The sequence below is a fragment of the Amblyomma mixtum genome, chromosome 5, assembly GCF_055824585.1.
Source record: "Amblyomma mixtum isolate Tamu chromosome 5, ASM5582458v1, whole genome shotgun sequence".
NCBI classification, from domain to species: domain Eukaryota; kingdom Metazoa; phylum Arthropoda; class Arachnida; order Ixodida; family Ixodidae; genus Amblyomma; species Amblyomma mixtum.
In genome coordinates this window covers 49,097,101-49,168,411 of record NC_143016.1, presented here as the reverse complement: position 1 = coordinate 49,168,411, position 71,311 = coordinate 49,097,101, and the positions used below count along the sequence as shown (strand labels likewise).

Below are 71,311 nucleotides of genomic sequence, written 5' to 3'. Positions count from 1 at the left end.
AAAGGAGGTCGAAGGGTATAGCCTTCTATCGCGCTTAAAAAAAAAGATAAGCCTGTGTTTAGATCAAAGTGGAGTTTTATAGCGATTAGATATTCATTATTCAGCGAAACCAGATGTACACCGGATGATATTTGTGTGATTTTGATCTCGATCCCATGCCTTCTGGGCCAAATCAATGTTTCGTTACATCATCGAAAGCCAAGAAGCAGTTAATCAATTTTTGTTACTATGTTGCAGGAGAAGGACCTCAGATGATCGCTAACTTCGTCTATACGGACTACGAATCGTGCTGCGTTATTAAGATGCCGTACGGAAGCGGGCAAGGTAAGCAGTTTGCGCGGGTGACAGAATAACCACTCCGCAGCCTCATCGCTCGAACTCAAGTAAATATGCAAGCACTACGTCCAGCGAAGATAAATTTTTGAGTGTGCACAAAGAACTTTTCACATATATATTACTCAATATGTTGTGGTATATGTTAGGCCAGATTAGTGACGTGCGAATCATTAACATTAGAAACTGCGGTGTGGCACCTTTACGGGTATTGTTGTGCTCGCTTCGACGGTTTGACATACAGTATACTAGCCTTGTGCCCTAGATAATTACTCTACATTTCGGGATGACGAACAGAATAGGTCAAGCAATTGCCAGTTATTAAGGCTTGGATTGGTGAAAGACATTTTATGAGAAAAACACACACAAACTCATGGCACTCTCGGCGAGAAGCCAGATCAGGCAAACTGAGGGAATGTTTCAGAGAAGAGAGTGTGTAATGCACCGTCTTGAGTACGAATGTTAGGCGTTAACAGGAAATTGGCGGCAAGTGCACGGTATCAGATTTCTAACAAGACTAATGCAATATATATGCACATATGTGAAAGGAAAAACGTGACATAACGACAGAACAAAACTACCTTAAAAAACAAAAACCTCCTCCATGTTTCAGTAAGTTATATATTTCATAAAGAAAGAAATGGTAGGACATTTATAAAAATCAGTGCTTGCGAGACTTTCTCAACATTTATCTTATCCCAACCATAGGTTATCATGTATTAAGCAGAATGTCAATTTTTCGTAGTAAGAATAAGGCCGTAATGAAAGCTTTTTTGGCGCGTCTAAAAATGATTACGGATTGCCGTCTGAAATTAGTTAACTTGTCCTTTTATTCCTGTGCGACTTCAGATGAAAAAGTTGACGTTTTCCTAGGTCATAATAACGCACGTTTGATCAGGGATGCGGAGGCCGCGTTTCGGTGGAGGTGAAACGCAGTTGCGCGCATGTACAGTGCGATGCCAGTACACGTTATAAACGTCAGGTGGTTGAAGCTAATGTTGACTCTCCAACTATAGGTTCCCTCAAACACCATGTCGCTTTGGGTTGTTAACCTCGCATACCATATCATCATAATTTTTACAGCGTCTGTCAAGTTTGACTTGATATGAAACTCTTCTCTTTTTGCCCATTGCAGAGTGCATGCTGTGGGTTACTGACGACGCAAAAGGGAATGTTCCGCAGCACTGTGCCGACCAGTATGAACGAAATTGCGACGTCAAAACAATAGCATACGACCCAGAGACCTGCAGCCAGCTGATAGGCAACATCTGAAGCCATGGTATGGACTCACCGGCACAGAGATGGACAGAAACCAAAGTTGTCTCGTTTCAAAAATGAAAGAGGAAATAAAATTTCCACTCTGACAGAAACCTTGTTACCAAGGATTACATTTTCGAGGACACTTGTATGAGTGCCGTCGAACGGCGGTGGACTGTAGGTGACCTCATTATGCCAGCACAACAATAGCCATTGCTTCAAATAGGACACGCACAGACGTAAAGTGATTTTTCAATAACTGTGGTGCTAAAATGAATATTGCAGTATTAGTGCAATAGACACTACGAATTTATATGAAATCGTAGGTGACCTCGCAATGTCAGCTCAAGAACAGCCATTCCTTCAAATGGGGCACGTGCAGACGTAAAGTGCTTTTCAATAACTTTGGTGCTAAAATGAATATTACAATATAAGTGCAATAAACACTGCGAATTTATATGAAATCAAACTTAGGGGACCTCGTTATATGAGCTTAACAGCCATTGCTTGAAACAGGACACTTACCGATGTGAAGTGCCTTTTTGATTACATGAGTGCTGAAATGAATATTACAGTATTAATGCAACAAACACTGCGAATTTGTATGAAATAGCAGGGACCTCGTTATATCAGCTGAACAGCCATTGCTTCAAACAAGACACGTGTCAATGTAAAGTGCCTTTTCAATAACTTCGGTGCTAAAATGAATATTACAATAATAGTGCAATAAACATTACGAATTTATATGAAATTTTTAGAAAACATTTTCATATCTGTTTGTTTGCATTAAGAGTGGTAGTAAGTTCTACACGTAATAAACGTTGTTCTAGATGTTTGGGGCTATGTTCACCACTTTTTTTCTTTCTTTCCCCCTTTTAGAGATGCCTACTTGGTAGGAGGACAGAGCCTAAAATAATAGACACCGCATTGTCTTTTCTTTAAAAAAAAAGAAACAGGCGCGCACAGAAGCAGTGCATACGTCCACTATGGACCACTAATAACGGTAGTCCCACCAGAAATTGGTTACTACATTCAAACGTTCGAGGGACCAGCATTTTAGAACTACCGCTGTGCAGGTCTCCATAAACATATTAAGTCTTACAAATTTTACATAGCAGTACGTGGGCACATCTAATCACCCGCGATTCACTACGTGATCAGTGCGCGCCTGAATACTGGAGAGTGGGCCTGCTGATTACGAAGTGGTAGAATAGTCGACGTAATAAACCATGAAGACGAAGCCAAGCATATTTCGACAAAAATTGGAAACAGTCGGTGAGAAAAAGCACTACCTTACGACTAGTTGGTTAGACCTGCATCAGGATGCCATATAAAACACATGCGTACCGATGATGGCACACACTAACAAAATGCTTTTGAGAGGAAATACCCTGGAAACGCTACGGGGCGAAAGTGTATTAGTAAATTACTACAGAATAACTATATAGATGGTGCTTCTTTAAAGGTTATAAAAGTTGATGTTTTCTTGAATGGTATGTATGTTATCAGGTTCAAGGAAAAAAAAAGCAAATTTAGATAAAAGTGCAAACTATATAAGAAATATCGGCTAAAAATAGAAGTCAGACGGCGCCGACAGATGCCGTTAGCAGTGCTGTTGAGTGCGTTTTTCCCGATGCCTCAATAAAAAAAAAACACGAGCCAGTTCCTGATCGTCGAGCCGGTTGCTAATTGTGCAGCCAGTTTTGACAGTCGATCACGCAGTCCGCAGTGCATTAGACGTCATCATAAACACAACGAGATTCAATAAAGTGGAGAAAAATACCCTCTCCAGCTCCCAATTTCATCTTTATAGAACCCTTTGACCACTACTTCTTAGTAATTTCATATGTCTTTTCAACGCTCAAATTGCACGCGTCACTACGCATCATTATTTATTACATCATAATTATTATATCTACGACACTTTCGTTTGTTCGGAAGAATTAATTTATACTGTACCCATTTCCTTTCGTGCTTTAAGTATCTTTCTCGGCGCTTTAGGCTCCCTAGCACTCGCCTCTGTTGACCTTTGTCAATGCTCTACATGCCACAACAACCCTAAGCTTGCAAAAACGAAATCCGATCAGCTTTTTTGCCCTTATTTCTTCTAGCAGTTAAACTGTCACCTACGTGTTATAGAATTTGATCGAAAATTAAAAGGTGCCATATTCGAATTTTAATCGCGACCAGTCTGAATGCAGAAATTATTATTATTTTTGACTCTGTCACACATATGGCTCCGGTCCTATGGCTCAGGTTCTTAACATCAGAAAACACTTAGCTTAACCCTTTACCACTGAGGGTGTCCAATGTGATACGTTAGATTGTCCTTCTCCTGACTAATCGTGTACAGCAAAAAAAAAAACGGATTTCTTATATAGCCGTGAAAACACGCTGCACTTCTGAAGCCACGGCAGCAGTAACTGAACCTTCGGTAGGATTCCTTTAGTCGTTTATTTTGCAAATCTACGTGAAGGCAGCGTTGTACATTTCTTGGAGAAATCCAATTGGTAGAGAAATTGATTTCTGCATTCTAACTCGCTCTAGCGCTTTAGAACAATTACTCGTATTATCAGATCAAGTACCTTTGTGTCGTTCTCTTATAGCACCTGCAACGCTTTAACACTTCAGACTGCATCGCGAGTCTGAAGTGCTATCTACTTGCATATAACATATGGTAGAGCATCCAATTATGGGCTAGGGTTTAGGGAGGTTTAATGCCCCAATGCGGATCAGACTATGAGGGCAGCCGTTGTGAAGGGCTCCGGACATATCGACCATCTGGGGATAAGGGTAATTTTCTCGTTATGTGGCGTTTCATATTTTCATCTACAGAAAACAAATTCCATACAATCGAGTGATTTTACATGCTTTCTCGCATTCAGTAGATTACGTGCCGTTCTTAATTAGTTACGCCTTCAAATTAAGGCAGTGTTAAGGCAGGAGTCCATATTATAATGGAACGTAGAATGAGGCTCTATGTCCATTCCGCAGGGAACGTCAGTAGCGGCGATTGTATGCTCAGTGAGGACAACGAAAGAGACGATTTCCTGTTGATGGAGGCAGAAAGAGTCTGGCAGACTTGAGAGACGTAGACAGGAATGTTATATAACGGAAGAAAGAAAGCAATAATGAAACTTGCTGGTCTTGAAATTCAAAGTACTAAAGTCCTGAAAGCAGTTAGCTTATAAAAGGCGAGGACGCATTGAAAGAAATGGAGAAGAAATTGGATTGGTCTAAAACAGCAAGGTATCCTATGGTCGTTGCACGGCCTATGGTCGTTGTGTGGTCGTTGTACGGCAAGGACGAAAACGATCGAAGATCAAAGATTAACAAATTTCGTGAGGAAAAAAACGTGCCAAAAAAACAAACCATTTGTGTGAACCTACTTCTAAATAATACGGAACAGGATTGCGCGATGATATAAAGAGGCCCGCACGACTGAACTGTGAAATAAAAGCGCTCATCAAGGCAACCAACCGCAAGGCTTCCTTGGCGCCGCTGCTGTCTTTCGATTGCTGCTTAGATAGAGAGACCATTTGCCCTTTTGCCTGGCGAAACGGATGTGCTGCACGCTGCCTTTCAGTAGTCGCGCTATTAGTATTGAGTTGAACGAGCAATGGTATTCGGCTTCAAGACAGCGCATCATCCTCCAGGTGTTGCGTTGAAAGCGTATTGCACCAAATGCCAGAGATGTAGGGGCATCCCAATTGTTGCAGTCATGCGTTTTAAGGGGCTGGTTTGGTTTGGTTTGGTTTATTGGGGTTTAACGTCCCGAAGCAACTCAGGCTATGAGGGACGCCGTGCTTGCGTGCTTTCCCTAGTGCTTGCGTTTCCAAGATAAGCCTTTTAGTGTCTTCCCATAGGTATATATATGATTGTCGCATGACGGGCATTTCATTTCACAACTCAAGTTCTGTCTGCCGCCTCCGAAGGCAGGCATGCTTGCCACACAGCACGCGCGTCAGTAGATCATACGCCCATCATCATGTGCACCCTGCGTAAGTAATGTATAAACATCTTTCCCTGGTAGAGGTATTGCGGTAAAACAGTAAGCTAAGGCTGTTCTCGGTATATTGCCTTATCGTAGGAAAAGACAGTATTGTTACGAGGCGGCCAGCCGAAGAATGAGGCGTGATGAACGATGGACAAGAGATTATTGAATGGCCGCTGGCCTAGCGTGAGCGCTCCGTGCCGCGCCACTGCCAGCTTCGTCTTCTTCGCAACATTACCCGGGGCTACCTAGCGATCGTCCCGATCGTAAATAGAAGACATTGACGAAGGGATGAGCGATACGGTGATGGGCTTCGAGGGCAGAAAATAAGTGGCAAGGTGGTGAAGTGCTGGCCGCCACGGTGGATGAGACGATAGGAGAATGAGTCCCGGTCCACGAAGCATTCTGGCCGTAGGGTGCCAGGAGCTGACGGCCGTGGTCCTTGGACGCACCGAACGGCAGGGGCAAGGGGGCGGTGTCCCCACGTGTGGGCAGGGTCTTGGGTCTGTCGGGTCATTCTGGTCGCGGCAACGTTGTCAGTTCGTCGTGTCTTGTGTTCCGGGCGGGGAACGGGGCTGGGGTGAGCGGCGAGGTCGGTTCAGGTAGGGCGGGTTGGGGCACGGCCGGGCGGGGCGGACCAGGTACTCACGGCCGATGTCCACGGCAGGCGCGGGAAACCGAAGCTCCGGGACCAGGATGGCGATGAAAAGACCTCGGCACCTCACAACAAATGTTACTTGGCGGCCAGCCGAAGAATGAGGCGTAATGAACAATGGACAAGAGATGATTTAATGGCCGCTGGCCTAGCTATTGTTGTTGTTGTTGTCCTCTAGAAAATGGCGCATACCCACTGCGGGGGATTGGCCAAGACACAGGCGGCAACTGATAGGTGTACAAAATGTTAAACAAGAAAATAATGGTGGGGAAAAATAAAATTATCATGATAATAATAGCAATTAGGAAATAAATGAAAGGATCTCAGATGTGTGATTGAAATAGGTTAAACAAATGCTGTGAGATCGGTGACTGAAATAGAGAACGGGGCTAAATATTCCACGTTTCAGAAAGCTTTCATTCCAGAGAAATATTGATCATGAGAAAGAGCAGAGCTTAAGACGGCAGCCGTTTAGTGTCTGTAAGGAAGTTTTGCATGGCGGAGAGCACATTCCAGTTGCTGTGCCCAAGGGAGGAAGCCCCAAGAGACAGAGCAACCCCAGCTGACAGACTTAGACCAAGCTGTCGTAACGGAAGCTCCAGCAGGCGGCTCCGTAAAGAGGAGAAACGGCGGCAGGTCAACAAGAAATGATCTATCGTTTCGGGTTCTCCGCAGAACGGGCACAATGGGGAGACCGCCAGACCAGATCTATAAAGGTAGAAGTTTAAAAGAGGCACGCGACAACGTAGACGAGTGAAGGAAACCTCAAGCTTGCGTGATCGCCATCCTTTACTGCACCACGGGTAAAGGAGATGCCGGAATTCGGGAGAGGAGGTCAGAGCTGATGCTGCGAATTCTTTCAAGAGCAGATACCTGCGAAACCTGGCCGCGGTAATATATGCGCTGGGTGGAAGCACAGATACGACTGGGCCTTGAAGAGATGCCTTCGCCAGGGTATCAGCAACCTCATTCAAATGGATTCCTCTGTGCCCAGGCACCCAGACCAACCGTAATGAACACACGTGGGGTGGAACCAAGCATTTGAGTAACCGAAGTGCCTGAGATGTTGTAGGCGCGGTGAGAGAGGAACACAACGATAATGAATCTGTCATAGTTATGACAGAAGACAAGTAGCTGTTTAATTTGCGCAACGCTAAGACTACTGCTAGAAATTCGGCCAAATAAGTAGGGGTGTAATCGGGAAGGCGGAGTGAGAATGACCAGTCAAGGGAGATGGAGAAAATGCCAACACCGGCCTTTTCTTCACACTGTGAGGCGTCTGTCGCTATGAGCACATGAGATTTAAAGCACAGCAGGTAATCCTTCAATAGACCGCTGAGCAAATGAAAAGGCATTAACTTTGCATGTTTTGGAAAGATGTCATCGAAGACAATCTGAATAGATGAGTTGGCGCATACCGGACGGATGTCCGAAATGCGGACGTTTAAGGGGTCCAGGAGGGATTGCACCAAACATATCTGAGGGGTACGGAAACGAGACCAGGTTTCGTTGAAAAATAGCCTAGGCTGACGAAGGAAGATCAAATTGGAGGCATGGAGCGAAGAATCGCACATTCTTACGAACGTTTTCACCGTTAAGAGCCGAAATCTAGAAGTCAATGATGGAGTACGCGCTTCCAGGTACAAAACGGAATTCGCCAAAAATTTTGGAAGGCCCAAACAAAGGCGCAACGCCTCCCGCTCCAAGAGAATCAAGGGGCGAAGTTTATACGCTGGTGCACCAGAGAATAAAACACAGCCGAACTCTAAGACTGGACGGACGTACATTCTATAAATCATAAGAAGTGAGTGCCTTCTCATGCCAGAACGAACACTGCTCAGCCTGCGCAGCATACCGACTGCTCGGACTCCTTTCACAGTGATCTGCTCGATATGGGCCGCCCAGGAAAGAGAAGGATCATAAATTACTCCGAGGTATTTGACATTTTGCACTTGAGGAATTACATGGTTCCGGTAAACAATAGAGATATTAACTGGACGAGAGAGCGGAAAAACCAATAAAGCATATTTATTGACATTAAGGGACAGATTAATGTCTCCTAACCATTGGTCTAGGACATTGAGGTAGGACTGTAAAGACTGGTACAAAGAGGAAATGTCGTTCTCTGAAGCAAAAAAGGCGATGTCATCAGCATACACATAGGTGGACACCTGAGGACTGCAGGGAATACTGCTGAGTAAGATGTTAAAAAGTACAGGGGATAGGACCGCCCCTTGGGGCACTCCTCTCGATTGTCGAAATTTGCTTGATGAAACACCGTTCTGAAAGCAGTAAAATTCCCTGTCAGCAAGGAATTCAGCAACCCAAGCCACAAAGTATCTCGGAAGTCCTACTGCCTGCAGTCTTTGCAAGAGCGTCCTGTGCTCAACGCTGTCAACGCTGTCATTCTTACGAACGTTTTCACCGTTAAGAGCCGAAATACATCTAAAGTAACAAGCGCTGCCTATTGATTTTGGCGCCGAGCTAACTGTATGCGGCTCTCCAGATCGGTATGGGCACACCATATAGAGCATCCTGGTCTGAAACCAATCTGGCAAGGGTTCAACAACCCAGCCTCTGAAATAACAGACATTATCCTACCATACAACACCCTCTCAATTAACTTAACGAGATTCGAAGTTAAAGAAATTGGCCTTATATTGTCTAACACATAACCATCTCCCTGCTTTTTAAGCAACGGGATAATCTTTGCTAAACGCCACTCATTTGGAATCCATGGCCCCTTAAGAGAGTAATTTATAAGAGCCAGTAAGTCGGTGGGAGATTCCTCGAACAAAATTTTAATCATAGAAGAAGTCACACCATCAGGGCCAGGGGCCGCGGGTGGAAGGCGGGATACAGTGTTCGAGAGCTCAGTGAGGGTGACCTCCTCGAAATCGTCCAAAGTGGCAAGAAATCTCTGAGGAGAAGGAAGAAGAGCCGTAAACCGGCGCTCAAGACCTCTGCCTATCTCTTCCAGGGACTGTGCAAGTTCAGCCGGTGACTGAACTAGGGAGACAGCGTTCATGGTGGACGAGATTAGTTTCCTGGATTTTAGGTAATTGAATAGAGCACGCCTATTACCAGATTTTGAAAGGAATTCGTAGCGTTCAGTATCGTGCAACTCCTTTGCACGAGATACGGTGCGCTTAAACGTAGCTGCAACGAACTTATAATCGATCCAGTTTTTGGGACACTGATTATGGAGAAGTTTCTTCCAAGCAGCCTTTCGGCGCCTATAATCGCGAGCGCACTCTGCGTTCCACCAAAGGCGCGGCGATGTTCCCTTATGTGCCTGAACCAAGAACTCCGATTTTTTACGAGCTCCATCCAAAATTGAACAAATGCGGATGGCATTATCTCCACTGTTGGAATGAGATAATTCCTGAAGGTCTGCTTTGAGGGCATTTTTAAAACTGTCGTAATTTATGAATGTGCGCCGTGTGCTGTTAGGAGAGGTCAACTGGCACATAACTTGGAAGCTGATCGGAAGGTGATCACTATTGGAGGCACAGTCAACTGGCGCCCAAGAGGACACAGTTATTCCGGGGGAAGAAAATGACAAGTCTAACGCTGAGCGAGACTGACCACGGACAAATGTGGGGAGACCCGAATTTAAACATATGAGGTTATTCACACAAGCCCAGTCCCATAAGAGCGTACCGCAGCGATCTGTACGAAACCCCTACGAAACATGATGCGAGTTGAAGTCTCCAACAATTAAAACCTGTTTCCTGCAACTAGACAAAAACGAGTCAAGAGGCCGAACGTCATGCACACCTGTTGGAAAATATACATTAGCCAGAGTGAGTGGCTGATATCCAGGAATATTGAGATCAAGTGCCTGAATTTCCCACTGCCTGTCCATATATTGAAATGACACAGATGCCCTGTGGCAAAATTTTGTGGATACGAACAATAGCAACCCACCACCTCTTGAGGGCCGGTCAAGCCTGAAAGAACGATAATTTTGTAAATTGTACCTAGAATCATTAGAGAGCCACGTTTCCTGAAGAGCAATTAAATCTGGACTTAATTTACTGATTAAACAAACTAAATCTGTTGAAGCAGAAAGAATAGACCGGCAGTTCCACTACAACACCTTCAACGACCCTATGCCGCCGAAAGGGCCGCAGCGGAGACCGCCTGATCCAAAATGCTACCTTTGGGTGTAGATCTAGGGTGATTCTTTTTATTCTTCGACTGAGAGCAAGACGGACTAGCACCACCTATCGGAGACGCACTGCGCTTTTGTGCACGCATCTCAGTCTCCATATCAACGCACTCTTCAGATGAGAGTTCTGTCTCACTGTGATGTGAATAACTGGTTGTAGGGATAGACGAAGGCTGTGATTGAGTCTGACTCAGTGGATTGGAAGTCACGGGCACAGAAGGTTGGGGAGGTGCAACCAATGGAGAAGTGATTGTGCCACAAAGGGGGGCAATAGAAGCTTGCAATAAAGTGGACATTTGGGATGCCATGACCTGCGAAATGCTCGCGGACAGATTTTCAACTATGCGATCCATGGCACTTGCCATTGCTTTCTCCACCGCCGCCGCAATCGCTTGCGACAAGGAGGAATCCACAACGGTTGCATGCCGCGCTGCCACACTTGCATAGCCAGATGTCCTATCTTTGATGACTGCAACTGCCTCACGTCTTCAGCACCTGCGCTTGTCAATCAACTCTAGTACTTGCACTTCCTCAGCCCGCGCTGGGCATTCGGAATGGCTTGCTGAGTGTCCACCGCCACACAAACAGCATTTCTCTTGTTGAGCAGAACACCCAGCGGGGTCGTGGCTCTCTCCGCACCCACAGCAGCGAAAACTCGATTTACAGGCCTTGGCGCTATGGCCGAACCTCCAGCAATTACGGCACTGAAGGGGCCGAGATGTAAATTGATCCACAAGGAAAATCAAAGGCCACACCTTAACTTCAGATGGACAGGACAGCCCCGCAAATGTAGCAATAACAGTCTCCGTCGGTATCTTTGTTCCATCCACCACACGACTGCATCGGTGAATGGCGATCACGCCAGCCGAAGTGAGCTTTTCTAATGTCTCGGACGCGCTTAGCCGTGGGTCTACGCCACGGACTAGCCCTTTCGAACACGCCAGATGAGGAGGTATGAACGCGCTCACCGGGTGATTGGCAAACGACGAACACTTCAGCAGGTCGGCTACGCATGCCTGGTCTGGCGATCTGCATACGATCCCTCCACGGCCGAACTGCCGGACGTCAGTAATCTTCATGTTATGGGGGGTGGTAGATTTAAGCGCAGCCTGAACAGCCTCGGGGTTATTCAGCTTGATGGAGCCCTCATCCGCGGGGACGAGAGCAACCGGTATGCTGCTAACTCCGCCACGGAGGAAACAATCAAGAGGCAGCTCATCTGGGGCGAGACAAGCTGACCAGGGGGTGTTCCCCTGGCCGGGAGAGTTTGTGGACATCAGTCCACGTTCCCGCGTTCAGTCACCCTGGAAAATGGGAAGAAAACACAAGAAATCAAGCAGAAATTCGAGGAATAACTCAGCACCGCCTGGTACTTAGCCGCAACCCAACCTCGTCTCCATGACCTCCTCGACGAGAAGCCATATCAGATAAATTGAGGGAATGTTTCTGAGAAGAAGTTGTGGAATGTGCTGTATTGAGTACTAACATTAGCCATTAACAGTAAATTTTTAGGTGTCCACGCAGAAGTAAGTATATTGCACGGTATTTTCCTGGTATAGGTGCGGCCAGCTTTGTGACCTGTGAATGCATTAACATGGCAGTGTTGAGGCGCTTTCACTTATATTGCTTTGCTGGCTTCGATTGTTATGCATAAAATACCTTAGCCTTGTGCCCACGCCACTGCCAGCTTCGTCTTCTTCGCAACCATATAAAATCCCATAATTTAAATAAAGGTTCTTGAAATAATTTCTCAAACGATCATGTGAGAAAAAAAGAAACTTTATTAGATTGAAAACAATTTCAAACCACAAGCTGTTGTCATCTAACCAACATACTTCGAAGAGCCGAAATAAAAACTAAGTAAAAATAATCAATAAAAAATAATGAACTACAACGAGCGAAGAAAAATTTTTAGGTGTCCACGCAGAAGTAAGTATATTGCACGGTATTTTTCTGGTATAGGTGCGGCCAGCTTTGTGACCTGTGAATGCATTAACATGGCAGTGTTGAGGCGCTTTCACTTATATTGCTTTGCTGGCTTCGATTGTTATGCATACAATACCTTAGCCTTGTGCTCTGGACAAGAATTTCTCAATTCATGATAAAAAGCACTATATATGAAGCAAATACCGACTTTTAAAGCTAGGATTAACATGAGAAATTTTATGAAAGACAAACACTCCATGACCTCCTCGACGAGAAGCCAGATCAGATAAATTGAGGGAATGTTTCTGAGAAGAAGTTGTGGAATGTGCTGTATTGAGTACTAACATTAGCCATTAACAGTAACAGGCGCGGCAAATGCACGGGATAAGTTTTGTAACAACAGCAATATATATGCACTTCAGTGAAAGGAGAAACATCTCAAACAGAACAACACCCTCTCCATTGTTCAATATGACACATTTCAGAAAAAAAATGAGGTGTGATATTTACTGAAATCATTGTGTGCGAGTCATTTTCAACATTCATGTTATTGCAAACTTAGGTTGTCATGTATATAGCAAAACATTCATTATTTTTCATAAGAACCCGCCGCTGCGGAGGACCAGTGCTTATTGCGCTTGGCTGCTGACCCAGTGCTGAAGGCAGTGTGATGAACTAACCTGCGTAGCGAAAATCAGTGGATGAGGAGGCTGTGACATGGCATAGCTACCGTGCCCACAAAGCGCGGGCGGAAGGTGGTGCTCTTTATACGTTGACAGGGTCGATGTTGTCGCTGGCGCTTGCGCTTGCCATCCGGCGTCAAGGGTACAGGAAGGAAGCGCTGCTTAAACCGAATGGTCCGTTGTTTCCGGCGTAGAACGGTCGCTCTGGGCCTGGTAGAAAAACCATGAAGTGTCGAAGATGGCTAGCAAGATATAGGCAAAGGCAGGCGAGAGCACCTGCGTAGCGGAAATCACTGGATGAGGGGGTTGCGACATGGCAGAGCAACCGAGACCACCAAACGGGCTCTGCTCGTAGTTCCACCGGTTCATCGAGAGTATTGCGGAAATTGCTCAGCCTCCTACCACGCCCCACTAGAAGGACGTCCTGTTCTCTTGGGAGCCCGACCAAGGAGCAACCTTCAGAACACTTATCAGTACCCTCACCGCTCCACCTATCTTGCCTCATTTCGATCCTCCAGCACCCACGGAACTTCGGACTGATGCGCGTGGCACGGTATTGGTGCCATACTTGCTCAGCGGCAACGCGATCAGATTGCGCATGCTAGCAGTCCCCTTTCTCAGCCGCAGCCTGAATATTCTATAACCGAGCGGGAAAGCCTCGCCCTCATTTGGGCAACTACCAAATTCCGCCCTTACTTTCCCGGCCACCCATCTCTGTAATAACGGATCATCACGCCTTGTGCTGGCAATCTTCGCTCAAAGACCACACTGGACGGCTTGGGCGCTGGGCTCTTCCCCTTCAAGAATACATATTTTCTATAGTCCATAAGTTGGGCTAGTTGACCTAGGACGCAGATTACTAAGACGCCTTCCTCAAGCCGATGTGAGACTGGCACCTGCGTTTTCTCTATATCAGATTTCCGGAACAATGCTCAAGAACAGCGTTTCGATTCCTCGCGATGGTCCCTCACCGACCGCCTCGCCGCCAACCGCTCTGATGCTTGTCTCGCCACATGCATGCTCCACGAGGATATCCTCTACAGGCACAATATGCGGCCTGACGATGCTGAGCTCTTGCACGTGGCTCTTAAACACCTGCGTTCCACCGTCCTTGAACAGCTCCATGATGTTCCCATGGCAGATTATCTTGGCGTCGCCCGCATGTACGACAGTGTGCGCCGCCGCTTCTTCTGGCCAGCTGTCTATACCGTTCTGTCCGGCGCTATGTAGCCCCTTCCGGGCTCTGCCAGCGCCGAAATAAGCCCTTGCTTCTCCCTGCCGGCCGTCTTCAGCCGATTTCCATCCCGGTAGACCCGTTTTCTAGTGCCGGCTTCCATCTGCTCGGCTTTTTTCCGGTGTCTGCTAGGGGGAACAAATGGATCGCCGTCGCGACGGACTACTCGACACGCTACACTATCAAACCAGCGATCTGCACCAACTGCGCCACTGATGTCGCTGACTTCTTCCTGCACGACGCCATCCACCATCACGGTGCCTCCGTCGCCGCTCACAGATCGCGGGCTAGAGGGACGTCTCGCGAAGAGACGCCGCCAAGCTGCTGAACGACAACAACGGTGTGTCGCTACCGAAAGGTCAGTAGACGAAATTGCTTTCGCTACGTATATCCTGGCCTAGCTGAGCTAAGCCACTGCCAATTTTTGTCTCTGTTTGGCCGTGATCCTCTGCTGCGCTTCGGCAGCGTACTGGCCGGCACCGCCTTGACGGGTTCTTATGCTCTGGACGCCATCGCCCGAAACAACGCCGCGCATAATGTAGCTCATCAAAAGTTGTCCGCCTCCCAAGACTCGGAGAAACGCCGTCATGATTGTCGCCATCGGGGCGCCACCTATCCTCCAGGCTCCCTTGTCCTGCTCTGGGTCCAGTCCCGCCGTGTGGGCCTCTGTGGAAAGCTAGCTTCTGCCCGCTATACGGGCCCTCACCGTGTCGTACAACGTGGCGTCCTCACACAGCTGTGATTTCATACCATATCGTACGAGGTCACACCGTTGCACCAACAGTCCCCGGCCGCTCTACCCCGCACCGACGGTGTCCGTATCTCCCGCCTCAAGCCTTACTACTCGAACTCGGCCTTGCCCGTCTAGTACGCACCGGGACTGCGCTTTTTCCATGGGGGAAGGGGCGAGGTCGTTTGGAGGACATACGAAGTGTTTTAGAACGACGACGACGCTGATGCGCGCTCTTGTGATATTTTGTGAGCGGTTCGGCTGGGTGAAGTCTTCGTCCTTTGGCCTTGCTGAATACCTTTGCCATCACGTAACAATATCAAATTATTTCCCCATTTTTCCATTGCGGAGTGCACGTTGTGAGTCACCAACGATGACAAAAAGAATGCTCCCCACCACATTATCGACAAGTATTAAGGATATTGCGACGTCAAAACATTAGCGCTTGACAACGACACTTGTAGCCAGCTGCTATGCGACTTCTAAAGTCGTGGTATGCACTCATCTGTACAGTCATAGATGCAAGTTAAGTTGTGAACTTGTAAAAATTGAAGAGGAGATTAAATGTTCGCTCTGATAGAAACATGGTACCATGCATTGAATTTTCCGGCACGCCTGTATGCGTGCCGTCCAATGCGCATGGCTGTAGGCGGTCTGATTAAATGAGCCGCATAACAGCGATTGCTTCATATACGACACGTGATGAAGTAAAGTGCTTTCTCAATATACTGCAGCATAAAATGAATATTACAAGCCGTAGCATGCAGTGAAAAAAAATTTATTTCGATTATGAAGCACGTCAAAAACGTTCATGTTATTGGAGGACACCGACGGGCATCGAACTGGACGTCAAAAATATAATTGCCTGGAACTGACTGAGTTGCCAGTCGAGCTTATGAACGTTTCACGAAAGTGCACATGTGGCTTTACCAAAAGAGGAAAGTTAAAAGTCAAACGATATAAACGGTCTTCTGGCATCATGGCGAGAATTTATTGCTTACAGAGGTCGGATGCGAAGTCTTTTGTACGCTACCGGAGGCACGAACATTAATAAAGAGAACACTGCGGCAGAAAAAATGCTATGTGTTTCATCAAAAACAGTATGTCTGACACTGCAGGACACCGATCTGGATAACAGTGGATTGCGGGTATGAAATCACCTGTAGTTTTCTCATATATGAGTTAAGCATTGTATTACTTGATATAAGAACACCTGTGGGGTTTCGAAAACGACAGAAGTTGTGAGGCCCACAACAGTAAGAGCTCTGCCGGCATCAAGATGAGATCACTCTTTTCGATAGCTGTGTTCGGAGTTTCTTTACTTCTACTAACACTTCCCAGAGCTCAGTGCAAGGCGAAGAATCAGCTTAAGCATGACATTGTAGATGCATTCAAGGCACGTAAGAGAATTTTTTGTCTTCTTCGTCAAGTCACTGCCAGATCTAGCTTTAGGGTCTGAGAACATTTAGCCCTGTTTGCATCAGTCAAGCTGTTATGGAATATGATGCCTTTATTTGTTCAGTATTTAATACAAGCTCCACAGGAGCGAGCTGCCTAGTGCAGGGATGCGCAAGATTCCAAGCTTATGGAACGTAAATGCAAGAAAATAATTGATAGATGATGAAAATTATTGATTTTCTTCAATCCGTGCGTTTAAACTGCACTTAAGGTGAAATTCAGGGTTTGTAGTGCGATATAGGACTCAAAGCATGCTTTTTATCTTATTTAATTCACACACGAGCTCAGACAGCACTGTAGCTGTCTTACCTATGTTCAGTGCGCTGTGAGACTTTGCAGTTCCTTGCTGCAACCTGAACAGCTGCTGTGACGTGAGATTAAAATGTTACTTTCGTGGCAGATCTTCCATGACTACGACTATGGTGTTGCAATGTTCGACATTGACCTGGACGGAGACCTGGACTGCCTGACCGCCAGACGGACGGAATTCGATGCAAACGTCCCAAGCGCCACTTATGTGTTGATCTGGCCTGGTCACAACAGCGAAGAAACGTAAGTTTGAAGGTTCTGTGGTTTGTGCAACTTAGAAGCGTTAAATTATTTCTTTCTTAGAGAACACTTCAGCAAGCTGCACGGTCACATTTCTTATTCCAGTTCTCTGAAATGTGGAAATTTCTTCTGCTTACCTACGGTCATATCAGTAATCATGTACGAGACACTTGGACGTGGCACTAAAACACCGATTACGCGAGGTCATGAGGTGCAGCCGACCCTTCATACAGTAACCAAATCCTTTAAAGATGGGAAATGGAGTTCACGATTTAACCGAAAAAACGATCAACGTGCCCATAATCTATTTTTGCTGAAAGAAGTCACAATTACTCTATCTTTATTTGCGACAAAGCCTGCTGGCCAGTGAAGTACGCGTTAAAATCTCTCTCTAGAGGTAAATCACGAAGTTCTGAAGCGAAGAGCGCAAGGAGAAACCGTGTGTTTAAAATAAGTCGCGCACTTTTACGTTCGAGGGCATTCGTCTGCTTTGTGAGAGAAATGCCGGGAGAAAACGGCGAGGCTCCTCTATTTCGTGAGGCTTCGTCTACCAGCACAATCCTTCTGACCGCCGACTTCAAAAAATTTAGCAGATCTGTTACTTGGCGAAGGAGTTTTCACATGGCATGTGGGGACAGTCACAATGTTTCTAATCGTGAGAAGCCATCGTCAACTGGAAACCATGCGCAAGCCTAACGAGACAGTTTGGTTTCCTAACTACTGCGATGGTTCAGAGGCCGTTCCATCGCTGTTTGGAGGGCCATTGTCTGTTTCTGCTTTTTCACCGCGACTACTTTTCCATCATTCAAAGTCGAAACCATGCTACTGTGACTTGCTCGGTGGTTTCAAAGTTCATTCTGTGACATAGGCAGAGCGGAGCGTGTCGCCAAATACAAGTGCACTTCCATTTATCACAACCAGGTAACAGCTATTCCCACATGAACGCGATTAGACAGAAAAAAATTGTTCTACTTGCTTAAGAGAAAGTGGGCCTATATGTGCAATGCTCACGTTTTCCTTTTGTACGAAATTGTCGTTGTTTATTTTGGTTTTTGCGCAACTGATACTTTAGAAATAAACCTCTATTTGTATTTTTTCTTTAAGGCCAAATGATTAAGCTTCCACACCTAATTTATTAATGTGAGAGTATTTATTATTTTAACCACTACACGAAACAGAACAGTCTGTGAATTAGTGATTACTGCATAAACTGCTCTTTTATTGAAGAAATCAAGATAAGCTCTCTGTAAATATGCAGGCGCTCCCATATATCACGCCAGAAAAGAAAAACCGTCATTCCTCCATGCTAAATATTATACTAAAAAAAATCCAAAAATTGTGTTCTCAAATGAGGAATCAAAAAAGTGCAAAAAAGTTTTAAAAACTAAAACCAAAAAGTCCAGCGCCTGCTAATACCACATTTCATTTAAAAAGACTTATGCCGCCTATGCCAGTCTCGGTTTATCAAAATAAGCTCTGACGGAGGGATTTCGATAAGTGCACAAGGGAGCCGAAGTGGTCCAGAATCTACAACAGATTTAGGCCATCTTTCTTCTCTTTGGCAAGTGCTTCTCTATCTATGCCGCAATCTCTTTCTTCGGGAGACGAGCTTTCGGTGACCTGTGTAATAAGTTGATCAACTTAATTTTCTGCTTCAATGCCGATGCCTACGCTGCAAATGATTATATTCCACTACGCCTACAGCCGATCGAGCGAATGAAAAAGCGGCAACTAATCACTCATCCGCAATATGGTGCCCTATTACGCAGGAGAAAACACTAAAAAAAATTAATGCTACATGTGTAAGCTCCGGGGATAAAATTCTCTTTCAAATGTCTTAGGACAGATCTCATAACAAGTTTGTCTACACCGACCTAACATATGTCAATGCTTTGTCACCTGTTTTTCAGAAGAAACGCAACCTTCCATCTTAGACACGGTTCGTCGCCTAACAAGCCCGTGTTTACGGTCGACGACGGTAATTATGAATATCCTTCAAAGAAAAATCCACCGGAACAACACCGCATTATAAAGCTCTAGCCTCTTAACTTGCTTTTTTTTTTGACCTCCCATTCAGCCCCTACGAAAATGCAATGAGCGGTGATTTCCGTGAAGAGCCACCTACATTGACTAATTTCATTTCGAATGCTGCAGGGACTTCTAAATTAATCCCAAGATGGATATGCATCCATTAGTTTAACGGAAAAAACTTGCAGTTAATCGATGTATACCTTCATTGTAACAGATGCTGCGGCCTTTTATGACGAGCCTTCTATTTGCATATATATATGCACATTAGGAATGGAAGCGATGCTTCAAGCGAAAACTGTAAACATTAAACGTATTTAGCTGTAGGTGCGACTCGGGTGTCCTTGGCGCCAGGATGGAGGGAGCACACTCACTGAACCGAGACAAACTTTTGGGAAACTCTCAGTTCACCGCCCCTTGTGCCTATGTGCTGCGCTGCGCCTGAACAGCGCATGCGTCAATAGGATATTTATAATGCCGCGGTGATAAAACCCAGCGTGCTGCTCGAAGGAGTCTCAGTTCTGCCATGCAGCCCGAGAGACCCATCGCGCAGCTCTGCTGAAATTTGGTAAGCGAGGCGACAGGGCCGCGTGGGTTGTCATCATTACCTAATGCGCGCACACTCTAGAACAAATCCTGTGACGCCATCCATCAGCCTTGCCAGTAACCAGCTATAATTTGCTGTTCATCCAGGTTGTGGTCGGCGGACGCGGAGACGGCGGCCTCCGGCTCAAGCAAAAGTCTCAGCATTGTGTGTAGCCTACGCTGGCAGCGACCCCTCTTCGTTGTCACGTGTCGCGCGCTAGTCGCGCGGGTTGCCATATATAAAAAGCGACAAAGAAAGCAGGGCACGCCGTCCCCCACACAGAAAAGCTAAGGAAAAGAGACGCCTGATAAATGGCGCTCCCTACGACTCGTGTGCAGTTGTCAGTATCGTTTGAGGTATACTATAGGTCAAATGTTTAGGGGAATCCCCCAAGGTGAAGTAGATTTATAATAAGGGAGTAATTACTCATTGACATCCACTCGGAGTGACTACTCCGGTGAAGCGTTGGTCCCGGGTTCGATCCCCGGACAAGGACGATTTTTTCTTTAACTGCGAAGTTTCTGAGAAAGCTGTATAGCTTTCCTTTGTAGCCGTATGGCTGCGCTTGGGTGGATGTCAATCAGTAATTACTCCATTATTATGAGGTATACTATAATACGTAATGCCTGTCCTGTTGCAGAGCATTTATTTGCTTACACATACTGTCGTCGAGGAAGTAGTCGCAGAATTTTTATCCTACCATTTAAAGTCCGCACGTTCCTCATTTTTATGCACGCTGTACAGTATTAAATAAAATGTGTAGTACATAATTAGTAAGTACAGCAGTTACTAAGTCTAATTTCATTTTACTTCTTTGTTACTAAGTTTCTGTTGTCCTCTTCAATCTAGTCAGCAAAAGTCTGCCCTTCTAACCTTTTTGTCTACCTGCGGTCGTTAGTTTGTGTCCGGTTAGTACTACTCGATCCTTTAACAATAAAAGGAAGTCGTCGAAAATAAATGACGCAGTCTATTGTGTGAATAAATTGGTAACTAAAACTTCTGCAGCGCCGTGTTGCTAGGTAGACTAGCCTATTTTTACTATCGCTACTTCATTTTTAAGGTTGTTATCTATGTTCAACGACATAAAGCCACTAGCCCTGAGAGGAACATAAACGGAGTATATAAAAGAGCGAAAGGTTTACACATGCATCACGCAGTGCGCATGTCACGTTTGTGTTACTCACTCTAATCTGTGTTTTTTTTTGCATTCTAACATCGGTGTGTTCCCAGTAGAGTTCCTTGACGCCTTCGCCTCGCCTGATTTATGCTCCTAATGCCCCAATATGTCTAAGCCAGAGCTTGTGATTTACGACCAGCACACTCTGTAGCTCTGACTGGTGTTGGGCATTTGTCGCATTGAAGATATAGATTTTTAGTTTCCCGGGGTGTGAAGAAATTTAACAAGCCAATCAAACGCACCATTTTAAAACCTGGTAACATAAGCAAAACAGCTTCTACCCATACTCTGTTAGCAAATACTGATAACTTTTTGTTTTGTACACTGTAGTGCTCTTCGCTAGCGTGTTGGAATAGTAACATTCACTAGTCCTACTTTTAGTACTTCTAGTCAGTAAGAAGGCAGTGGTCTCTAGGACAAGTATATCTGCTTATTAATTAGTGAATTCTCCAATCTTTTTCTTTCGTGTGCAGAATGTTTCATCTAAAGAGAAAAATTGTACGAGCTGTAATTTCGCACAGCAATTGCATTTTATCGGCAGCATCGTTTCATACGGCATTTGTTTTGGACGATTCGATCAGAAGTCGGATATTCACACCGACTGCGGCGACGGCGAAGCAAAAGAACCCGCCGTCCCAGCGACTGCGCCGGTAGCGCGAACTTGCCCCCCCCCTCCCCCCCCCATCCGTTCTCTTTACTGAATATACATGGCAAAGTTGATGCAAACGAAACGAGATGGCGCCACCGATGTCAGGACTGCGATACCTGCATGTTTTGCTCAGCCGTCGCTACAGACGATGCAAATATACAACTTCATTTATTTCAATCAGTCATGTAAACTAAAGATATGTGGTATAAAACACTACTGCTGTCCAAATGACATTGCTGTATGAAATTTGAACTCGAAGAATTACATCTATTTAGGTGACAGAAGCATTCTATGGCAGGGGAGGGGGTCAAATTTGTGAAGTTTTCGTGAAGCTTGAAGTAAATTTATTTTTCAAATATATACGTCTCAGCGGGTAACCTCGGGCCAATATCTTTTTTCGAACATCAATTAGTGCAGCTTTTTCCCTAGTATAGAGCCATCAGGTGGCTTAAAAACCTAGATAACATAACACCCCCTATCAAGTACCCTTGTGAAGAGGGCCTTTAAGGGTATCTTGAAAAAAAATAAATAAATAACATTGTAACAGAGTTCATTATGGGTAAAACAAAAGAAAGAAGGGTGTTGTATTGCAACATGCACCGCCAAAAACGCACAAGGTGAAGCATAGCGAAACACGTCATTATTTCTTGGAACCTATAGATTTACATAGATTTTTCGTGTCATTTCTGCGTTGTTTTTAGGTTTTCTGCGTGTAGAAAAATGCGACGTCAGTTCCAAATTAAAAAAGGAATTGTTCTGGTCCTGCCGTTGCGACAGATTTTTTATAGCACTGCGAAGTTCTTTATTGCTCAATACTACATAAAATCCCGCTGTTGGAGAAAAAATTTCTGTTGTCAGGTCCCAAAATACTACAGCCTAATGTTTGGGGACCGCAGAAAAGGTTCTGTTGTGTTTTTCGTTAGGGGAATGTACACCATGAAATACCAAGAGGGCTCTAACCTATTTTTCTATTTATATTCCAGATGGCCTTGAGCAGACTTTCAACGCCATCTACACAGACTACAAGACGTGCGCTCTTTATGACTTTCCATTCGAAGGCGTGCAAGGTAAAAAGATATAACCTTAATTAAGAGTGGTTAATCACCCCACCCGTGTCAGTTTTCTTTACATGTCCAACAATTTCGGACAAAAATTCAGGAAATTTAACAGTTGTAAGATACGATTTCGGAAACATCCAAGGCAATGATCCATTCTTATCTGTAACGAAATATTCTTTTAAAGCGTTCCATCGTTCACATCGCACAGTTAAGACTCCCAAAGAAAACTCCGAAAGAAAAAAGTCAAGACTGCCGTCGGATGACCTCCGAATATATTGATTGTTATACCGAAATCTTACGTTATAAGAAAAAATTGAATTCATAAAAGGATTACCGTGCAAAATTTCTTGTGTCCACAATAGCTGGGTATGCACCTTGAAAGGTGTATCGCGCAATGGTGAGCAGTTATTTAGGTCGACCCAACACATGATTCGTTCTCGTATTCCATACGCAGCTGTTCCGTAGCTGTGACCATAACATTAGCCAGCTCTAACAGTGGTAACGTGGTGGCCTTTGTATAAAGGTCCCTCAGTTATGAACAGGCTGAATTGTGGTTTTGATTGCTATTCGCAGGAGAAATCAACCCAACAAACTATTAATAAAAGGTTTAATGCTTTTCTGGTGGGCAACACTTTGAAAACGCAAAAGACGAGGAACTGTAAAATTCAAGCTTCTTATAAATATCACAGAAACTCACCCGTGCAGTTTGAAACTGCGTACATATAGCAACAAGCGGATAATATAGGCTTAGTAATTATTAGACTATATAATACTGGAACGATTTATTGCTCCACAAATCCAGCATAACAAAAGGATGCATTCCTGACTTCGTAATTAAACCTAGAAGTGACTCTGCGGCTTCTTCTCGTTTCTTTTATCATATTGTTTCACTTACGTGTGTTAAGCAGGGTGTTCGTATATTTTGGAATGTATGTTGTTTAAAACAGGCTTGCGTATGCAATGAAGAAAAAATTACAGATCGCTGCGGCGACCCGCAATCGCAGAACGCGAAAGCATTGACGCCTCCTCAGCACTCATCGCTTTTCTTTGCCTCACTTTATCATTTCCCTTTTGTTCGTTAATTTAACTACAGAATTAACGTAATTACCTTACGACTTCATTAAAGATCGATTTATTTAAGCAGATTATAACTTCTTTGGTCTCAATGAACCATTTTGGTTCGTCAAAAGTGGCGCCGTGGTTGCTTTCCCGTCCACTTACTATATCCCTGTCCAGCCTATTCAAACGTCCATTGGTTTTTGATGATAATTAATGATCTAATTTGTCTACGTAAATGAAACTTTTTGTTCGATTAATTATCACTCATCAAATACATTTCAACTGATTTCAAACTTCTTTTTCACTCTTTGTCTATTTTTGCACTATTTTGCCGTCCACGGCTGTTTCTACGTCGACTCACTATATCGACGTCCGCGCTATCTCAACGTTACTTTCGTAATTTTTTCTGTAATTAACTAATCAACCGACCGTCATATTTTTTTTTTTTTTGCGCAGCATCCTCACATCATCCCCTTTCGATTACAACCATGTGTTTGATGGTACCCCTTCTGAGAACGTCACAACTGATGCGGACACGTTTTCCGGATGCGTTTTGGTGACACGACCCCGCGGACATAGCATAAAAATGTTTCCGCATTAAAATAGGCGTCAAAAATTCCGGACCGCTTCTAAATTTTATAACCGTTCACAATACACTTAGTTCTCCTGTTCAGCTTGTGCCCATTAAATTGGCTTGATTAATACGGGCCCAGCAACTTGGAGATTTAGCTATGGCTATCAATTCTTACGCTGGGGTTCGCTAAACTAATGGTAAATGCACGAGGATGACAGCCTCCGCTTCGAATCCCGACGTGGTCTGACTACAGGGAAGAAATTTAGCGAAACAGATACAAACAGTACTTTGATTTTATTTGCCCTCCTAGCACTTTTCCTCTTAACTTTGTGCTGCTTTCTCTAGAGCTAAGCTGCAATATCAGTATGGGTTTTCCTTGGTACCGTTCCAGAGTGCATGCTGTGGGTGACGAAGGATGTCGTAGACAACGTCCCTCAGCACTGCGTCGACCAGTTTGAAGACAACTGCGACACGAAGCATGTAGCATACGACAAAGACACCTGCAGTCAGTTTGTCGCCTAAGTGCATGCTTAAAAAAAAACATTGCGTAATAAAAATATTAAATGCAAAGCATTAGTGTTGTGAACGCCTTGGAAGAAATAAAATATCGCTTCCATCTAAACCCTGCCCCCGTTTCTAGCGTATTCAGGAAAGACATTTATTTAGTGTCTACCGGTAGACATACGCCTGCGCACGGACATCCAATAAACTCAGTTATATGGACAGCCGCACATATAGCACTTCAGTGCAAGAAGACGGGTGTTTGCCATCTCCGCAAGGTTGTCACACAAAGACACACACGCGCAATCCCCACAAATAATTTATAAAAATGATTCCTTTATATAGCTAATTGCCATAATACAGTTCGTTAAGCTAGTTCACTAAGAGGTGAAATTGTATTAGAATAACGCAATATTAGACGCATAATTTAAAAATGTTTCTTGAATTAATTGGTGCTACGACAGTATGAGAACAAAAAGAGCTAATAAGAGAGAACACGGTTTCAATTTAGACGCTGTTGTCATCTCGCCTTCATACCCTGAGAGCCCATCGTCTATTCATGTTCGCTTAATGTACAGTCTCCGTCAAAAGTATACAGCCCAAGGGGTTTGCTTCTTAACTGCTTAACGCGGCTCCCTGGCACCTCTAGCAGTCCAAACCTTCGCAGGACTGAGGACTCAAAGCCGTTTCTGGTTCGAGAGATTGCGGTCGCTTAGGATGCATAACTGGGCACGCTGAAGGCCCCGTAAGCAAACCCCTTGGGCTGTATACTTTTGACGGGGGCTGTACCTCTCACCGGAGCACCAGCAGGCCAGACGCCAGTGTTGGCTTAAGTGGCCAAGCGTGGTATTCAAGTGAAACGATTCAGGAGTATTGAGAACAAACTACATCAAGGTGCTCTGACACTTGATTTGCTTTGCGGCTCTCTTCATCTTGCTGCAGCGCACTAGTGTAGTGCGCATAGAAGGAGTACGTAATATTACCATATCGAATGTTTACTGAAACATGCGCACAGTTTAAAAAACAGACACAGACGGAGGAGCAAGTTAGGCCGCGCGTGGCACGCACCAAACACGAAATGATTCATATTATCGCTCAGTCTTCGAGGTGAGCAGTACAAACTGCTGAACAACGGCAGGCTGAACGACCGTGAGAAGCACATTTGCACAAGGCATCCAGCCCTGCAGCAAGTGAGGCAGAGCATGAAATGAAACTTGTGCGACGGTCCCATAGTTCGAAGAGCGGCAGATAGAGTGAAAGGCAGCACGATAATCTAATCCTAATTGGCTGGCTGCGGTGACAGAAAACTGCGGTCCGTTTATATTCTTCAAACAGCATAACAGGCAGAATTGCAGGTCAAAAGCATTGTAATGACCTAAAATTATTTACAGCCAGTGCTGTTTATCTTAGCTTTTATGGGGGCAATATGAGGTGTCTAGTTGAAATCAAGAGGAAGAAATGGGCTTGGGCAGGGCATGTAATGCGAAGGCAAGATAACCGCTGGTCCTAAGGGTAACGGAGTGGATTCCAAGAGAAAGCAAACGTAGCAGGGGACGGCAGAAAGTTAGGTGGGCGGATGAGATTAAGAAGTTTGCGGGGATACAGTGGCGGCAACTGACAAAGGACAGGGTTAATTGGAGAGGCTTGGGAGAGGCCTTTGCCCTGAAGCTTTTTAACGCGACCGCGTTAAAACTCCCTTTACGCAGAAAATCTGGCGTCGTCGTCGTCGGCGATGTTGATGTCGACGCTGCGAGCGAAAGGTCCCCGGAGAAACAATCTAGGTGGGCAACATTGGTCACTTGGCCTTGGAGCTTCATCATAACCTGCCTATCGGATTGTGACTTAACTGGCCACTACGGCAAGTGTCAGTTAAATTATTGTTTGGTAGCGGGAAGTTCTCCACGCGAAGCAACCTGGGGCGTACAAGCCCCACCGATGGCCGCACCAGCCATCGCTGTGCCATAGCTTAACCTATGTATCACTGCTCCAGGAGTAGTATGAGGACTACCAGTGATCTATAAATGTAATATCAAAAATGACCAATTCCTCATATCTGGGAGATAAGCCATTAGGACATCGTGTCATACCCATAAGGTGGAGCTCAAGCAAGCCCTCCAATGTTTAGCGCGAAAGCACTAATTGAGTGGTTCTAACTAAAAAAAAAATGTCTAAAGTTTGTCTCTCTGTCCGAGAACAATCTGGATCACACAAATTTCCCCGGTTGCAGCATCTGCCATTCGGGGGACGAAGCTCGGGAAGTGCAATCTGCATTCCAGAAATTCCACCGGTGGCAGCACCTGCTATCTCTTGCAGTGACGTACCGCTTCACCCCTGCACCACTGCGCCAGAAGTGGCATGACAACTCCCAGAGATCTATGAATGTTAAATAGGGAAGCGCCAATTGCATACATCGATAGGCCGGGCCTTCGTACTGTATACGAATGATGTCAACATTCTCATTTTTTAACGAAGTCGCCGAGACCGAAATTCATACCGACTCAAGCGGCGTTGGCTTAGGCACCGTCCGCGACGGAAAAATCGAAGGTATGGAAAAAGTCATCGCTTACATAAGCCGTTGCCTCTTGATGTCCGACGCGATGGTCGATGACTGAGACGATGTACCTCAACATTCCACCCCTGTTTTTACGGACGACCATTCAAAGTCGTCAGTAACCACACGCACTTTGCTCGCTAGCCAATTTGAAGAAGCCCTCCGACCGTTTAGCTGGATGCAGCCTCAGTCTTAGGAGTTCTATATCATGCTAGTCCACAAGTCTGGACGCAATCATACGGACCCGGACTGTCTATCGCCAAATACTTTAGGCAAGCTGCTGCAAGGGTACGATGAACACTCCTTTCTAGGACCGGCAACCAGCAACGAATTCGCGCAACACTAGCTAAGAGACCTTTACCACAACGCCTCTTCGAATACAAAGATGGCAAGTCCTTTTCGCCGCCAAGGACGTACTGACATGTTTAGTCTCCTTCTGTTTCAGAACAGCTTCTTCGTGAAGAAAATCATCGCTCCTAATAAAGTCACCCGCCTTCTTGTCGTCCCGGCGAATTTTCGTGATGACATTCTACAGTGTTCTCACGATGAGCCAACAGCTGCCGATATCGGTTTTACCCGTACTCTCCGCTCAGGTAAATACACGCAAGGTGACGGTGTGTGGGTGTGGGCGCCTATTCGCCGCCGCAGACTGAGCGCAATTTTTTGCGCCACTACTTCCTCCAGCACAACGTAATTCGTGGAATCAGAAAACATGACTACGAAGTCGTTCAGCTTCTGCACAATAAAGGCAACATTGTTTTCTATTTCATACCTGTACATAGACACTGAGAGGTCTTTCTTTATCGTGGAATACGCTTGACGGAATTTTTCTTTAGTGTGCTGCTTTTCGAAAAGATAAAAACTTGTTTTTTGAGAACGTCCGCGTAAAGATTCCCACTTTCTGTACGAAATTTAGCCGTTTAGCGCGCTGTCTTTGCGATGATACCATTGCGCATGTTGCAGGCATGTAAGCTCGGACCATTGATTGCGCTCATCATAACACAGCTAACTGCAAACGGTGGATCAGTACAGTGAGGCTAGTTTGGGACTTTCTGCACGCTTTCTTTGCCCGGTCGGCTGCGCTTCTTTGAAGGTGCTTTATTCAAAGGAATGCTTCATTCGCAAAAATAATTTGAAAGGCGAATTTAATGCATTTGTGGGCGGCAGTTATTGACGCCTCAAAAGTTTTCCGACCAAATGCTGTAAATAGGGAGGGAAATAATACTGCTCAGTGACCGGATGCAGTCAATTTCTTCTTTTAATGCGCAGCGGGTATAGGGACAATAAGGAGTCTAGATTGTCGACCCCTACGAACTTATTTTATTTGACACTTAATTTAGGGATTTCTGTTTGATTTGAAGTTTTTCATCTCCGTTATTGTAACTGTACTAGCTTCACCTATGGCAAGAACAACTGAAGTTACAATCGCAGTACCTTTGTTTGCCAAAAGCTAGAACAAGGTCTTCATTTTCAGAAAATCTCACGTGAGCGCTTGCCCTCCTACCTTCGCATCTCTTTTGATCTTTGTTGAACAAACATGCAAGTAATTCGTCGAGCCAGTCGCTATAGATCTCATTCGTTTCATCATCGGTGAAGCCACCGACGAAGTCACATCTCTTGGCGATAAACAAAAACACGGTATCGCTGAGGTCACATCGCATAGTGATATACAAGAACGCTTCAGAGCTCGAATGGTCAGGCTCATTTCTGACATGAAATGTTGGTCACCTAGAGTTGTAAGGCGCATCTAGTAGCATACTTGCCCTAAAAATCGACACTTCGTATATACTCGGCATCAAAGCGCGATGTCCGCATTTGTGGATGCAAAACTTTGAACGTCAACCGCGGCCCTTTTTCTTTGTCCATGACAAGGAACATATTGAAGGGCTATGTGACATTATCTTACCTACATTTTTTTATGATATATTGACCTACAAACGATACTTTCTGAAGATACAGAACCGAAATGAAGGCTACATTTTTGTCCCGCCATGATTTTACAGATTACGAGATTTAGTTGTTGTTTTTTTCAAATACATTTCGCTCTATATCTGACAGGTGGCATCGCGGTCTTAAGACTCGAAATTCAAAGGCTGATGTTGGCATTGAATATAAAAATACAATTAGGATTGGGCCGCGCACACATATGTGGCTGAAGCGCATATGTCAGAAATAGAATGCTCTAAAATTCATTTGTATTTCTGTTTCGGACGCAAGATGTGTTAAGGGGCAAAATGCATAATGAAACCACTGCCGCCCCAATGTTAAACAAACACATGAGGCGGCGTCGAAAAAATAAGGCTGATCATTTTTCAAGCGCTCTGCCTTGCTAGTGTCATAACAACGTCCAGAGAAGGTATGCGCACTGACAAAACCGATGTCAGGAAATAATGAGCATGCGTGATTTTCTGACATCTCAACTGTCCCTCTTTCAAATTATGGAGGGAATAGTTTATGACTTTTGCACCAATTACAACTATGTTTCACTAACGAAAATACGAATGAGTTATATAGCATACCATTTCGGACATATGAATATTGCTATTATGAATTTCCCTCAGGTCCTAGAAACCCTGACAGCACAACGAATTAAAAAACCAAAGGTTAAACATATCTCGCTGTCTAACGTTCCATTGCCGTGAAAGCCATTTAAACTGAGGCGAAGGTATCGCAGCCTTTAGCAATTCGCGCTCGAAAACTACAGAGTTTAAACTGCGTTGCTTTGCGTGCTGTGCGATGGCACGGTTCCTTCCAGCGATGCTGGCCACTCTCTACAGCGTGCTGCTCTGTCCTCTGTTCGCCTCCTGTGAAGCAAAGCACGAGGTGAAGCACGACGTCACGGATATTTTCAAGGTAAACATGGGTCACATTAATACATGACCAAATTCTCGGTGGAGAAATTCTAACCGTTGCAAAAAATTGGTAGTAAAAATCTCTGAGCTGCATAAGCGCTATTCAAAGTTACGCATGAAGCGTAGATTAAAGCGAATCAACCGGAAAATTTTTCTGCGTGTCGCAATGGCTAGCCCTACTATTATATAGCTTTTCTTGCCCTCCAAAGCAGGCGCGTTCGTGCGAAGGTTTGTGGGTGTGAGAAAACGTCATTAAACTGTACGTAATATGAAAACAAGGGAAGGGAAATGAGGGGCTCGTTATAAATATGATTGAATCCAACAGCCACAGAAACCAAGGGACAGAGGGGATTTTTTTAATTTATTTATTTATTTTGTGCTGTTGTTCGATTTGGAATATTACTGAATATGTAACATATTCAGTAATATTCCAAATCGAACAACAGTACAAAATAAATAAATAAAATTAAAAAAATCCCCTCTGTCCCTTGGTTTCTGTGGCTGTTGGCTTCTCTCGTACTTAATATGAGTGAGTTAGCTCAGATGATGTATTTAAACCCTGATGGACTGACTGCAAAACTTGTTCTTGTTCTGTTCCAAGAATTTTTCGGCACCCTTCAGATTCTAGAAACTTACTACCGAGGAAAAGGAAGTAGCCTGTGACAAAAAAACGAACAGTGGAAATAAAACATAGGAGAGAAAATAGATGCGTAGTGCTGGTCTTCAGTTCAATTTTGAGCACCTATGGTTCTTTACCTAGCCCGGAATTCGCGCGTTAAAGGATGCTATTTGCGTTTTGCCTCAGTTACCTACCCTGAATCCGGGTAGATCTCAGATGCGCACTTTTACTTCCCCGTCAGGCATCGTTGCTCTTAGATGGACCTCTCGCCTTTCAGTGGCTGTCGAAGATGGCAGCGATTTTCGGAAATTAACTGTCGAATCAGTTAGCCAGCACCATTTAGAACAAGGTACCGGAAATCCTCTGGATCAGCCCACCAGTGAGGGCTCAGGGATTGCCATACAAACCACCATCCGCCACAATTAAAAGCTGTTTAGGCAGTACAGCCCTCCAATAACAATATCCAGTGACCGGTAACCAGCAGGCACAGTGGCTCCGGCGAAAGCCATACAGAGAAGAAGGCACGGAGTTGAGGCATGCTCAGATAGCTCGTGTAGCGAGCGCCCTAAGCTAGCTTTCTGCTTGGTGTGAAGCAATCCCTACCACTTATTGCTAAAGAGCTGAACAACACCAAGCATTTGTGGCGCCCTTATTTCACTCGCCTGCTCGTTACACTGCGGACTCCTTCCTTTAAAACCAACCAGAATAGGTGGCCGGGTGTGGGTTTGGCATCTGCAGATGAACCCGTCGCCGTTCTGGCGTATATGGTTGTTGCGACGCGCGTCTTTTCTTTCAGACTTTTCTCTTAGATCCGTTTGAAGTCTCTTTTAAGAACTAATGCGCAGTAACTGACTCGGGCTATCCTGACTCTGGCTGTAGCATACGGAAGAATCGCTGACTTTTCTCTTAATTCTTTATTCACTCGAAACTGTAGAACTAACCAAAGTGTCGATAAATAGCGAACTAAATCCGAGGGCAAGTTGGCATCAATTCTGCGGGCCCCAAGTTTGCGCAAATCACGAAAGTCGAAGAGAGAAGGGGTAGACTGAAATTTTTTTAAAGTCCATCGCCTTTCGCCCGTTCCTTTTATCCTTCATCCATGCTATGCCCAAGGTACGTACCTTTTGTAAGTCATTTAGAGTGTTTTTTTTAAACACCTATAACAGCTTTAGGGATTAGGGTCGACGCATTCTAATATAGACGCGCAGTGTGCGCCCAAGTGGCGTTTTGAAGCTTTGGGTAGCGCCTAGCGATCGTCGTGCCCGGCCGGGATCCCACCAGGGTACGATGACTGACACGTAGTGCCGAAAAAGTGTTAACTAAATTGGAGGACAGAGTTGACTTCAATATAACGAAAAAAAATATTACGCTTGAGCCATGTTGCGCAACCTGCAAAAGTTGAAGAAAGCAAGGTAAAATGTTTTTTTTTTTTATTAGCGATCCACTTTCACCCCTTACTTGTTTCCTTGTTTCCTCGTTACTTGTTATCTCATGCCTGCGGTGAACGGCTAAGCAGGCGTGGCCCCTATCGCCGGTCAGCAGTCCGAACATTATCATTCGACCCCGGGCCGAAGGTTTCGCTCCACCCTCTTAAAAGCTAGCGAGAGTGCAGCGGTGGGCAAGTTATCCCGATTAATGACAGTCTCAGCGCCAACCCACCATCAATCCACCCACAATATCCTGACCCTATGTCCATCAAGTTTGTTAGTTGTTTTTAGTCTGAACACTGTTTTACCTACAGTGCACCGAGGCTACATATTCAACAGGCTACCGGTTGCGCCATCAAGAGGTTTAGGTTCAAACCGTGGTCAGACCAAGAATATTGTCGGGCATGATTTATTTTCTCCAGATTTTAACTACTGTACGCACACGATTGACGGATGGACTGGCGGATGAAACAAAAAGCGCATTCACGCAGAGACTAGCGACGTTCATAATTCGTGTAGAGCACACCATAGACCATGTTTCTCCTGGTCTATACAGGCTAAGCGATCGAAAGTGACCGCCCTGCGTGATGCAGGAGAAAGCCTGGCGCCGTTGGCCCAGGATCTCTGGAACGTGCGCACGTATGTCAGGATAGTAAGGCCGCTGCCGCCATTGTACCGCTTCACGAAAATGCATCTTCAAGTTTGAGCGTCGCGGCTTGACCTTGCGTTCGCAGCGACGTTGTTGAAGACGTTCCGGGTAGTGTTGCGGATGATGTATCTTTTCTGTCAGGGTAGCGAGCGACAGAGCAACGGCGCTCTCACTGGACAAATGAGGGCATATTTTTATGGATGGTATCACTTTTTCGCTGCAGACGAACATTGCGAAATCAGTCCATATGACACCATACAAATAGCTCTATAAACTGGGTCATTTCGAGCACTTTCAGGAAACCAAACACAGGTATGATAGTTTGGAGGCACGTTGCATGCCCAATTTACCAACCGACTGAAGGGTGCCGAAAGCTCGCACTTGGAAGCAATGCTAAACGACACTCTTAAATACTGGGCCTATTTTTGCTGGCTTATATGTTGTCGCTGTTTACGTCCCTAATGCTCAGTGTGTTTTAACGTTCTGAAACTAACCTATGAGATTCGCCACTAAAAGGTTTCGGGCGAATTTCGATTCCCTGGGATTCATGAACCATATTTTACGACTGGAAAGTCGGAAAAATTTGCTTCCTGTTTTCCCCCTATATTTGGTACTTCTGAGAGCAGAAAATAAACGGCAGCTTGATAGAGCCTCCTGCATACTGTCCGTGCCAGTCATTTCACTTACTTCGCAGATGACTCTTTGGACAACGATGAGCCGGCAGTGAAATGGGAGCGATTGTTACGGTACAGCTCCAATTAGTGGCATGAATAATGAATTCACCGGCAGAGTCGCCGGCTAAGAAAAAAAGGGAAACAAAACCAATACAACCAATCAGCAATGCTTCGGCCATCACTCATGTATATCTCGATGTAGACCGGAAGGATGTTTTCCAGTAGTTATTTCAGTGTTGTATGACCTCGACGTGGAAGAAACCTAAGTTGCGGTTATAGAACACACCTAGAGGCACTGCACATAAACCATTGTCCTCAATCCGAAGTGTCGTGAAGTACTAATCAGTAAGAGAGTAAAGCAAGGAGGCAGAATCTCACCACTTCTATTCACCACGTGTTCACATACAGCATCTAGAGGTCTGGGTTTGCACACAAGTTGAAAAATTAAAGATCACTGCGTCGACCCGCATTGGGAGAATGCGAAATGCGAATGCACCTCTTCGGCACTCGTCTCCTCTCTTCCTAATTTTCTTTTTGTTTGTTAATAGTTTTACTGAATCAGCGTAATTATCTTACGCTTTAATTAAAGATCGATTTATTTACTCTGATTGTACCTTCTTTTATTGCAACCAAGGATTTTGGTTTTCTAAATTTAGCGCAGTGATTGCTCTCCCGTCCACTTACTATATCCCCGTCCAGCCTATTTAACCATCCAGTAGTTCTTGATGATAATTAAATTATTCTATGTCAATGAAACTTTTTGTTCGATTATTTATCACTAATGAAATACATTTAAAGTCATTTCAAACTTTATTTTCACTCCTTTGCCTATTTTCAGACTATTTTGGCGTCCACGGCTGTTTTTCCGACCGCTCAATATATCGATGCCCACGCTATTTCGACGTTTTCTTTGATATTTCTGGCTGTAATTAATTAACTAATCAATTTATCCACAGATTGTTTTTGTGCAGCAACCTCACGCCGTCCTGTATTGATCACAATCATTCGCTTGGTGGTACCTCTTCTGAGAACGCCACAACTGCTGCGGACAGGTTTTGCGGACACGCTTTGCAGACACATTTTGGTGACACGACCCTGCCAACATAGCCTAGAAATGCTTTGCCATTAATAAACACCTTCGTAATCCAATATTTTTACAAGACATTGCCCTGCTAACTCTGTAGTGGAACTGAATACATCTTTGACTTAAATTTTAAATCAAAACGGGGGACAAGGAACTAAGATGAAGAGACCTAAATAGTGGCTGAGGTCATTGCCCTACTGAGTAAACAGGGGAGGAATTGCAAGATATTATTGATGGCTTAAACATTCCAAAGAGAACAGTGGAACAGAGAGTTTAGATGAAGATGACTAACCATTCTTGGGCACTCTGATAAAGGTCCAGGGGTTTAACATAGGATGGGAGAAATGTGATGTAAGAAAAAACACAGGCCTAAAGGCACGCAGTAGCCATTGATGAGGAGCTGGTGTGGAAAAACTATGAGATTTGCACTGAGACTTCATTTGACAGGCACTTTCTCGTTGTATACCGAAAAATAAGAGCAATCCTCCAAAGGAAAATATATAATAGTCGCACTTTTTCGGCACATACCGAAGGGGCAGAAGCTGCAGGCTCAAAAGAGCCTCGAAATTAGGTTGACGACAGCGCATCGCGCTATTGAAAGAAAGGTGATAGCTACGACTTTAAGAAATTGGAAGAGAGCTGAAAGAGTTAGGGTACGAACATGAGTCAGCTGAGATTAATGATAAATGGGCAAGTGGTGGATAGCTCTTGCGTTGTCCATAACTTACGAGTATGTTGGCTGGTTTATGGGGTTTAACGTCCCAAAGCGACTAAGGCTATGAGAGACGCCGTAGTGAAGGGCTCCGGAAATTTCGACCACCGGGGGTTCTTTAACGTGCACTGACATCACAATACACGGGCCTCAAGAATTTCTCCTCCAAAGAAATTCAACCGCCACGGCCGGGATCGAACCCGTGTCTTTCGGGACAGCAGCCGAGCACCATAGCCACTGAGCCACCGCGGCGGCACTTACGAGTATGTTTTTGCAGGCTAGTTGGTGCCTAAGCATTCTGGGTTTTTTGCGCAAAAGACACGGCGTAAAAGAAACGAGGTAGACAGGACAAGCGCTTACTAACAACTCAGGTGTTTATTGACGAAACATTTGCTTAAATACATCTTATCAAACAAGAAGAGGGAAAGAAGAGACTTCGCATACATAGATATCAGATCAGCACAGATCCCATCATCGCACGAGTGAATGCATGTTTCGAGCTCTAATTCTGCGCAAGATAACTGATTTCTTTTTTTGAGAGCCAAATTGAAGGGTTGCTGACACACGAGTTACCCGATTTTCCTATCTCATTAGCCTCAATTATCTCTCTCCCAAGTTGTGTCTTGCACCGGCGCAGTACTAACGTTTTTTCGAGCGCGGGAGTGCAGTTGCGGCAATTCCGAATATGGTCAATCATTTTGCTACCTGACTTGTTCTTGACATCTCTTGCGTGCTCCCTCAGCCTTTCATTAAGGCACCTGCCAGTTTGGCCAATGTACTGCTTACCACAGGCAAGCGGTATCGAGTACACAACGCTCTTTTTACAGGCCACGAATCGCTGCTGGTGCCGCTTCGAACAAGCGACGGCCGCATCCTCCGCATTCACTCTCTTGCAAATCCTGTAGTTTTTCAGGAGCGTTAAAAACCACTCTAACACCAGCCCTAGCACCGATCTTCTTAATATCTCGCATAATATTAATCTCGCATAATATTAAGAAGATCGGTGCTAGGGCTGGTGTTAGAGTGGTTTTTAACGCTCCTGAAAAACTCTCCAGGATTTGCAAGAGAGTGAATGCGGAGGATGCGGCCGTCGCTTGTTCGAAGCGGCACCAGCAGCGATTCGTGGCCTGTAAAAAGAGCGTTGTGTACTCGATACCGCTTGCCTGTGGTAAGCAGTACATTGGCCAAACTGGCAGGTGCCTTAATGAAAGGCTGAGGGAGCACGCAAGAGATGTCAAGAACAAGTCAGGTAGCAAAATGATTGACCATATTCGGAATTGCCGCAACTGCACTCCCGCGCTCGAAAAAACGTTAGTACTGCGCCGGTTGAAGACACAACTTGGGAGAGAGATAATTGAGGCTAATGAGATAGGAAAATCGGGTAACTCGTGTGTCAGCAACCCTTCAATTTGGCTCTCAAAAAAAGAAATCAGTTATCTTGCGCAGAATTAGAGCTCGAAACATGCATTCACTCGTGCGATGATGGGATCTGTGCTGATCTGATATCTATGTATGCGAAGTCTCTTCTTTCCCTCTTGTTTTTTGTTAAGAGAAGCTGCTGTATTTAAGCAAATGTTTCGTCAATAAACTCCTCAGTTGTTAGTAAGCGCTTGTCCTGTCTATGTCGTGTCTTTTGCGCAAAAAACGCAGAAAGAAAGTCCATACCTTAAGCTGAGCCCTCTTTGTTAGCTTCCATGTTTCTGCCCCATAGGTGAGCACCGGTAAGATACAGCTGTATTATACATTTCTCTTGAAGGATATTGGTCGTATTACAGACTGAGAAAGATACGTAACTTGCAGTAAGCTAGTTGCTGTGCGGTAAAATGGCAAGGTTTCTTGCAGCTTGCATACCCACTGTCTGCATCGTGCTGTTATCTCTTCCGCTGGCCTCCTGCAATGCAAAGCACGAGCTAAAGCACGACATTGCTGATGCTTTCAAGGTAATTTTTCTTCAACCTGCTACCTGGCCAAATCACTGCGGAGAAATTCCGGTCCCTTCCATAGAGGTCCGTAGATTTCAGAGCAATGTGAGAGTTTATGAAACGGACGCTGCGTGTGTATAAAAGTGCACACATAGTTAAAATGTATCAATTGTCAAAATTTCTGCACGAGTAAGTTCGCGCGCCTGCGACTACAATAAGTTTTGCGTTCTACTGTGCTAGATTTCTTATTTAAAGTTGGAGAAGTAAACCATACCCGTCCAGGTCGACGTGGAAACAAAGTTATATCGATAAGTAAGGTTAGGATATGTATTCAGCGCTAGGGAAATGACCGCAAAATTTGTGCGCCTACGTTCAGCTGCCTCGGAACAGTATTCAGCTGTTACAGCTCTTGCGTCTCCAGCTTTGTTCTGCCGGTTTACAAAATACCTACGTTGTGATTAAATAAAAGACGTAGAAACATTTTCACTCTCTGTTGATACTTCAATAGCACACCGAGGAAAGGTATGAGAGTGAAAGAAGGAAAAGGAAAGAAACCTTCGTATAGGTGCATGGGCTCTGACAACCATCTGTGATTCCTCAAGCCTTCTTAAAAGGCACAGCGCGCGGCTGTCTTTAAGATTTTGCCTCCATCGAAACGCGCCGACAGCAGGAGGGATTTGAACCCGTTACCTTCAGCTTACCAGCTGAAAGGCAATGCAGTGGCCTTCGACCAGTATTAGAAGAATAGAAGCCGCCAAAGAAGAGTCAAAGCGAAGGTAAACAGTTCGCGCGAAGAAAAAATAGCGGTCGATTCGCGTAGTTAAGGCATATGCAAAGTACGTGCGCTAGCAGTTCTGCTTCCAATTCGATTCTGGCGTTCAGAAGCAGTGTTCACGGGTAGCATTTGTTCGGACAGCGATAATGCGCTAATGTACATATATGGGGAATTTGCCATTTTCTCCGTCAATATATCCCTCGGATTCTCGCTACAAGTCCTTGCGCAGGGCTGCAGCGGTCAAGCGATGCGCCACTGACCTTCTGTGGCAGGTGCTTCCATCGCTGGGACCTGAGTTGTTTGGGCTAGGTTGGGATCCAGGCTGCTCTCCAGTACAGCCTCTCACGATCAATTGAGCTGTCGACTAGCACCGTGTTCAGACTGTTCGCCCGCCAGCCAAGTGGGCTGCTCACGTGCCAACCAAGTGGTGGGCGGGTGAGCAGCCTTCCAGAAAACAGGCTTCAGGCAAACAGGCAAACAAACAAAGGCTAAAGGGGGTGAATGCCCACTATGAGTTCTAGCGCACTAAAACAGCATATGCACAGATTGTCACAACGGTAAACTCTCACTACGCGAAAGCTGCTTGTTAGGGGTCACTAATTCTGCAGGCCACGAGGATTTATAATTAATTCATATAACGTATTGAAGCTTGGAATTGAAATAGCAAGACTGTAGTATGCCATGTCTGCATCGAATTTCAGTGCGAATAAGCGAGCAGTTTAACCCAGCGAAGCATTTTACGGTGCGCGTTCGTGGTTGCAACAGTCCATATTATTCGTTTAAAAGGCAAAAGTCATATGTGTTTGTTACACGTACTAAAATTACTGGCAAACCTTTCGAAAAAAAATGCGTTTTCACCGCTGCGATAAACGATGGTGAAGGTTAGAGGCATATCTGAAGCTTCTGTGCTGCAAAAAAATGGTTGCCCGTATAATGGATGGTATCGCCAGTTCGGCTTCATTGAGATGTCTTTTAAGACCTAGCTAATGCTTAAAAACTCTACTTACAAAAAATGCAGGCATTTTAGTTATTGCGGCACTGATTAAAGGAAGTATGGATTCCCACCTCCCTCTCCGTAGGCGGCAGGGAATTCACGTTGTATTTTCATGGTAGGCAGATCCCGACTGCCACGGGTAAAAGTCACTGTCAGATCGAAACATTGTTTTAAATTTTTCTTGGGCATTTCGCACATACGAAGCCAAATATACGCTTATTTTGGTAAGCAGCATTCGACTGCCGCAAAAAAAATTATCGATCAAATTCAGAACCCCGTCCCTTTACCTACATATAGGTGATATTGTATGTGGTCATGTGGTGGGATATAACGATATTGTCCAGGTTTCACAGCAACATGTCTGTCAGAGTATTTTCATGCCATTTTCAATGCGTAGTTAAAATGATAAATCACCGAATGACCAGTCACAGCGCTTTATTCTGCCAATATGGGGTAATATCTTTTTTATACCACCATAGCCTGCGAATCCCGTTTGATCAATTGTCGGTCACTATAAAATCTGAATGTTTCCAACGTCGTGTGTTCCCGGGAACTTCAAATGCACTATAGACGCAGCCATCAAACTTCTTAAGGCGGTTGTTCTTATACACATCAGATGATGCTACTCTATGTCTGCGTATGTGCGCGAGGTTTCTGCGGGTTTCTAGTGTATACATCATCACAGTCGGTTGGGTTGGTAAGCTTGCCAGATTAGCAAGCTAATCTCTCCAGTGCCAATAAAGAAAGCCAGATTCTCATCTAACGTGCAGTAGAGCCGAAATAAGGGACTATTAGACGATTAATGACTCAATATGGCATTTTATCATTGGTACACCCAAACAAAGCCATATGGCTACAAATGAAAGTTTGTTTTCAAATCTTCTGCTGTGGGGATGCTGTAAACGCCATGGATTGGCACCACTTCTATTGCGAGTTGTGGAAGTTCCGACACAGATTTACTCGGTGCCGCAGCGCCATCTCTAGCCCTTTTAGTTGCTTAATTGATAATTCGGGTGCCGTCGACCACGAATAATTCTTGTCTTCACCTATGGCCTCTACCATGAGGGCTACTGGGGTTCAAGGGCTCCCGATCATCTGATTCGCTATTCTTCCTCCTGTAATTGCTGTCATTGAAGTGTTCATCAATCAATCAATCAATCAATCAATCAACTGTACATTCGATACAAGATGATGCAACCTTCCTTTGGAGCCATATATGACTGCAGTGGTGTTCATACGGCAGGGTCGGTCACCGCTGTGTGTTTTAGACCTTTCCACCTTTTCTTATGGTGACGCGATCACTCTAGTGTACCGGCTGGGGCAGGCCGGATTTTCTCTCCTTTGTTGTGCTGCAAGGTCGACAAAAAACAAGAGGACGCGCGGGGAGAGCACGAAAATTTTATTTCGTTTAGATATAAGCTTGCTGGCGCAGCTACGCGGTTGTTTTTTTATCTTTGAAAGATGTCGTTTTCCTTCTAAAATGGAAGTGTCGTTGAAGAAGGAGCTACCGTACAGACAACCGGTGTTATAAACTCCAAGAGTGTGGAAAATACTTTATTTTATGGTCCCTGACCAAGAAAAGCAGTACAAAGAATACTTTTTTAATACAGATTGTTTCACTGAAGACTGCACAATTTTCAAAAATAGGCTTTCGAGATAGAAACTTTTTTTCGGCATATCATTGTCAGCTTTGTAGTACATCAGAATACAGCTCAGACCTGCTAACTAGCAGGCTGGATAACTACTATAGAATAGGTAACTTTGTAACTATTACTTTTAGGGTCCTTAATTTAGAAGTGGCGTGTGGGCCACCGTAATTAATATGATACCAGTTTCTAGAAATTCGCAAATGTGGTTGCCCTCGCCGGAGCAGACCAACAAATTTGGCTAAATCGCGCCAAAATACATACGCTTTCGTAAAATTGCAGGTAAGACAACCTCAGCACCTAACCCGTAAAGATAGCGAAATTTTTTGGGCCACAGCGCCGAAGGTAACCTCATTTTCTAAGTTCCAAAATGTGATGCGGATATTTATTACTGTGGTCTTGAAAAGTAAGAAGCGTAACGGTAAAAGTTAAAAAGTTAAGTGTTCGGTATTAATTAACCACGTCTTAGCTGGATTCTGATGTACTACACCGCTAGCAATTCTATGCAGAAAAAACACGCTCATCTAACTCAAAAAGCCTATTTTTAAATAATTGTGTAAAGACTTAAGTGAAACACCCTATATATACCTGTAAATGGGCCCACAACGTTTATACCTCTTCCCTCGGAATGTTGTTTCCATTTGAAGTTTAAGCCACGTTCGGGAAGGCGCTACCAATCTGCCATTTGACGCCTTAAGAAGGGCGGGATAGCTAAAAAGTTCTTGCAATTTGCTTGCAGATGTCACACATAGCATGGATAAAAAATGGAGCCTAATTTGGAAGCAATCTACTCACACGCACATTTCAATTGCAGATCTTCGAGAATTTTCCTTCTGCTGTTGTTTTCTACGACATCGACCACGATGGCGACCTCGACTGCATGACAGCGGAAAGGACGGAGTTTACCAATAATCCCCCAGAAGCAACTTACGTTTTATCTCTCAAGGGCCTGAACGGGCATCAAGCGTATGTTTCACATGAGCCGAAAAATGGCTCTTCTCACAGTAGCAAAATACTCTTTCTTTCTCCGTGTATGACTAACTACCGAAGCACTTTCTTATAAGAACGCATGCATGATGTAATGAGCTAACGTCTGCATACTTATTTTGCTCGTAACGCGTATTAACAGACAGGAGTGCCAGAATAGAAAATGTTTCTAGCAATAACAGAATGTATTTGATCACAGCATTTGTCCTGACGCTTCCGCAGAAGAATTTAAAATTTTCCACGGGGTAGGAGGCTCTTTTAATTCTGCAATTATTTTAAATAATTTGGATATAATATTTTTACATGTACTTACCCATACGAGATTAAACAGCGTTTAGAGTACATTTCAAGTGAAACTTCGTGCACTTATATTCTCATAATGCTTAGTAATTAGGATGTTTTTTTTTGTTAACCTTGCCTTAACTTCAGGCAGTTTCGTCTTGTGAGCGCGAGTAAGTTCCAGAGAATCATGCATGTTTCATAACATGCTAAGTACCTTTGGCGCTCTTTTCTCAAGTAACGCCTTTAACTGCTTACAGATATCGATACATCCACAGTACTACGGTATTTTTTACCGAAGTAATCACAAATATGTCCACATTGCATTAACATCTAGTTATTGTCGTTCAATATTTAAATCAAATTAAGTTAGCTGATCTGGTTCTCTCCTAGATGAAATTTTTCAGCTCCGACGTCTTTCTTGTCTTTTTGTATCAACTTTGTATGAAAATGTAACCCGAAGCACTAATCCTAACTGAAGAATAATTAATCGCAGCAGACTGTTCTACACTTCCGCCATAACTGAAAAACACACTCTTACGATAGCTACAACCATCGGTCAACAGCGGTAACAAAGTACCACATTTTGAACGGATGTATGCGGCATTTTTATTTTCTGAGCAATGGAGAAGAAATTTCGTCATGCACCTCCCCCCCCCCCCCCCCCCCCTTCCGATACATTACTAACAGTCTGCGCGGGAAGAAGTCGTGTGTCGAAAAATTCCAGGGTCTGGATAAAGCTCGTATAATTGACGACAGAAAACCTCAGCTGGAAAGTTGATTTCTCAACCAGCGGGGAGCAGTTACTGATTGGCAGACTTTGCCCCTGAACGCAGGAGGAACATTACTACGCACTCAACACCTGGACCGACACCCGATACAAAGATCTTCACCGTTAACGAAGGTAAATATGAATCACTTTTACAGAAGTGAACATCTCAGTCCAGTTCGCCTGGTTTTGCGTTGTTGTCGTGTGTGCCATCCAGTCCGCATGTGCTCCTGCCTTTCTTAAATCATCCTGGGAGTGAGACTGAAGGGGTAAGGAGAGGAGAAGGAAGATGGAGCAGAATATAAGGAAAAGCACCGCGGAGCCGGTACAGGCGGTGGCCAAATCTGGAAGTTGCGCAAATGAAGCCGAGCTGGAGTGTAGCGCTCGGAACGCTTCACGTGCGCTGGTGGGGACGACATGGTACACGTTCTATCCTGATTCGAAAGCGTCACTCTGCGGCGTGCGTCAAACTTTCCATATTTCCTCCAATCTCTCTTCCTTTAAACTCTACCCTGTTCTCGCATAAGGGTTTTAGAACTGGACTAGGCCGTCTCCTTTTTCCTTTCATGCGAGGAATACAATAATTAAATTATAAAGGAACATTGCAGACAAAAACGTGCGACTTGTCCACGAGCCTGCGTACGCTCTCAGTAGGCTGCCCGCAAACATGCAGCTAGAAAAGGTCCTCATTCCGGTGCCTACATATTTCAACATAAGGCATTCCTTCTATACCTACAATTAAATGAACGCTACTGCACCGCTCTGCATGACGCCACACTAATGTTAAGCGTTCGATGAGCCAGCTCGCGCTGATTATTTCTCGGGCTGTTTGGGTAGGTGGTAAGATTATACACACCAGTGCTGTTCAGAACAAGTTATTATTATTCATTATTAGAAAGCTGAGCAGCCGGAAGGAGCAAATTGTTGGTTAATCAGCTCCTATGCGGTGAAGAAATATTGCCGTTCGCGTTATTAATGAAAGCGCTTTCTGAGATAACAGCAAGCATAACAAAATACGGATTGGTACACGCGTCACAAAGTCGGCTATTATATCAGCGGTGATTGGATAGAGAAACAAGAACCATAATAAAAATATGGCCAAGCAAAACTCAATAACAAGTTCTCGATGTGCCTGCATGGTGCGCACGGCGTACAAGCGTACAAGAGCGGCAAAACCATGTCTCTTTATATATAAGGTAGCTAAACGAGGAAGTGCGGAAGCTGTTGCGGAAGAGCTGGTCCGGTATGCTGAAACCACAGCATGGTTGCCTCACGACTCCCCATAAGTTTCATCGAACGACTATTTGCTCGAAAACATACAGAAAAAATATACACAAATCGGCACATTTCCGTACAAAAAATGAATTTATGTGCAATGTACAGTGGGGGCTACATACGACTTATCGTTTTCATCATCTATTTCGTTTTCTCAATGTTCCGAGCAGCGAAAACTTGGCGCAGTTGTTTGGTGTTTAATTATAGGGAAATATTATTATCAAAGCAACTGCTCCATCATTCCTGCTTTCACGGGCACCTCTCAATCTGAAATTTATTACATAATTTAAATCTCTGTTTCGCAGGTCGTCTTTTTGAGTTTCATAAAAAATGCGAAATTGAGAGACAGCCCGAAAAATCTCTTCATGAAATATAATAATCCTTCCTACTAATTTTGAGTCATTTCGACACATGTAGTCTTTGTCAAAAGCAATCAGGCTGCATGATTTGCTTCTAGCTTGTACAGGGAAGCCCTTACAGCTTTCCTGAAGTTTAAATGGTCGTTAAAGGTAAGGATGGGGGGTCTTCTTACCTTCCAACAGTTTTTGATCTTTAAGAAAGTCACAAGGGCTCCACTATACAAGCTAGAAGCAAACCATGATGCAGCCTGATTACTTTTGACAAAGACGGTACATCAGCATTCCCATGCGCAGCATTTGCTCATGTGGGCTGAAGCGAACCACCCTTGGGCATACTACGCTGAGAAATTTCCTCCAAGTGTTGCAGGAACAGTATCAAACCGATAAATCTAAAAGAAGGGGTCGTTCGCATAGTCAGCGCTTTCATGTTTATAGTGTCTAATTAGACATCGCAGAAGTACCTACTTCATAAATGCCCGCCCCGGTTCCAAGTAAGGATACTTTTGGTCACATAGGTTAATGTTATCTCAGAAATCGTGTCGTTTATAGCATTACGCACAATGCATCACGTTCCTGCCATAGATATTTATATCAAATTAGACATCAATCTAGAAATTAGATACTTCGCGATTGATATCCTTATTAGAACGAGCGTGACTTTTATCCTTTTAATAAATACAGGCATTCGTTCGCAAATTTAGTTCGGCCGCCAACATGCCCTTTGTAAGGTATCCCAAATTATTTGAAATTTGGAGGTAATTTAAAAATATCTTTTATTTCATGTTTACTCATCGCCGTTGTAAACCAATATGCCCCCCCCCCCCCCTTATGTAATGCCTTCGGGCCTTTAAGGGATCAATAAATGAAATAAATGAAATGGAAATACTGTAGACTACTCAACTTATGTAATACCTCCAGGCGACCAAAACAGACCAAAGCCTTACACCTCGGCCTAAATTACAGCATACAGCCCCCATGTGGACTTTTGCGGTAAAAATGTCCAATGTAATATCCCTCACGGACTTTTTGCAGATTACGACCATGAGCTGCTCGGCCGCTTCATGTACACGGACTACGTCAATTGCGCAGTCGAAGAGTTTCCTGTAGAGAATCGTCAAGGTAAGCCTTAAGCTTGCCCACAAGTGTGGAACAGTCTTAATTTTAGAGAAACGCAGGATGAAAAAAAGAAACACCTCTAAGGACCACACAGAAACTTTTTCGCAAAGGAAGTGTTTTCACAGTGCTAGGTTGCTGCAGAAAATCTTTGAAACAGATCTGTAAAAATGGCTAGCATCGATGAGTTGGCTGTCATTGCCATGTAAGATTAGGAGTATGACCTTTGACAAACGTGGCGGGCACAACCCAGAACTCTCTCATCGAGTACCGGCATTGCTCTTATCAAAGCTACCCAGGCAGCACAACAACATTGGCCGAACGTCGCGCAAGTGTTGGCAAAACTTGGCACGAACATCGGTCCTACACTGGCATTTGGGCCGAGCGCTACCACTTCACACATTGGCCTTACTTTCATGCCAGTTTTGGGCCAACGCTCGGCCGATCAAGCGGCCAACGCAGTCCCGATGTTCGTTCTGCAGCATGGACCAGCAAAGGTCTCATACTGGCATCCAACTTTCAAACATTGGTAGCCAACTTTCAAACATTGGTAGCCAGCTTTCGAATAATGGTTTCCAGCTTTCGAATACTGGCATCCAGCTTTCGAATAATGGTTTCCAGCTTTCGAATAATGGTTTCCAGCTTTCGAATAATGGCATCCAGCTTTCGAACGCTGGCACATGCAATTAACCCACTCGCCAATGACCGGCACTGTGGATGGATGTACATACATACCATTCTACCTAGCAAATATTCATAAATGAGGTTGCGAAAGAATTCCAGAAAAAAGACCCGTTTATTGCTTTGAGCTACAAGAATCACGCTTCTAGCGCACACAGGATGGTTTGCGCTACCACCAGCCACCGTGGGGAGTAAAGAAAATGGGCCCAAGAGCATGGTGGCAGAGGCTGTGGGAAAACAATTTATTTTCAAGTTTGGTGCGTGCCGATCAGGTTGGACAAATCATCTCGGCAAGCTGCTGCGGCACGGCTAAGGCATCCATAAAGCGCTCAACGAAGCTGTCCTCCAGTGAACTGATCAGTCATATCCAAAGTAATCGTTGCACTCCACTTGCAAGGGGACTGCTGGACTGCATTCAAAGAAATTCCTCGTCCAGTTCTTGCACGATGGCCTCACGAAGCGCCAAGCCTGCAAAGAGATGCATGATGTCATGGTAAGTTGAATTGTGGCCATCACAGAACAAAAACAAAAATGATTAAATAACACGGAATTCTGTGAAACACAGTCATCGTGAAGACACTAGCAACATATTTTACAGGATAATTTTTAATTTATTCTTAAGAACCAGCACCACATTAGTTGCACAAAGTGGAATTTAATTTACTAAACTTCCCTTATACCAAATGGTTTAATTTAGTTTAATGCGTCGTGTCGCACTCCCAGTAAATATATTCAATGCGAGATAAGCAAATTAATGTGATATTGAAAACAGATTAATGTATTATTTTGTTTTAATATAACTCGTATCTCTAAATTGCGAGGTAATTTTTTATTCCAGTAAACATGCACAGGTTGTAGCGTCTCTTCCACATGGACGTCAAAACAACATTTTTGATTAGTTTTATTTAATGAGGTTAAAAATGCGGCTTGCGATTTTTGACGAAATACGCTGAACGCAAGGAACTCAGGGCACCTTTGTTTTACCTTAGTTGCTTCGCATGCATGCTATAGTTGGATTCGAAACTGCAACTTGAAAACCACACAAAAATACTAGTCTTATAGTCCAGAGTAATGCCCTTTTTCATTGCGAGAGAACTTGGGCAAAAGCTTTAACCAGTAATTGCGGATTTTCTATTGAGTCTGCAAGAGTAGAAGGCAAAAAGAAACACTGCGGAAGTATTACACATATCCTTACCAACTAGTCTGCAGTGGAAAATTAATTAAGTGGTTCTGATGTCCGTCGTGCATAAGCGGTAAAGGACATATTCCCGAATGCATCCTATCTCAAGTCATATGAGTTCAAACCCGCTGTTAGCCAAAGTAGTGAATCTTTAGTGAGTTCATCTCACCAAAGACGAAAAATTAAATTCTCACCATTCGGCCACAATTCCACTGCGCACGACGTCAAGCAAGCCATTTCGCAATGAGAGTGGGTACACAGAAGTCTTCCTCGTGCTTTTTGGCTCGCTCTCTTCTCCTGCCTAAAAAATAAAGGCGCATGTAGTCAAAGCAACATTTACTACAAAAACCACTTTAACTTCCAGACGTATATCAAGGTAAAAGAGTTTTAGTACTTACAAAAGATCTTGCAGGCGGTGCGAACAGCGTCGGAGCTCTCCTAATATATGAGTGTGGCTTTTCGCGTGCACAGACTATGAACGGTGCTAGCTCGAGTGTGCATGCATTTTCGTCGCGTTGGTTGTGCACGTGGTTGAGCTCCGCCGTGCAGTCAAGAATGTCTTATTGTGATGAGTCGCGCGGTTCCAAGACGAGCAGTGGAGACGATGGTGTGTGTGTGTGGGGGAGGGGGGGGGGTTGCTGGAGGGGAGAGAGTAATTTTCCTTTACACAGGTTTTGTGGTTCCGAGAAAAGTCCTCGAGCTGAAAGGTGGAGACAGGGAGGTGGAGGAACAGCGAAGCGCGTAGCTGCGTGCGAGGGAAAACAGGTTTGAGAAAGTGACAACCAAAAAGAAAAAATAGCGCTTCGCGGGGTGGGGGGTTAGCCCGCTCCCTGGAAAAGGGCACGGCCGGGAGAACAGGTGGGGAGATATTGCACTTGAAGACTTGAAAGAGAGAGGGAAAGAGGCCAAAACACGTGAAAAGGGTTTGGAATTTTTGGAGAATGAGTAACATGGCCACAGGCAGTACAGAAAGCAATATCTACAAGAGAGAAGTGGATGGGAAACACGGAAGCGTCAAAGTATTGCTACAAAGCTGCAGCAAAAGCCTGAAAATTTTGAAGTGAAAAACTTGGAGCTTCAAGATGCATTTCTCCAAAACGACTTGAGACACTCGCGTATTTTGTGGGGCCGTATGATGTGGCTTCTGTTAGTTCAAGATAGCTTAAAATGTTACCACATAACAAAAATATAAAGCAAAAAAAATATCCAAGCAGAATGCGCGCTCTTTCATAGTTTCATGTACCGTACATGCGCCAAACAAGCTAGGTTAACATGCGTCTAACGCCAGTTGTCAGTCCATTTATTCAGTGGTCGTCGAAGAATCCTCAAATTGTTTGTTGGGGTGGAAGTTTCGCGCAAAAAAAAACAAAAACAAACAAAGGCATGTTGAATTGTGGTTCGCAACTACTTTCGATGGTTTTCATCAATAAAGGTGATGTTCGAAAGAAAAAAAAAACCTGCGAGTAAATATGCAAAGACGTGAGTGAGCAAGAGCTATATAGCCCCCAATGGAAATTACGCAACAGAAGAATAAAATGGTCAAAAACAACAATTTCCAACACAACGATTTGCAGAAAAGGAAGGAAATAGCAAATCAGAAAACACGGGAAAGGCGCGATCACAGGGCAAGACGTAGGGAAGCGTAGGAATCGCTTAGCACGTGTCCGCGTGCGTTTATGAAGCACCCGCCTAATATTTCACGAGCGCAACGCATAATTCGAAATTACGAGGCGACTGCTTCGTTTCTGGACGTTGCCAAAACTGAGCACAATTTCGGTTTAGCGAATGCACTTGCGCTAATCTATTACGTTTGTATCGCGATCTCCCTGAAGCAGACACCAGCTGCGTAGTGCGGCAGTGAATTCCTAGAGCGAATAAAAAAAAGTGATTTTTTTATTCCAAAAATTTAATCAAATGAAACTTATTTGATTTTTGTTGAAGGCACCTGTTGACAATTTTTGTTGAAGGCGTGTCGGGTGTAATCAGAACGTTAATTCTGATCAACAGGACTTCGATCGCAATTCTTCTAAACGTATTATTGCTGCTCACTGCGCAACCAGAGTGCAGCTTTTCCAACGGAATCATGGGTAGCTTTGCTCACAAACTGCAAAAGTGTTCGGTTAAAATATAATAATAAATAAAACCAAATCTTTGAACTCGCATGTTTTAGCGCGTTCGAAAATTATGAACTGCCGATATGGTACTCGACAATAAAAATAATTTTGAACCCATTTTAATGGATGACACAATGTTTACCAACGTTTGCCAGTATACTTTGAACACTGGATAAGCGGTGGCAATCCTAGGCCAATATAGCCAGCTCCCGGAAATGGCATAGCCAATTCTGGCAAAGAGTGGAACAACACTGGCTAACATGGCCCATGATAGCCAGGATTCGATGATGGCACAGCCAGCAATGGCAAACAGTGGGGCAATCCTGGCTAACCTGGCCCATGATAGCCAGGATCTAATTATGGCTCAGCCAATACTGGTAAAGCGTTGGACAACCAGGGCCATTGTTGGATGTGTTAAGGAGTGGCACAACCAATATCGGATGCTCACTGGCAACTCTGGGCCTAGTTAGGGCCACGCTTTGCCAGTGGATTTCCAATATTGGCCCGCTGCCGTGTGCTACCTGGGTACTTGTTGTCTCTACCGACTGTAAAGGGCACTTCGTTGTAGTCGCTGCGCTTTGGGCAATCCGGCTGGCTTCTTTTTCATTGCCATAACATGCAAGTTTTTCCATCATCCACAGAATGCCTACTGTGGGTAAAGAGTGAAGTAAAAGACAACGTTCCCCAAAGCTGCATCGACCACTTTCAAGAGAGTTGCGAGGATGGAGTGAAGGCCTACGACGAAGATACCTGCGCAGAGCTGGTCCAGTAAAAGCAGCAGCATGACGGATGTATCGCTTGGAGATATGAAGATTGAACCTAACAGGAAGCTGGTGAAGCTTGAATAAACATTTTTGCGCATTGATTCTTTCTTACCTGGAACTATATCCTTGAGAAAAAATCTCCTTTTGCGTATACAAATTTCCGCAGCGCTCATCCCCAGGTGGTCGCAAAACGTTTTCAAAGAATAAACGTTCTTCAAGGCAAGGATGTAAATATACAGAGGTTACTTTCTGTTTTTCCACCAGCGTCCACTACATCGATTCCGCGTCGTCACATTCCCGGCACCATCGAATGTGGCTACATTCATGAATTCAACATTTGAGTGTGATGCTGTCGCGACGCTCCGGTGCGTTGTCACGTGGTATTTTTCATAACGCGCGCGCTATCTTTTTAATGCAGAAAAACGTAATCTATGCATAAACAAAGTAAAAAATAGCTGCCGGTTGAGCATTGCTAAGCACAAAATATTGCGCGAAAGCAGTTTTTTTTTATGAGAGGGGGGGGGGGGGGTGCCGCGATGAGTGAGTGAATAAACTTTATTGCCATACTGTAACTAATTACACATAGTGGGGCGGCGTGGTCCTCATGTGGGGTAACGGCTTGGGCCCACGACGTGAGAGCGACTTGTTCCAGTTTTTCTGTAGCTGAGTGGCTTTGGTGCTGGGGGGCTGACTGGAAAGACGCGGGTTCAATCCCGGAAGGGGTGGTCCAATTTCTATGAAGGAGAAATTCTAGAGGTCCATGTACTGTGCGATGTCAGAACGTTAAAGAACCGTTAAGGAACGTTAAATGCGTTAAAGAACCGCAGGTGGTCGAAATTTCCAGATTCCTTCTCTACGGCGTCCTACGATCCTGAGTCGCTTTGAGAAAAATACCCATAAATCCCAAACAGACCAAAGCAGGTTTTCGCAGGTGGACTTCAACGTCACGTACATAAATATTCAGGGAGTGCTTTGACGATCCAAAGTGTACGAGACGAAAGCCTTTCCATGCAACTTTGGCTGCACGGCCGTAGGCACGGGCCTGCTCACTGGCTCGAGCTGACCCACAATCACTTTCACGTGCAGACAGAGGAAAGATTGAAAGAAAATACTCTCGTCGCAACAACCGCGTCCGCCGTAGCGATGGCGCCGGCTGTAAGATAACCCAGTCCTTCGCATCCCCTCCCCCCTCGGTGTTGCAGTTGCAACTGAAGGAAGGATGAAAATAAACGCGCACGGGCCTGCCTACTGGCTCGAGCTGAACCACAACCGCTGCCACGTGCAGATAGAGGAGAGTTTAAAGATATGAAAGAGCGAAAGAACAGACGCGCGTCGCAACAACCGCGTCCGCCGAAGCGGCGACGCCGGTTGTTACAGATGCACCAGTCCCCCGTTTCCCTCCTCGGTGTCCAAGAGGCGAGCGCTGGCCTTTATTCAGCAAGAGCGAATCACGAGGTAAGTCACATGACACAACTGGTGAGAGTGAGTGGTCGGAGCGCCGGTTGGCGCCGCAGCGGAATGAGCGGTAACAGCTGCGACAATTCACCTGGTATGATTTCAAAGCCAAACCTCCGGTGAGACTCCAATTGGAGGTCAAATCCATGCATGATTTGACCTTCAACTTTGCATGCCAGAAGTGGACCTTATTGCTCCAAAAAAACTGGAGGAGACACTTAAGCTCCGCCTTGAGGTGATGACACGACGTCGTTAATGCATTAGTGTCCATTTGGGAGGAATTGGTGATTCTTTAGCATATTTTCGCAGATCGCTGGGAGTCCTCATACACCTCCTGGCACAGTGGTGCCACGGTTGAGCGATGCATCACTTCCTGGCAGGTGGGCTGCCTCGGCAAGTGGCAGGTGGCCACAAGCCACCGGTGCAGCTTGTGAGCCCTACTTTGCACTTCCGCCGCAGGCTCTCACTACCATTTATTAATTGAACTGCTACCCGCAATGGGGGGCTGGTTGAAACTCACAAGGTCACGTCCGGAGATTTGTCTGGTGATTTTTCGCTGCCGCCTCCGCTGAGGTCGACGAGGGGTTTTTGGCAGAGCTAGACGCTTAACGTTATCGCGCTAAAAAGTTAAGAGCACATCATTCTTCTGTAAAAATTTGTGAATATTGCAGTATTATACAATACAGCTATGGATATATTGAAGGAAATGGTTCATTCTTGCAATGAGTAGCAAAATCTTTCTTTTAAAGGTTTTCCTTCATTCGCATCGAGCAATAAGACTCCCTTAAGAAACCAATGGGGAACGGGTTTGATGAGAGCAAAAACATTAATAGCAAAAAAATGCAAGCATGGCTAGGGGAGATCTATGGATATAGTAATTGCAATAATGCAATCATACAAATTAAATTAAATTAGTTTTAAGGAAAGGAAATGACGCAGCACCTGTCTCCATACCTCAGCGGACACTTGAACGTCGCTGTAAGGGAAGAGTTTAAGTAGAGACTGAGAGAAGAAAGGAGGGAAGAGGTGCCGTAGTGGAGGGCTCCGGAATAATTTGGACCACCTGGGGATCTTCAACGTGCACTGACATCGTACAGCACACGGGCGCATCTTGCATTTCGCCTCCATCGAAACGATGCCGCCGCGGTCGGGTTGGAACCCAGGTACTCCTTCTCAGTAGCCGAGCGCCCTAACTGCTGATGAAAAAATTACGTTCATAAACAGTTGAAAAATGCTTTTGTCCAGGATTACCGGGTATGAGGGTTTTTTACCACACTCTAGAATTTGGCGCAAAAATAACTTCGATTAACTAATAAAATTGTCAACAACGTAGTTACAATTCCCTTTTCTTATCGCCTCCGGATATTTTAACATTTGGCTAAAGTTAACCCGAGATCTCTCTTTTGGCTCTCTTCGGCTGTTAGTTGCTTGTAAAAGCGTAATCCTTCTGAAGTGTAACAGTACGGCAAGTCAAGTGTCTGCCTCATACACCTTGATCATATCTACAATTTTCATGCAGGGCTAATTAGTCTATCATTGTTTTAATCATCTGCAGCATAATGAAATGTGGAGGCGAAATTTCCCTTTCTTGTGGTGAAAAGATGCCGATGAGGGTAAATGCATTGATTACGACCACTTGTTGACAGGTGGGCCACTTGTTTACAGGTGCGGCTTGGTATGAGCAAAATTTCCAGGAGGCGTAGCGCTGGAGGTGGCAAACATCAACTCCACATGACAGAGCACAACTATTGCTTGAGTCATTATGCGAGTTTTAAAGTCTCATTGTGTGATAATAAAGGAAGGAAACCCAGAAACTGAGCAGGTAACAAACCACTGCAGGTGATGTCTGCGCTTAGCATACTATGGAGATGAATGCTACGCATCGACCACGTAATCACATTCATCTGACAACGGTAAGGATGATGCTGTAGCATCGCTGTCGTCCCTATTTAAAATTATTATAGTCTGTGGTCTCCCTCTCAGTTTTACTCATTCACACAAATAGTAACTATGTTCACACGATGAAGTTCACAACATCAGCCGTTGCAATGGGTCGCTAGGTTCAATGATGCTGGTTTTTTTGTATTCTCCAAAGAGCTACCGGAGCATTTGATTTAAGCTCCTTTCCATCTTCCTGTACCACAGTCCGATGACCTCTCTGATGGGACTTTGTGAATAACACTATATATCAAAGATCGTGTGCAACAGCAGTTTTTGTGGCAATTTCGTATGTTCAGTGGTGATCTTTTTGTCAATAGTTTTCTTTTTTTCCCAGTCGATGATCGAGGCAATCTTTCCGACGGCCTGTAATGAACTCTGTAGCATGATAGTGTTGTTTTTAGTAACATAACTCTGCAGTTGATGAACTAGCCATATTCTTCGTGAATTCTACAGTGTAGTACAGTTGCGTTGCGCGACAGTATTCGCATGATGCCTTATGATATACCTTCGCTAAGAAATCAGTTTAAGAGAACTATAATAGCACACTTCGTTGCCTTTTCCAAGGAGTAAGGTTGCCTCGTGGCAGCGAAATACTAAATTATGCAATGCTACAGGGATCTGCACCGCACAAAACAAATATTTAATTGCATGTGTCCTGTTATGTGTCCCCCAACGCTTTCAGTTTATCAAGTTGAGAGTTCCTATACCGAGAATAGACTAATTTGCAGCTGAACCCTGTAATTTTAGGCATGTACTTTTAACCTGCGGTACACCACTTATTTCCCCAATAGCATACACAAAGCAGCAAGGGACAGTAACTCTACCTCCCTCTACTTCTTGAGGTGCACCTGACCACACATGGCAAAGTGATTAAAGGGAAGCTGAAGTGGTTTTCTATACGTTTTTGTTAAATCTTCCACTGCTTTTTCCTCCTGAATTCGAATGCTATGCACAAACTGGACAGAACTTCGCGCAAACCGCTTAAATATCTATGAATGCGCGACCAGTATGTGATGTGAGGCAGCTCACTGAACGGCATGCACACCTTCGGCTACTGTGATTCGGCACGGCTAATATGACGTCATAATGGTATCTGACCATCTTTCCCGTCACTGGCCCACTACACGCTTTTTTCGCCATTGATTGGTTTGGTTTATGGGTGTTTGACATCCCAGAGCAACTCAGGATACGAGGGAGGAAGTAGTAAAGAACTCAAAAAATTTCGACCACTTGCGGTTCTTTAACGTGCACTGACATCGCACTGTACACGGGTCTCAAGAATTTTGTCGCCATCAAAATTCGACCGCCACGGCCGGGACCGAACCCGCGTCTTAGAAGTCAGCAGCCTAGCGCCATAAACTATTAGTCACCGAGGCGGCTTCTTGGTGCCACTGCGTTTGTTGTCATCCTGACAACAAACTTCCTTACTGAGGGCCGTTTTCCTTGTTTCGCGTCCGCGCAACATTAATCAGAGATTTACGCCGCTCCTAGTAATCAAATAAACATAGAAATTATCTGCGTTGGATTGTAAAGTTCACTGCTCACGATAATCCTGCATTTTCGGTTTCAATAAACTCCTGAGTTGGCAGTGTGCGATCTCGGGTAAAACTAAAAAAAAAATTCGGCAGGGACACTGGATAATGTTTTCGTGTGAGAATGTGAAACGATTATATGCGGAATTGCGTGAAGCAGATCAACAGGTAGGATTCCGATGCTGCCTCACCCAGTGACCGCGAAGCCAGCGTGAGGCCCATTTAGAGCTTGATAGCTCTGTGTCGCCACCTAGACAACAGGCGCACAGTACTCTGCGCATGTTGACGTAGAATGATGATGCACGCACTGGGAATGGTCGTTCGCTGGCGAGTGAAAATCTTCATGCACATGTCCAAGCAATGCACGGTCGTCATGCGTAGGTGGATCAACCACGATCACGTGGCATTTCGGCGTCGCTTCAAAAGATGTTCTGATATTCTCCAAATTTCGTGCCATTGACGCCGTCCTACTTTTATTTTAACGGGGAATATAATGCTTTCACTGTAAACTGCACAGATACCAAATGTGTTGCACCCGAAAAGTATGAGGGCGGCACAAGGAAGGAAATGATGGATTTACTAGCTTATGTGCTAAGATGTAAGATGGCCTGTAGCAAAACGGTGCGTTTCGCCGGCACGAGAGTCTAGCTCCATTCGAAGGAACTTCGGCGTCATCGTCTTCGACGACTGGTACTGCTCCTGCTGCGTAAGGCCGCTGCTGCTGCTACAAATGTAGGGAAGAATGTGTTCTCTGTGTCTACTTCCGTGTCTTTTACATGCTATTGCACCCTTCTTACGTATGAGGTGGCTCACTCGTTAGCGCATCTGCTCTCCGGCCCATGACTCTGGCATGCAATGTATGCAGCTATCATTATAAACAAATCAACTGCAACCAGAAAACTCTCACAGCCAAATTTCGAACTGCTTTTGTGGGATCAAGTATTGGTTGAGCATTTGTCCTTCCCAAATTTCTGCAGATTTCACATCTCTCAGGCCATATGAATGTTAGAAAGGATGCCCGAACAAAGAGGTGAAGCGCAGGCGACCATATTATATTGCGTCTAAGCCGCGATAATTAAGAGAATAACATTTTTCAAGTTTTGTGCGTAAGTGATTCATTGGAAAGGTATTCCGTAAGGAAGGCTCGAAGGAGCCGCAAGTAAAATTGCACTGAAATATTGTCAGGGACACCACAGTGCTACATAAAAAGTTAGTAAAAGACCAATCACCAATGTTTTCAAGTATTTACTTAATATGGAAAATATTAGCAAGTTTTTCAGGCAGGTTTGCAATCTTTGGGCTTGTATTCTACATATGTTCACCGGAGGCATTCTAAAAGTTGGACAAGGAAGTGTTTTGGCATGAGTTATTGGAGCAATTCAACATAACCTCCACTTTGCTGATAGCATTCCCCTGCTCAGTAACTCAGAGAGAATTGCAGCCCACGATCAGAGACGAAAACATCGAAAGCAGAAAGGTGGAACTAATAATTATTACCGTAAAAAGAAATTATTGTTCAATATTCTCGAACGGCGCGAACAGTTAAGATTGGAAGGGAAAGCAGGAACAAGTGAGGAAATAGGTTTTATCGCGGTAACAGCGAACATTTGAGAGTGAATCAGTTTGGAAAATAAGAACAGGGTGGACCCCACGAGCGGCATGTATTCTGAAACTAACACTAGTCACGAAAAACTTGTGAGCTTTCTTAACGACAATTTTACAAGATAAAATCTGATAGCATGTTCAAGTTGAGCAAGCCGCCGAAATTTCATAAAACCCCTAAACTTCTGGCAGCAAACACAGCCCAGAATAGGGAGTAAGGTGGACTGTTTGTAATTACTAAGTGGTTAAGGTTTACTGATGGGCATCAGTGGGTGGAATAATGTAGATTAGTTGAGATTTTGGGTTCATCCAGGGGGGTAGCGGTGATTAGGAACTGGAAAAAGCGGGTTAGTTATTCCGGTTAGCTTAATCTCTTATGATAATCCACTGCAAGGTATTCGAAAATTCTAGCGGTGTATGACAGCGGTTTACAGCTAAGATGGGCTAACTAGCCGGCTGGTTCACTAATATTGAATATTTAACGCTTCAATTATTACTATTACGCTCCTTATTTAAATATGGTCTACCGTCAATAATACCCATATCAGTTTTTAGAGTCCCTCGCGGTTACCCTCGACCCTGTGGTCGAATAAATTTTGTTTTTTTCGACCAGTTACGTGCACTGGGGACGTTCCTTTCCCTACGAGCCTCTGTTTGGATGTCCGGCTACCCAGCTCCGACGCTACACGGAATACATGCAGGGTGTCGTTGTATGGGTGTGGACGCCTATTCGCCGCTGCGGATTGAGTGAAATTTTTTCGCGCCACTACTTCCAGCCGTGCAAGGTCATTCGTGGAATCGGATACATTCACCATGAAGTCGTTAGCTTGTACAAAAGACCGGCAACTTGGTTTCCTTTTCGCTAACTGATGATCAGACACTGAGAGGTGTTTATTTATCATAGAATACGATTAACAGATTATTTATTCTGTGAGCTGCTTTTGGAAGAGATAAAAACTAAACTTGTTTTTTGAGAATGTCCGCCTAAAGATTCGAACTTTCCGTACGAAATTCAGCTGTTTAACACGCTGACTGCGCGTTGGTGCCATTGCGCATGTTTTAGGCACGCATGCTCGGACCATACACATTAACTGCAAGACGTCTCTTGGCGATATACAAAAAACGCTTCAGAGCTCGAATCGGCAGGCTGATTTCTGGCGTAGGATCCTTGAGACCAAGAGTTATAAGGCGCATCTAGTAACGTACATGCTCATGAAATCGGCAACTCGTAGATTTTCGGCATTAAATCGCGATGTTCACATTTTGGGAGGCAAATCTTTGAAAGTCAACCGCGGCCCGTTTTCTTTGTTTATGACGAACTCATATGTTGGAGGGTTGTTCACACATTATCTTACCTACACTTTATATAATATCCTGATCTAAAAACGATAATTTCAGAAGATACCGCACAGAAAAGAAGGCTACATTTTTGTCCCGCCGTAATTTAACAGATCAGAAGATTTACTTTTTTTGTGAAATATATTTTGCTTTATCTCTGACAGGTGCCACCGAGGACATATGACACGAAATTCAAGGGCTGATGTTGGCATTGAACATGAGAAGATAATTAGGGTTGGGTCGCGCACACACAAGTGGCTGAAGCGGATATGTCAGAAATAGATTGCTCTAAAACTAATTTGTACTTCTTTTTCTGACACATGATGTGTCAAGGAGAAAATGCATAATGAAACCACTGGCTCGCCAACGTTAAACAGACATATGAGGCGGTGTCGGAAAATCAAGACTGGTCATTTTTCAAGCTTTCTGTTTTGATAGTGTCATAACAACGCGTAGAGAAGGTACGAACACTGACAAAACAGACGTCAGAAAATAATGAGCAGACTTGATTTTCTGACATCTCAACTGCTCTTCTTTCAAATAATGGAGAGAATAGTTCATGATTATTGCAGCTTTTTCAATTACGTTTCGCTATCAAAAATACGAATGAGTCAAAGAGCATACCATTTCGGACATATAAACGCTGCTACAATGAGTTTACCTCAGGTCCTCGCCAACCTGACAGCAGAAAGAATTACAAAACCAAAGGTGAAACGTATGTCACTGTCCAGCATTCCATTGCCGAGCATGCCATATAAACTAAGACGAAAATATGGAAGGATTTAGTATATCGCGCTCGGTAGGTATAGATATTAAACTGCGTTGCTTTCCGTGCTGTGCGATGGCACGGTTCCTTCCAGCGATGCTGGCCACTTTCTACTGCGTGCTGCTGTATCCTCTGTTCGTGTCCTGCGAAGCAAAGCACGAGCTGGAGCACGACGTCACGGATACTTTCAAGGTAAACATGGGACTCAGTACTACGTGACCAAATTCTTTGAGAATAAATTCCAACCGATGCCACAGAAATTGGCAGCACAAATATCCGAGCTGCATGAGCGCTATTCGAAGTTATGCTGAAGCGTAGATTAAATTTAACCAACTGGCAAATTTTTCTGCGTGTCACAATGCCTACAGGTATGATTGTGTAGGTTTTTTGGAGTCTGATGCAAGATCGTACTTGCTGAGGTTTGTGGATTTGAGCAATCGTCATTCGATTAGCAATGTAATAAGCGTGATATGAGTGAGGCAGCAAAAACATATATTTAACCCCCAGTGGACGGACTGCAAAGGAAGGGAAGCCGCATTCATGCCTTAAAACTACGTGAACATCTCAACTGTGCCGTGACTGAAGCACAACGGGAGGAAAGAAAAAGAGGAAAGAAAAAAGCGGTGTAGCGGCGGTCTTCGTATTAATTTCGAGCACCTATGTTTCTTTAACGTGCCCTCAATCAATATCATTATCTCGGAGTCGAACTCGTGGCTCCGCGAATAGAACTCCTTTAAGGGCCGCTCAGCGAGACCACTACGCTATCACCGAATTTTTTGTGAGGGAAGGGGGGGAGGGGGGCTGTCGCAGGCCCAGGCAGACCCCGGTACGGTGGCATTATGTCTGGAGGCGAGGGTTCCTGGCTGTCCGCACTTGCAAGCAGTCCCGTGCCGTTATTCGGTGCAGAAGCCCTTGGTTCATCTGCGATTGGGAGCTCTTGACTCAGTTCACCCGACGCTTCCACAACATCCGACACATTCATAACGTGTTCTGACACCACTTCATCCTCCCGTATACAGTTGCCCTGGCGTAACCTGTCATTATAACTCATAACACAGTTATCTACTCTGTGTCCAAAGCGTCGATGCACTGGGTGCATCGAGTCGTACGACACTGACGCCCTACATGGCCCACACGGCTACAACGAAGACACAGCGGAGGCCTGCCTGGGATCACAACTAAAGCTAATACCCCGAAAACGTTGGGCGTGTGAAGAATTGTACTTGCTGACACTCCGTCCTTAAGCGTGAGCGAGATTTCACGGTTGGCTGTTTCCATGTGCTCCATTCCGAGGCAGCGCCACTTCTGCCGCTCGATAGTTTGTACAGTTCCAAAAGGTTCTAAAGCTTCCATAATCCTCCGGTGCTCATGTAGCGCGGGAGCCGAAGAAATTCCACTAGGCTATCGCCGCAGCCAATGCGCCCCATGTTAAACTTCACCACACTCTAACGCAGGGCATTGGAGAGCGCCGTCTTCATCAACTTCCACCTGCTCCGTCCTGCAGCGCTGCCTGCTCACTGTCGTCTTCTACGTAGCACAAATCTGTGCTTTGGCTTCGTTTCGAATGTAGTAGCTTTTTCTCTGTAGTTTTTTTTTATTTTACTCTCTTGTTCATCCCTCCCGTCACAGCGCGGATTGAGAAATGAAACAATTACTGCGTCCTTTCATTTCCTCAATATCTATTTTTTTGCGTGCTTAAACCTTCTGCTGCTTCAGTCCAGTTTATGCAGCGGTGCTCCTAAATAATAACATTCGTAATTGAATCATCTTAGGCGAATTCCCAAGGGTCGAAAAAATTGGACAAGGCAGTGTCTACCTATCAGAGTTTAGTGACTTCTCCACACAAGCGCTGGTATATATATAATAAGAAGTTTTTGTCGAATAATGTATCGCTTGTGGGACGCCCGTAATCAGCATACGTTAAGAATATCCCCACTTTCTCTTCTAAATTTATTCGACTTGACCGTACCACGTGCTGACCCCCTTTGTTATCTTAGATAAAGCGTCTACCCAACTGGGAGGAGGTTTTATTTACCTCAAATATAAAAGAAATCTGTAGCGTGCCAGTGTAGCAGTATGGCCTGCGCTTCTGTAGTTGCTGCTGAGTCTGTAACCGGCTCAGTGTATGTAAACAACAGTTTTTTTTTGTTTTTACAGATGACCAGGTCTACTGTTCTTTCTATAACCTTGGGTCACTAAAGAAACTGTTGTAAGCAGGTTTTTCATCTTGCATTCCAGAATCGAATACCACCTCCAACCCAGGCTGCCCAAGTACATTTATAATTAAATATATGTCTGCAGATAGGCCCACAAGGTTTTTTTCTTCTGAATGAAGTGTGGTTTTCCTCTTAGAATCCAAGCGCCTTTCACGAAGACACGACTGCGCTGAAGGTCGATGCTTTGAATTGGGCCAGACATATTAGCGACCAGTAGCAATATATGGAGGCCTGAGGAATGCGTGCGAAAGAAAGGTCAGCAGTCTTAGCACGGAAGATATCTCATTTAGCGCTATTCTACCTTGCAGGCCTTCGAGAATTTTCCATTTGCAGTCGCTATCTACGATGCCGACAGTGATGGAGACCTCGACTGCCTGACTGCGGAAAGGACGGAATTCACGAAGGATCCCCCAAGCGCAACCTACGTTCTCTCTCTCAAGGGCTTGAATGGGCATCAGGCGTATGTTTAAATTCTTACCCGGGCTCGTTTTTACAATAACAATAATATTAATTAATATCTTTGTGAGCAATTACATCCACTTTTGTTATACAAGCGCTGGTATGTTATTAGGAACATATGTGTCTATGCACCGTTGGTATGACCAGATTGATTACAACAGGCTGTTATCAAACTAAATTCATTGTCAAGCATAAAGGATTACAGAAAATAAAAACTTTTCTTCATGCTCTCACTCGCGGTGATTAATAATTTTTAGATGGTCGGCCGGCTCTTTGTCTTGAGTTATTTGGAATGATCAGTTATAAGAGCCTTTCTTGAGCAACTATGTTTCTCCAGGGGCCTACAACGTATGTATCTGCTGAACATTTCGATAGCTCGCCTAACAATCGGGAATAATTTGGTTGGTTTACGGAGTTCAACATCCCAAAGCGACACAGGCTATGCGAGACGCCGCGAATCATTTAAAATTTCTGTTCTCAGTAAATGAGGCGGGAACGAAATAATTGAACGAGTACTATTTTGTCCTATGTACAGTTGGTGCTGCCTCATCTATTGTACAACTTTAAATGAGTAAAAGAACGCAGCCACCCGCAAGATATCAGTATTTGAAAACAAAATATTTGAAAACGCTTTCAAACTGAACATTTTCTTCACTAGTTCCTCTTAAAATCTGATTGCAAAAAAATACGCAGATGTATTATGTGGTCTTAAAACTATAAGTGATTCGTGTTATTTTGTTTGCTAGATTTATTTTCTTGCTCTGCCATTCTTACATTAAATGAATCTTCACTGAATATTAACTAATCTCACCCTGTATTCTGCGCTTCCAATCATATTATTTGAAAGCAGCCTGGTCTTGCTCCTTCCGAGGACGCTAGTATCCTTCCCATTAACAATCATCGATAGGTAAATACATTTGGTGACCGACAAGGCGGCACAAAAAGTGTGAACTCTTTTTGGCGCTCATTACAGAAGGGATATCGCTTATCACTTAAAAGCTGGACCGACACCTGATACAGCTGTGTACACACTTGACGAAGGTAATTATGAATACGTTGATATAGATCTTTTCGAAGGCGTGTTCTTGATGGGAGCTACCAAGCGATGACGACCAAAGAAAAATTAGTGAACTAATTTTCTTGCAAAGGAAATGCAAAGGCATTCGCAAAAGCCATGCAAACAATTTGTAAAAAAAAGGGCCGGGCAATACAAATCAGGTATTAGTAAATGAATCGCTATTTCAGGCATTATTGCTCGGGTGGCAACATTGCAGAAAGCAAGCCAAGAAGTACAATATTTACACACAAAAAACACCGTAAGAGGTCGAAACAGTTCTCAATTGCACAACATCACACCAGAGAAGACTAGAGCCAAAGTCTGACAGTTTTCAAAGCAACTTTTGTTGCTCTAAATCAAGAACAACTTCATGTTGATAAATCTGCTGCAGCTTCGACACAGTTTCCGGAACTCATGATGCTCCGACAGTAAAGGATATCGCAGACAAATTTTAATCACAGATCTCTTCTTCGCGTTAGACGTGTTGCATCTAATAAACATGGTTATCCTCCGTACAACTAAATTCTTGTCACGAATACCGAAGAGAAAGCATGGTGCTCGTTCTGAATTTTTTATCCCTACTTTTTATCTAGAAGCTACTTCGACTCCAGCAAACGTATGCATTTCATTATGAGCCTACGTGTCTAGAATATAACACCTGTTGAAGGTTGTGGTGAGAGTGTTTCGCGAAAATTAGCGTTTATCTTTACTGACAGGCGGCGCAACAATAGGTGCGGAAGCACAGGCTTAACCTGGTACTGATTCCTCGCGTATAAACGATTTTATAACCGAAGAAATCGTTTGGAAATTCCCCATCGTACCTTATTACACCATTTTCGCGAAAGGCATATTTGGACTCATGAAAATACCTAATATATTACCGAATTAAAGACCCAAATCCTTATAGACAACTTCGTGTCTTTAGTAATAGAATTTTGATACAACCTCGACTTCTTTTTCGTGTTTTTTTTTGTGATATTAGTGAAAAAGTTGCGTGGAATTCTTTTATCCTAGAACTGAGTTCATGCAGAGCGTTTGAGGAAATTCCTTCCTAATTCCTCCTTTCACAGATATATTATGCCCACTGGAATAATCACATTTTTTACACTTTTTTTTAGGGCGGTAAACAACAATCTTCGTTCTGTTCATATTAGGGTTAAGGTGGAATTTAGTAAAAACACTTGTTAACTGACAATTTTTCCACCCCTTCTAAGTTAAAGCCGACCGCCCATGGGCATAGAAACGTGAAAAAAGTGCTTTCAACATACTATAGACTGGATGAAATGAACAAAAATCGGCAAAAGGGAATCGCTGGCATGGTGAGAGTCTTTATGCATACTCTCAGAGAGACCTGGGTCTATTACCAATGCTTCAAATTGCGCAGACATTATCTTAATTGCTTTCTAAGCCGCCATTAATCTCGAGATATCTGAAGCCCCTCTCTACTGGTCATGGTTTTATCGTAGCTCATGCAATTTGAATAATTAAAACGAACGTCTCACATTGTAGCGAATGTTCCGCTGCGACTACCACCTACAAATATACAATCTGAAAGAACAAATAGAATTTCGTTGCTTGGCCTCATCAGTGAAGCAGACATGAGTTTCATCCTTGTCATAAATATAGGTTAGCAGTATTAGTTCGACCGCAAAGATGACAATAATAAGCTGCTAATAGGGTTAAAAGCTAACTTCGTCAGATGTTGACTGCGGACTCCTCGAGTTAGTAATTTGAAGTTGCTAACATTATTCTGAAGCCTCAAACTACAGCGTGCCTATTTGTACTCGTCTCATTGAATCGGTGACATTAAAAGTTCTGACACGGTCCCCTTTTTGAACTCTGTGCAGATTACGAACATGAGCTAATAGCTCATTTCATATACACGGACTATGAGAACTGCGTTGTTGAGGAGTTTCCTTTCGATGACCGTCAAGGTGAGCAAGGACCCTTCCATATCTGTGGCATCAAGTCGGAATTATGACGTTGACGTTGATTTCGAACACTGATGTTTGGCAGTGGCCAAATTCAGAGAGATACTCGTATATTCTTATCAAGGAGTCTCCCGCTTTACGTTGGCTGGCGCCAACGCTCCCCGATTTGGTGTATAAAATAAATAGGCATAGATCTGGTTATCTTATCGGGCAGCGCCGTTTGCGGGCAGTGTCCAATGCGTATGCTACGCACCTTGGACCTGCCACATGTGTACGGCTCTGCCCTCCTAGCTGTGTGCGGCGACTAAAAAGCGTTACGAAGCAATCGGCTGCGTTCACGATATCGGGTATCACCCGGTGATACAAAACATTGCCGGAAACTAGAAGAGGCGGGGTGCTTGCAGGGTTTAGATAATCCCCAAAGCCCCGGTCCCCCGAGCGCAATCGCCTACCGAACACGGCAAAGGCGGCCCAAGGCTCCTTTATCTACTAATATTGGGGCAAGGTAGGTGCAGTGGGAGGTCAAGTGGTCAAGGAAGGACACCACATGTCGGCAGTCATGACACGTCTGTACAATAGCCAATCTGTAAAAGCCATTGCTCAAGATATGCTTCATTACATCCCACGGCTTCTGCAGCGTTGAATGCGCTCTAGCTCAGACTGTGAAAGGCAGCATTCAAGCATTGTGATTGTCTCTATACTTTTCTTTCTACAGTTTCCGAAGACACTGCAAGCAACTATAACCTAGTCTTCTCATATCAACAAAAAATTCGCACTGCACAGATTATAGAAGCTATCTGATACAACATTAGAATTCTGCACACAGGAAACGCCGATGTTCCCGAAATGAAATATTAAAAAAACTCATGCACTTTCATAAATTTGGCTGCAAGTTATTTATGGTTATTTAAAAACAGGTTGTGAATTGCCAGAATTTTTTTTCATCTTTGAAACATTGCTTCAAAGTGCGGATTTTAAAAATTTTAAATGCTTCGGAAAACTGACTTAAATTTCCAGTACATATGCGCAGTACTAGTTCTTAAAAAGAAATAGCATGCACCAGGCAGAGCTTCTTAAATAGATGCAGTGGTTTTTTCAGAAATATTTATTTTCTACGTGCTACTAACGCTACTGCTGTGTAATATTACCTCGAAATGCTTTTTTTTTTCAAGCCGAGTAATCTTTCATGCTAACATTGGTTAAATTTTTGCTGCATCCGCAGAATGCATCCTGTGGGTCAAAAATGATGTGAAAGAGAATGTACCCCAAAACTGCTTCGACCAGTTCCAAGACAACTGCGAGACCGCAGTAATGGCCTACGACAAAGATTCCTGCGCAGAGTTTCTCTGAACAGAAGCATCACAATGACGCTGGCACAGCAACCAAATAAAAAGACTGAACTTCGCGCTGTTCCGGTAAAACAATAAAGTTTTACACATTTATTTTTGGTTCCGAGATAACTCATTGTTCAGAAAAAACGATGTTTTCTATGAAAACATTGTTCCAGCGCCCATCGCGTGGAGGTCGTACAACATTTTAAAACAGTGAAGTAATAGAATAAAAAAAATAAGAATTAACATACAGCAAGTCCACTGCATTAAATTTTGTGCCCTTTTGATAAGAAAGTTGAATACGATGCCTAGCCTAAATTTCAGCTCACGATTAGCTCCCCAACCAAGTTGTGCGCAAAGACTGTTTCTAAAGTATTAATAAACAACAGTCCAATTGACTCCCTATTGTCTACCTGATACAGTCTAATACAAACCGTTTTCGTTTAGCTTTCGATCGTAGACGAAAAGAAATGTCTATAGCAAAACAATAGAAGCCAGTGGCCCGAAGCTTATTTTTCGTATTTTTGTCCTAGCTACTCGCTACGTTCTGTTTTCAGTGCATTCCTATAGCACCCACAAGAAATAAATCTTGCAGAGTTATATCGAACTTGCCTGTCGCGTAGTCGCGGAGTCACGTCGCGACTACGCGACGTATTCGCGTCAGCAGCAGACGAGATTGCACCAGCAGAAATAAAATTGTCATATCATGGTTTTTTGCCCAATAAAAATGCCGAGGTAATTGGATTTTGTTTATTTAATTCTGATGTGACGAGCTACCCTAATCATTTACCAAGATCTAAGAAGGGTCTTTTACCTTATGATTCTTGCCACTCAAAGCTCGTAAAAAGGGGAATCGCAACCTGATGTTGAAGATCCTCGCTTGCCAAGTCATGTCCACACATGGTGAAATGTAGTTTTACCAGTCAAGTAGATCGGCTTTACTCTGCGGGTTTTCTTCCTGCTCATCTGAAAGCTGTTGCAGAATCTTTGCTGAAAACCCTACGGTTGAAACGAAACAACCAAGAACTCACTGAAAGCGAGAGGAGGAAGATTGAAGTCCTTCCTTATGTGCACAAGACCTCGCACGGTTTGAAGAAGGTGGGAAGGAAATTTGGTGTCAACGTGTTCTTTTCCGCCCCATGTAAACTGTCTCGTTTATGCCGATTAACAAACAATGACCTGCAAAAGAAATTAGGGTGCGGAGTCAACCACAGACCTAAGTTTGTAGCCTGTAAGATGGGAGTTATCGACGACATCCCATTCAGCTGTGGTTCCGTATATGTAGGGCAGACGGGGCGGTGCATTAATAAACGCCTTCAAGAGCACAATAACTCTTTGAGCCAGCACGGTGGGCAGCATTTAGCAAGGCACTGCCAGTCTTGTAAGATCAATGACAAGAAGAAAAAGTATTTTTTACGCCGCTTTTCAAGCAAACGAAGATTATCGGCTGCGCGAAGGACAGGAAGCCACGCTAGATTTTTGAAGCCTGGCAGATTGCTAGATACGGTGTGGAAAAATGTTTTAGCCAGGCATCAATTCACCTGTATCAGAAAGAACTTGACTTTCTGGGTTGATAAGATAGGGTACTTTTGCTTTTGGCGTTAAGTTCGGTTGCGCATGCGTTGCTCTTGAAGGAAGGTCGTTTCGTTCAATAAATCAGTTATTAGTCTACCCTCGTCCTGTCTGCATCTTTACTGTGTCCTTTCTTCTGCGTAGTTTTATGTCTTCAGAATGCCTTACCAACTAGCCTCTCATCACACACTCCTAATCATAAGTGTCACAAATGAACTTGTTTTTATAGCCCTTGTTTTGATCCGGCATAAGCACATGCATGTATGATTGAACGCATCACACAGTGAATGCATGATTTTTGTTATATAAAATTCGGTTTGTAGTGCGTCCACGTTTTCGTTTAAACTTGATGCTGTTAAGAATCCAGTTAAGCGGAAAGCCTGGCGTCGTAGTCAGCGTGTAAGCGAAAACCGCCGAGATGCAGGTGTTCACCTGCCACCTGGGTCACGACGTGACCTTGTGACGCTAGGAAACCCCACCGTGGCAGGTGCAAGCCTACCAACCTGATGGCGAGAAAACTTCCCACGTTGGAATGCGGAAGTTCCATTAATTAATGTTCGCGAGAGGTTGCTCGAGGAGAGCAACCAGAGCTCTGAAACCACAGTACCACTGCGCTGGGAATATTGTGAAGATTCCCAGCAACCTATGGATGTAATGCACTGAATGACCACTTCTGCATTATGGGCATTCATTCAGTAACGCTATCGTGACATCCCTAAATTTGTGACGCGTCACACACTAGTGTCCCTTCTGAGTGCCACAAGGGACACAATTATCCCCTGCGGTAGGGGGCACACCTGCTCACCGAGTTGCGGTCAACCTGCCAGGTGTTTACACCTGGCACGCCTACACCTCGGTGAAGAGTACACCTGGGTGAAGGCTTTGAAGGTAAATGTGCTCAGGGTAGACGCCTTGAGGTCGAAATCAGTTAGGTCACGAGCCTTTCGGGTAAAGGCTTTAATGTAAGGGTCTTTAGCATGTTAGGACCTTAGGTTTTCACCGTAACTAGTGCTACTGCACAATATTCGGTGCTTTGCCATACTAAACAGTCTGCAATTTCTTTGCATTATTCGGCAACTGTGAAAAGCGTTCACGAGCTGTACAGGTAGCAAGCTTTTCTTCTTTCTAGGGCCTCTTCATGGGTGTATTAATCGCCCTATATATTTCTTTATTCATTAAGGAACCCTTGATGCCAAGCAAGCCTTGGAGAGGTTTGTGCTTATTAACACGAAAGCAATGGACGCCTCATCGACACGAAGTCTTGGCGTCGTCGAAAATGTGAAGGCGTTTTAAAACACAGGATTAGACGGAACGATGTGATGTCATCAAAGGCGAGAAAGTATGAAATTTTATTTTTTTATTTATTTACTCTTCGGGCCGAAGCATTGCACAGGGGAGTGGGTGGACACACCATTAGTGCACAATTAAAAATAACAAACAAAGCATGGTAAGGAACGGTAACTCCTAAATAAACGATATTAGCTAAAACACGTTTCAATCGAATGTTACCATAAATAGAAACAACGTCGGAAGGAAGAAGATTTCAATGTTCTGAAGTTCGAGGTAGAAAACAGTGGAGAATGAATTTATTATGACATAGGTTGATATCAACCAAAAAGCGATGATCAACACGGTCAGATATATAATAAAGCTTCAGAATGAATTCATCACGCCGGGTTTGTTCAAAGTAAAGCCTGTGAAAAAAGTGTTAGTGAAAATGCTTTCGCCGGGATGCTAATGGCGGAGAGAGATATCCTATTTCGTAGAAGTTATAATAGCATCTCGGTTTTAACAGGAACGAAAGAAGCGAGTAGTGTCATTCGGTGCCATTTCAAATGAAGTAATAAAATTGTCAGTTATTTGGCCCCAGACTGAAGTGACGTTTATAACTTTGAACGCGCATTTAACACAAGAAGAGTTTTAATGAAGGAGCAGCTGGGAGCTGAGCTGCTGGGTATGGTTAGGACCCTTATAGCCCCTACTAGTCCTTACAACTGCATAAACTACAAAAAAGAATAGAATAGAATTAGAAGAAAGTTAGAATCGAACTTCAATAAAATCGCAATGAATGCTGAATGGAACCGAAATATATTTAAAAGTGAATTGAATGAATGAATGTTTATTTTGACAGAAATACAAAGAAAGTCTGTCGAGGAGGCTGACAAAAAGGCAACGAATCCCTGACTAAGTGTCAGTCCCCTTTCTGAATACACAAAACACTCAAGACATAGGGAAAGGAAAATGCATAAAGTATATATATATATACACTTCAAATGGAAGGTATATGCATTAAATTACAGAAACAGTGAAAGCATGTTGCACTTTCAAGATGGGAAGAGGAATTTATTTCTACTCCCATCTATTCCTATCATCAGATGTAATTTATACTTTTTCATTTGCAGATCTTCGCGTTCACGATAGACCTCTCGAGCATGTTAGCGCAATTCTTCAAACTTTTAGGGTCTAGGGTGGACCAGCTTCGGGCGAGCCTTAGATGAAGAGAGCGATTGCGAGTGAACAACGAAGCTCCAGGCTTGGATAGTTTGTCCGTTCTTCACCTCCTCGGCATCGCGACCTTCGCATGTCCTGGGTGGCATTTTTGCTGGGCGTCAAGCATGTATAAACTCGGACCGCTGCATAGCTGTCGCTCGAGTTCTCGTTCGCGCCGTCAGTTGTGACGTTCTTTCAAGAACTCGTTTGGGAGGCCTATCTTCTTCCACGGCTGAGAGCGACTCCGTACCGGCAGCGACTCGCTATGCAAAGACATTTTAGTGACAGGGTTAAGGAGCCCGTATAGAACGTATCTAGATGACGGCCCTGAGAAGCTTCTGCACCTACAAAACCACGCCACCATCGTTTTCTGTTTGATAACTGATTATAAGAAATTGGCAGATGTTTATTTATCATGAATATGGTTGGCTGAATTTTTATTTTGTGTTCTATTTTTGGAAACTATAAAAGGTGCTGTGTTTTACACATTGTACAGATAAAGATTATACACTTTGTGTACCATATGCAGCTCTTTAACGCGCTGACTTTGATTTTGCTTGATTGAGCATGTTGCAGGTATGTATGCTTGGACAATTGATTACGCTCAGCATAACGCACTAGATTTTAAGCGGGCCTTAGTACTGAGAGGCTAGTTTTGCACTATCTCCACTCTTTCTTCGCTAAGTCGGCTGTGCTACATCGGAGGTGCTGTCGTCACGCGAATACTCAATTGGCAATATCAGTTTGAAAGGCGAGCAACCCTGATGCACTTTTTTGGCATTTTCTGTTGGTACTTCAGAGGTTCTCCGAAAAAATGTTGTAAAGAGGGAATGAAATTGGATTTCTATATCACACGACCCAGCCATTTCGTTATTCTTCAGCGCAATGGGTACAGGGACAATAATATGTTTAGCATGTTGACGCTCCTATGAACTTGTTGTATTAGATTCTTACTTTAATACTTTCAGTGTTGTTAAATTTTGTAGGTTTCACATTTCAACCATACCTGCTTCAACTGCCTATGGTCACGACGACTGAAATCAAAGTGGCAATATCATTGCAACCAAAATACTAGAAGACCACCATTTTTCCAAATTCTCTCGTGAGAGCTTCCCCTCCTACCTTCAGCTCTGTTCTTATCTTTATTGAACAAACATGCAAGCGATTGGTCCTGATAGTGCCAGTCGCTAGAATTCTAATTCGTGTCATCATCGGGGAAGCCACCGGCTTAGACGTCTCTATTCCCGATATTCAAAAACACTTCAGATCTGGAATTATCAAAGTATCTCCTTTCAGACGCCTCATTTTGAAAACTTTCAGTTGTTAGATGCATTTAGTACCGTACTTTTTCTTGAAAACTGAACTTTGTAGATATTAGGCATTAAAGAGCGATGTCCACTATTGGGGATTTAGGTCTTTAGAGTCCATCGCAGTTCTTTTACTTTGTCTATGACAATGGAAGGGCATATCGCAGGCTTGTTTTCACATTACCTTGCCTAGACCTTTCACAAGTTAAACTGATTCACAAACCAACTGTTTGAAATAGGCTATACAAAATAAACGCTACTTT

At 44.2% G+C, this 71,311-nt stretch overlaps 5 protein-coding genes across 8 annotated transcripts in view; all 5 read left to right on the top strand.

The window, feature by feature from the left end:
* Positions 1 to 1,767, top strand: part of LOC149342067 (uncharacterized) — a 12,309-nt gene extending 10,542 nt beyond the window's left edge. For 2 of the 3 annotated variants that reach the window (XM_089544369.1, XM_089544371.1), the window contains exons 4-5: positions 238 to 324; positions 1,469 to 1,767. In XM_089544369.1, the coding sequence (XP_089400495.1) occupies positions 238 to 324; positions 1,469 to 1,605 (224 nt within the window). In that variant the 3' untranslated portion in view covers positions 1,606 to 1,767. The remainder of the gene's footprint in view (positions 1 to 237; positions 325 to 1,468) is intronic. The other variant, XM_089544370.1, reaches the window with a different exon arrangement.
* A 14,498-nt stretch (positions 1,768 to 16,265) lies between these two features.
* Positions 16,266 to 24,646, top strand: LOC149342066 (uncharacterized). Its single transcript, XM_089546738.1, has 6 exons — positions 16,266 to 16,382; positions 16,845 to 16,996; positions 18,904 to 18,971; positions 19,988 to 20,001; positions 22,428 to 22,500; positions 24,516 to 24,646. The coding sequence occupies exons 1-6, from the start codon at positions 16,266 to 16,268 to the stop codon at positions 24,644 to 24,646; spliced, it is 555 nt and encodes a 184-aa protein (XP_089402864.1).
* A 5,142-nt stretch (positions 24,647 to 29,788) lies between these two features.
* On the top strand, positions 29,789 to 50,153 carry LOC149342065 (uncharacterized). 2 transcript variants are annotated; one of them, XM_089544367.1, is made up of 5 exons: positions 29,790 to 30,029; positions 41,345 to 41,496; positions 42,633 to 42,700; positions 45,232 to 45,318; positions 49,929 to 50,153. In XM_089544367.1, exons 1-5 carry the CDS (start codon positions 29,913 to 29,915, stop codon positions 50,057 to 50,059), a joined length of 555 nt encoding a protein of 184 aa, XP_089400493.1. In that variant the 5' UTR covers positions 29,790 to 29,912; the 3' UTR covers positions 50,060 to 50,153. The 2 variants fall into 2 exon arrangements, with proteins under 2 accessions (XP_089400494.1, XP_089400493.1); XM_089544368.1 differs by lacking the exon at positions 45,232 to 45,318 and having other exon boundaries at positions 29,789 to 30,029.
* Positions 50,154 to 58,699: 8,546 nt separating this feature from the next.
* On the top strand, positions 58,700 to 65,790 carry LOC149342064 (uncharacterized). The gene is made up of 5 exons (XM_089544366.1): positions 58,700 to 58,877; positions 61,210 to 61,361; positions 62,334 to 62,401; positions 64,265 to 64,351; positions 65,571 to 65,790. The coding sequence occupies exons 1-5, from the start codon at positions 58,761 to 58,763 to the stop codon at positions 65,696 to 65,698; spliced, it is 552 nt and encodes a 183-aa protein (XP_089400492.1). The 5' UTR covers positions 58,700 to 58,760; the 3' UTR covers positions 65,699 to 65,790.
* Positions 65,791 to 70,308: 4,518 nt separating this feature from the next.
* The window catches only part of LOC149342063 (uncharacterized), a 7,419-nt gene continuing 6,416 nt past the window's right edge, over positions 70,309 to 71,311 (top strand). The window contains exon 1 of the mRNA XM_089546736.1: positions 70,309 to 70,317. Within this exon, the coding sequence (XP_089402862.1) occupies positions 70,309 to 70,317 (9 nt within the window). The remainder of the gene's footprint in view (positions 70,318 to 71,311) is intronic.

Coding starts and splice junctions, on each gene's coding strand:
- LOC149342064 (XM_089544366.1), top strand. CDS start 58,761: ATGGCACGGTTCCTTCCAGCGATGCTGGCCACTTTCTACTGCGTGCTG. Junction 61,362..62,333: donor GGCTTGAATGGGCATCAGGC/GTATGTTTAAAT, acceptor CGCTCATTACAG/AAGGGATATCGCTTATCACT. Junction 64,352..65,570: donor TCCTTTCGATGACCGTCAAG/GTGAGCAAGGAC, acceptor CTGCATCCGCAG/AATGCATCCTGTGGGTCAAA.
- LOC149342066 (XM_089546738.1), top strand. CDS start 16,266: ATGAGATCACTCTTTTCGATAGCTGTGTTCGGAGTTTCTTTACTTCTA. Junction 16,997..18,903: donor GGTCACAACAGCGAAGAAAC/GTAAGTTTGAAG, acceptor CCTGTTTTTCAG/AAGAAACGCAACCTTCCATC. Junction 22,501..24,515: donor TCCATTCGAAGGCGTGCAAG/GTAAAAAGATAT, acceptor GTACCGTTCCAG/AGTGCATGCTGTGGGTGACG.
- LOC149342065 (XM_089544367.1), top strand. CDS start 29,913: ATGGCACGGTTCCTTCCAGCGATGCTGGCCACTCTCTACAGCGTGCTG. Junction 30,030..41,344: donor ACGTCACGGATATTTTCAAG/GTAAACATGGGT, acceptor TTTCAATTGCAG/ATCTTCGAGAATTTTCCTTC. Junction 41,497..42,632: donor GGCCTGAACGGGCATCAAGC/GTATGTTTCACA, acceptor CCCTGAACGCAG/GAGGAACATTACTACGCACT.